The sequence below is a fragment of the Mytilus galloprovincialis genome, chromosome 6 (assembly GCF_965363235.1).
Source record: "Mytilus galloprovincialis chromosome 6, xbMytGall1.hap1.1, whole genome shotgun sequence".
In the NCBI taxonomy this organism is placed as follows: Eukaryota; Metazoa; Mollusca; class Bivalvia; order Mytilida; family Mytilidae; genus Mytilus; species Mytilus galloprovincialis.
Window position 1 is genome coordinate 16,287,529 of NC_134843.1, and position 72,089 is coordinate 16,359,617.

Below are 72,089 nucleotides of genomic sequence, written 5' to 3' on the forward strand. Positions count from 1 at the left end.
ATTTTTTTTTTAGCGAGAATGCCTTCTTTACAGGTTTTTTTTTAAACATTTCTTTTAAATCTCCATTACCTCGAGTATAATATATTTATAAGAACTAATCTTAAGGAGTATCGTTTACAAAGTTAATGTTACCTTCTAAATCAATTCAGTAGATTTTAACACCGATGAACTACTGTTGTATTTATTTATTTTTTCTTTAAAAGAGGAACGAAAAATACCAAAAGTACAGTCAAAACCGTAGATCGAAAATAAACTGCAAACGCAATGACTAAAAAAGAAACGAAAACAAACAGACAATTAATAGTACACAAGACAAAACATAGAAAACCGACGACTTAGCAACACGAACCCCACCAAAACCTGGAGGATTATATCATGTGCTGCGGAAGGTACCCGTAGCACCCGCCAGAAGTTATAAAACTTACCAATACTGTTTTATAAACGTCTATTATTAACTTCGTCACATTCTATATTAACATATCCTATTAAACAAGGGGGGGGGGGGCGAAATATACCAAGGGGACATTCAAACTCATAGATCGAAATAAAATGACAACGCAATCGCTAAAAAAGAAAAAGACAAACAGACTGTAATTCAGTGGTTGTTGTTGGTTAATGTCTGAAATATGCATTTTTCGTAAATTGTTTTGTTATAAATGTGATCAATGACATGTCTTGTTCACATTTAGATTAAGTTCTGTTCTGACTGCAGAAAAAGTATTTGCATTTCAAACAATTTATACGTTTTGCAGTTATTGCAATTTGCACTTGTTTGAAAGAAAAATGACATTCGTATGTAACTTCGATAAGTACATGACAGCGTTATCTATAAATAAGACTGGCATGCAATTGCTATATAACATGACTGTTTTAAACTAAACACGTTATATCCTTTTTATTTTACTTACAAATTGTAAAGCTACTCCTAACAAACAAATTATTATTTCTATATTGGTATGTATACATGAAAAATATAGAAAATATAGATTATGCAGTTTATCGCACTTCGGCATAGCAGACAACAAGATAGCGTCTCAATGCAACCATCACACTTCAGCGTGATAAAAATCGCACTTCAGCATCAAACCATTTCAGTTCAGCGTGACCATCGCGGCTCTGAGTACCATTGCGGTTCAAAGTCATTCATATTTATCAAAGCCAGAAAGCATACATAACCCATATAAACACAAAATAAAAATCAATTAACAAAATTTGTCAATTTCACACTATACGGACCCCATAAACCGGGCGCTTTGTGAGATTTATTTATGATATAAGATTCAAGTCCAATTCTCCTAAATTTTGGAAAACTGAATATGAAGTTAACAAATGCAGTATGATAAATTCTTGACTTAGATATAGAATGCAACGTTGGGATCGAATGGTAATTCTTTTTTTGGTTGTTACAAGATAGTCGAGCAACTCTTGCAAAAAAAGGATTTGTTTACTTTGTGAAAGATAGAAGCTGAAAGAATAACATTTATTTTTTAGAAATGAATCCCTCTATTTCGTTTAAAGATAGATGGTAGATTCTTAAATTGTGCAATATTTCAAATTCTGCAAAGCTTATTTTGACAAGACATATCTAAATATTTTAAAACATTCTTACATGCATTGGACTACCAATATATTTCAGATAACAAAAAAATACATTAAAAATTTTGGAGATACCAACACTGTAATACTACTTTCTTAAAATTTCCTATTTTTATTTAGATAAATTAGATAGTATTTCAATAAGAGTGGGGAGATTGAACAACCATACCAAAAATGACACAAGAATATTTTATCTATAATACATTGCTACTAGGATATCTGATTTAATATCATATACAATTTAGCATATGATATTTTTTCTCAAAATGGATAAAATAACACAAGTTTCATGCATTAGTGGAAAAATTGTTTGGTATGTTTCCGCGTAACTACTTGTTGATTTTTTTTTAGCCCGAGTACGTTATAATAACTGTCAGCCTTTTAATTGTAATGCGTATGTTAAAAATCTATTTTTAAGTGTTCTTTGTTAGATGCTTATAATCTTTAATGAGTTTTAACTGGTTATAACAGTAATTATAATATTATAAACATCCTCGATCGTCAATTATAAAAAAAACATCCTTCTCAATACTTCGGATCATTTTCTCTATTGATTCGGATTCACTGTTTTTATTAAACAAACATCAATCAAGGTTGGATGTTTCATGTCCATACGTCTCAGGTTTTTCGATTCGTAGGGTCGCTTGACAATCCCCGCCATCGTTATTCTGAACTTATTTTGGTCTATTCCAAACCAGATTATCATTCCAGTACGTTGTCCGCCTTTAAAGTCGTTAGTTGCAACAAGTGCTTATGTTAATCTGTCTCCTTGAAAATCCATTTTTAACTTCAATATCTTATGCTCCTCTACATTGCTCAATTAGAGTAATTACTTAAAACCGAATTTCATGTTCATGTTACCTACCACGAACTCTTATTGGATTATGTTAAGCCTGAAAAACAATTGCCAGTTATTTTGTACTTTAATTTGAGTTGAGAGACCAAGATGCGTAACATTGAATCTAAACATAGTAATTGAATTCGCAAGTAATTACCCACATGATTAACAGCTTAGGAGAATTAAAGATTTGAAAATGTCACGAAGAATGCAAATATAATCTACAAAGCCTTTCACTTTTTGAGAGAAAAAAGAAAACATTATTATATCAGATTATTCATAAAAATTTAGTTTGTTTCATTGCCATATGATCTTTTTTTTTTTATTTCAGGACATGTCTTTTATTGGAGAAGAGTCTATCGCTAAAGCAGGTCGATGTGTTATTGTGTGGCTCAATTCAATGTTCGTGGTACGTACAACTTCACTGGATTAATTATAAAATATAACTTAATTGAATGTTACTGGTTCTTATATTTGAAAAAAAACCACAACCAATAACACTATCTTCTAGGGAAATGATGGCGGCTTTCATTATTCGAATAATTCATTTCTAAATCTATAAAAAGTATTCCTTCTGTCGTAAACGTTTTCTGTCAAAAAATATATTACTAATATAAATATATGAAAAACATCAAAACCAACTCATTTATATTATTAAAAATCTGTTAATCATACCTCAATGATATTTTTTTCAATTGGTATAACTAACGGTCAAAATTACAAACATTTAAAGATAAAATAACTGTGTAATATTCTATTACCAACATTAAGATTTTTATACATCTTTTGAAGGTCATTGGAGTAGTCATGGTAGCCATTGGAGTAATCTTAAAATCACCTTCAGACGTTGGTTTTATAAAAGCAGCAGAGAATGCTATTAAAATAGCTTTGAATGCAGTACTGAAAGGAACATATCTTACCAACTACAGCATCAGTAGCTTCAACATGAGCGATCTATTCTCTGGGATATCTACAGGCATGATAGTTGGTGGAATCCTAATTCTGTTTTTATCTTTCTTTGGTTGCTGTGGGGGATGTTTCAAGATGTCAAAATTATTGATCGTTGTAAGTTAAGGTGGTAATTTTTCATTTATTGTTTCCCTTGTTGGCTAAGACGATTATGCAGACAGTGGAAATTCAAATACCGTTTGAAATTGTTCTTATTTCCTCGAACGAACCGAAATGTAAATAACTGTAACAGTAAACAAATGTGCCTGGAGCGCAAAATAGGCCTTTCGTTTGAATACAGCAATTTCTACAAAAAAAAATAAACAATATAGTAGACAGAAACGGCTGCACGCATTGTTAAATACAATACGGTAACCTATAGTTGTTTAAAATGTATGTCTTTTGGTCTTTTGTGGAGAGTTGTTTCATTGGCAAGTATACCACTTATTCGTATTGGGTATACAATTAAAAGTATGAATTGGATGTTTTTTAAATGTACACAACGTTTCTGCAATTGGAGTATTCAAAGAATCCAATGTATTTTCTGATATCATTGTATAAAAAGCAATATGCAGCTATAAAAACTTAAACAATTTTTTAACAAACTCGATAGATCGCAATCAAACCCTTCGTCGAGTATGGGCAATGATGAGCAAATCGCACAAAAAAATTACAAAGTAATTGATAATAAGCCTCTGCTAGCAAGTTGGAATCATCTTTATATGTCAGATGTATTTCTTTATATTTATTTAGTTGATTCAAAATGTTTTCATATTGAAAATAGGCAACTTAATTCCGGAATTCATAAAACATATCATAACAATGCAATATGGAATTACACTATATTTTATTGCAGTAAACCATTATATATTTCAGTATTCAATATCTGTGGGTGTTTTCCTAGTAGTTGAACTTATAGTAGTCATCCTGATGTACGCTGCACCTAGCACAGTAAGTTTCAAACTTTCTTTTTTTTTTTATTCGAGCGTCACTGATGAGTCATTTGTAGACAAAACACGCGTCTGGCTCAAATACAAATTTCAGTCTTGGTATCTATGATGATAAAATTGAATATGGAAATGGGAAATGTGTAAAAGAGTCAACCACGATTTAGATGGCACTGCTGGTGGAGTTTTAATTCCCCGCAGGTATCACCAGCCCATAGTCTTCACTTCTGTTTTGGCATGAATTATCATTGATATGGTCATATTTATAAATTAACTGTTTACAAAAATTTCAATTGGTGATACACGAAGGCCTTTCTACCTCAGGAAAAGATTACCTTAGCTGTATTTGGCAAAACATTTAAGATTTGTTGGTCATCAAAGCACTTCTACTTCATACTTTATTTGGTCTTTATAACTTTTTGTTTCGAGCGTCACTGATGATTCTTTGATAGACGAAATGCACGTCTGGCGTTTATACAAATTTAAACCCTGGTATCTATGATGAGTTTAAGGCCGTGAAGTGACCTATAGATGTTAGCATATGTCATTTGGTGGAGAGTTGTTTTATTGGCAATCTTCTTATTTTCACATTGTAATACCGATTTGTGTCAAGCTCCAATTTGTCTGTTTGTGTCTAGACTTTGAATATTTAATTAGTACAGTACACGAACCTTTTATTTTAAATGTTTTCTTTTACGCATTAAATTCGTAAAGTGTTTTTTTTTCTCTGAATGACCAACGTAAAAATAAAGGTAAAATAAATGAGTAAAAATACATAGAAATAAAAAAATATTATGATACATTTTAATGAAAATCTTAATAATGAAAATAACAGCAGCAACACAGATGGAAATCATTATAATAATGACACTGAGTTATAAAAGTAAATGATGATAAGTTGGATATTGCACTTACAAAATAGAACATTAATTACATGTATGTGATCAAAAAGTTTCATAATTAGTATAAACGAATTCAAGATTTGAAATCGATTTTATGACTATTGAAATACAATTTAACTATGATATATACATTATATAAATTTAGATTCAAGGATCAATTAAGGATCTATTCAAACGAACTATGGAAGACTTTAAGGGAATACAGGGAGAAAACATTGCTTCCCTTGGGTGGATGTTTGTTATTTATGAGGTTTGTTATCAATATTTTAATATTTTTAAAAGATTTAATAGAATATAGCTGATAATAATGAACGGTCTTTTTTATCAAAAATTTTCATTCCGTTCACCTTTAAGTATCCTTTCAGATCCTTCATAATCATATAGATTCAACTGTTCTGCTTTTTTTTTAAATACTTCAAATATAAGAATATGAACGTTCGTTAGATCAGAAAAGCGCGTCTTATATGCATTACATTTTACATTGTAACTAGGGATATGTTTTTTTTTAATTCTAAATTTACTATTATATTATAGACTTTAATGTTCGTCTTGAACTGTGCCTGTAATTCAGTGTTTGTCGTTTGTTTATGTGTAACATTTTTGGTTTCTCGTTCAATATTTCTTTTAACTAAATAAGGCCGTTGATTTTCTCGTTTGAATTGTTTTACATTGTCATTTCGGGACCTTTTAAAGCTGACTATGCGGTATGTGATTTGCTCATTGTTAAAGGCCAAACGGTGACCTAAACTTTTATTTGTTAATTTCCGTGTCATGTTGGTCTCTTGTGGAGAGTTGTCTCATTGGCAATCATACCACATTCTCTTTTTTATATGCTTGTCAATTCGAAAAATAACCAAAGATTGGGATTAAGGTGGCCATAGTTTACAGATCAGACTTCAACAATATGCAACAACTCATTTCGTATATCTTGCTATATATGGCTCAATCACGCCAATATTTAAAACAATTAAAAAAAATTTTTTTTTAAATGTGCTAAACATTAGAGGAAAATAGACTGCAACATACGACAACCACACTGTTACAGGCTCCTGACGTGGGACAATACTAGTAAACATGATACAAGGAAATATTGAGAATATAAATTATTGATAGCAAATGTTTCTTAGAAAACGTCAATATCATAAACATAAGAAGATGTGGTATATTTGCAAATGACACAACTCTCCGCCAGATAAATTAAGATAGAAGTTAACAATGTTAAAATATGAATATGTAGTATAATTACTAATAAGACAAGTCTCCATCAGACACCAACTGATGTAAAGAAGTACTTATAGTTATTTTTAATAATTTGAAAACTTAAAACTTAGATAATTTACATAACACTAATGTCCTGCTTCGTTTTACTTTGGAAAATGGCATAACACCACTCTTAAAGTCTGAAACCTCTTACTTTCACCGTGTGTTCGTCCGTCAATTCGATCAACCATGTTTTGTTCACATTGTGTCTGCACTTCTTTTCGAATCGGTCAAAAACGTGCAAGATATGCTCAAAAGTATAGTCACAACAATACTGAACTCCGAGGAAAATTTAAAACGGAGAGTCCCTAATTAAAACCCGTAAAAAGAGTCTTTATGCACATTGTCTGTTACATATGTTATTTCTTTTTTTTTGCTCTGAAGACCAATACAATAGTTGTCAATTGAATTTTGACAAAATAACTTAAATGAGGTTTGAACATAAACTATATATATATTATAAATTGTCTCTGATTATTTTAGTTTGAATGTTGCGGTGTAAATAGTTACAAGGATTTTCATAATTTTGCCCCACAATGGAACCGTTATCCGATAGCAAATGGAACAAATATAACTGCACCAATCACATGCTGTAAATCTCTGATCACAGACGGAGATATTTCATGTGCTACAGAAAAGGGATTGAATATATATGAACAGGTCTGTAGTTGGAAAAGTAAAAATATGTTTACAATTAAATATGATTTATTTATGTTAAAATTTATAATCATTCAACTGTAAATTAAAAGTTTTTCAAAGGCCTTCAAAGTATCTGACTCGTATCCCTTCAGGTAAATTTTAGAATTTTGTTTATAACCACTTGGGATTGACAATAACACTAAATGTGCAAGTTTTTTTTCCGAAACAGTTGCATTTTTCGACGCATAATATCTAATATCAAGGCTAAAATCGTTACAGAGCTGATGTAACCGAAAAGTACTGACAAAATAACCAAACACATACAAGTTATCAGACCTATGTATGAAGGAGATAACTCCTTGATTTAAAAAACTTTTATATTAAAACATTTCTTTCTACCAATGTCTGTTTTTCTATGCATGTATCGAAGCACTGAGCAAATTGGCTTGTTATATATGCACACAACAGTAGAAGATCGGCAACATATCAGTAATGCTAGGACTGTTAACATAATTATGCTTGGAATTGAATTTCCACAATCAGTATCGATTGTGTTCACGTTTATTCAAACGAGAACTTTATAGAGATCAATTACTACATTTATCTTAAATATTCTTTTCCAAGTGTTTTAAAGATAGTTCGAGAACAAGAAGGAGTTGATTCCATGGACAATCAAAATATTAGGCCAATCGATTGAAGATGTAAAAATTATTTGTATTTGTATTCATATAGTTCAACGAAAGTTGGCTTCCTATGCATTCAACTATTAATTTTAGGTTTCATTTGATAATATTGTATTCCTACGTAAGTATACATCCCTGACTAACGGAACGACCATTTTACCTCAAGGGGTGGGGAAATGGTTATGTTTTTCCATAAACAAAATATTCTGACCCCCAATTTAATGACAACAAATAATACTCCGTGAATGTAGATTTTTCCCATACCTTATAGTGTTAAATTTTGAAGAAAACAACAATTGGTAATTTTATTTAATATTAGCATAAAAAAACTAAACAAATTTCAGACAAAACCATATCCCCCCTCACCTTTGACGTTAGATGGTTGCTCCCAAAATGTTTGATTTTAAGTATTGTTCATGACGATAAATTCATAAATGTTTAAACTATAATTTTTATTTATAGGGTTGTTTTGAGGCCATATGGGACAAAGTGTTAGGGAAACCATTATATGCTGGGTTAGGATTTACATCAATGTTTGTATTTCAGGTAACAAGTTTAATTAAAAGTTGCAATCAAAGAGTAAAATCACAAAATACCAAACTCTAAGGAAAATTCAAAACGGAAAGTCTAAACCCATCAACAAACGAACTACAGGTTCCTGACTTAGGACAAGTGCAAACAAATTCAGCGAGTTTAAACGTTTTAACAGGCGCCACCCTCCACCCTTACCTGAAATATAAATGTAACAATACAACAGAGAAAGACATACTAGTAGTATACAATATTAATTGAAAATGTTTAACTTGATAAAAAAAATATATTTATTTTAACAAAAACAAGAAAACATACACTGAACGAATACATTTGATCTCTGACACAATGTTAATATTCTTCATCTTTTGCAGGCTGTTTTAATTATATTTTCGGCAATTCTCAGTAAAACGATAACTGATGAAGCAAGGATAGAACCGATATATGGATAACAGCAGCTTAAGCAGGATGCATTAATTCAAGAGAGTCGAATGTGACACGAATTAATAGTTATACATTCTGCTTACCAATAGTAAATAAAAACACTCCATTGGGAAATGCTGCTTTTTATTATGTGTACTTTGCTGTTATATTATTTGAAAACAATAATGCTCTGTATAAAATATAAATATGCCATGATTTGTAGATATAGAAAATATGTATCCTTGCTACTTTGAAATTACACAATCATACTTCTTTCAAGTACAATGTCAAGATGTTTCTAATTAACCAAGGTATGCCCTATGCATACTATGTCTAACAAATTATAAATAAACAATATACATGTACATTTGCCAGATTTGTTTAGGGAATTAACATAGATATGCTTTGGTGTGTGACATAGCGATTGCTATTGATAAAGCCCAAACGATATTTCTTTTAATTATCAATTCTTATCAAATAATTATAGGTTAAACACTGCATACAAAATAGTGTTAAACATCAATCATCAATGTAATTGACTAGTAATTCAATCTGTATATAGCGTTAGAATTTGAAAGAAAAGAGTTGCAATCAAATGAAAGGTTTTAAACTTGCCCTTTTTTATATCTAGAAATTCATAAACCAGAAAAGATAGAAACAAATTGTGATACTTTATAGATTCTTGTACCTTTGTATTTTATCTAATACATATTACAATGTTATTTTTTCGACTTTGTGACGTGTCGTCACATAGACACTGCTTATTAAATTTAGCTGTATCAAGCTATAACTGACAAATAAATGTTTGTACATTAACATAGATGTTGAGTTATAGCATTTTTTTTACAACAGCGAGTAGACGTTGTATGGTTGAAAATAAAGCATTTATAATTAGCAATTGATTAATAATTGATTGTTTCTTGCTTAACGTCCAGTGGCAAATATTTCATGCAAGTTAAGGCCGAGAACACACATATACAACCGATAGATCCTGTAATAGAGGCTGTCTTGGACTAAGGTCGGGTAAATTTAGACTGGAACAATAAAATGTTTCCTTTGGGTCCCCAAAATAGTGTTTGCAAGAGTTCTGAAGGTGCAAAGAGCGTGACACTCTTCTTACAAAAGGCTTAGGATTTAACATCCCATTCTAACCGGACGATGTTGTGTACTTTTACATCATGCATAGCCAAACGGATGTCCAATTGCGGCGATAGTTTTATTGCCGATCGGGCAATATTTCTGTGTTCCCCAATCACATTTGTTGTTCCTTTCATAGTGAATTTTAAAACTAGATAGTTTATAAATATTATGACATATACTTTATTGGTCAAGGGAAGACAATCCAAATGTTAATACAGACGGGCCTTTCTTTTCAAATGAATACAGGATTATCACATACATATAATATATTTTAAAAAGTGTTGTGTCGCTTCTTATTATTTTAAAAGATTGGAAATAATTATTAGAAAGTAATTTTTATGGCATTTGAATTTTAAAAAAAAAATCCTGAGAACTGGAGCCACCAGTAAGGCTGATATTACTTCAAGAAAGAGTCAGTTAAGTGAACTTTTGATCAGTTGTTCTCGCTGAGGGTTTTCATGATATTGTTGGCTTTTCTAGTTCATGTTTTACCCATGATGTTATCATATGTCCGTAGACTGGCTTTTTAGTTCACCATGTGAGCTTATGCCATCACTTGGTGTCCGTCGTATGACGTCGTCGTCTGTCGTCGTAAACTATTTAAAAAATATTCTCCTCTAAAACTACTGAACCAAATACCACCAAACGTAAACCAAATGTTCCTTAGGGTATCTAGTTTATAAGTTGTATCCGACGTTTTGGTCTATCGACAAACATGGTTGCCATGGCTAAATAGAACACATTTGTCAAATACAGTTTTTGGCATATATCTAAAAAACTAAAGCTTTTAGAGCAAATTTGACATGGGGTTAAATTGTTTAAGACCTATCAGCCCTGAAATTATCAGACGAATCGAATAACCCATGGTTAGGTTGCTGCAACAGAATTGGTAGATTTACAGCTCCAGTCCCACTAGATCACGATCGCACCACGCTCACCGCGAATTAAAATAAATTCAGATCGTGGTGAGGTCGCGGTATGAGCGGCATAAAATGTAAAATTTTCGTAGCTTTCACGATGCTACTACGTCCTCATTACGCTTCTACAACGACCCGCTACGATATTACCACGTTCTCACCGCGCTTGTTCTGCGACCTCAGTACGCTTATCAAGATCTTTATACGCTCATCATGTTCTCGCTACGACCATACCATGAGTTATCCGATTGCAACGATATCTAACCACGCTTCTACTGCGATTATAGCACGTTCCTCTCCACGATTATAAGTACGTTCATACCGTGATCTTACTACGTTCTCAGCAATAACGTCAACATCGTGTTCTATATCAATACAGTTCCATTACAATACAGTGATGCCACAAAGATCTACTAGAACACGTGGGCGTGGTGGTTGAGGTTGATGTAGAGTCAGGGGGGAGGGGGGGGGGGGCTCTGATAGTAACGAATCCTAATCAAACAGAGATGTCGGACCGACCAATCGAACCTAAATTAAAACCTATTGCTGGTCCATAAAGTTCGAATGACTATATTTTAGTGAACGATAGCAGAGATGACACAGATGTGTCAATAGATATAGGAAGATGTGGTATAAGTGCCAATGAGACAACTCTCCATCCAAGTAACAGTTTTCAAACGTAAAACATTACAGGCCAAGGTACGGCCTTCAACACGGAGCATTGGCTCACACCGGACAGCAAGCTATAAAGGGCCCCAGAAATTACTAGTGTAACACCATTCTTGAGAAACGGGAAAACCAACGGTCTAATCTATATAAAAACGAGAAACATGGTTGAGCCGTTAGAGAAAATGGACAAGAAGTCCTAATTACATACACACAGCAAAACCTGGAAAGATTTCATATATTTTATGTAAAACTGACAATGAAAAGGATGGTGGTAGTGTGAACGTAGTCAGGTCTTAAGAAGAGCGTGATGAGTACGACAAGGGCGTGTTATAATCGCAATATAGTCGGGGACAGCGTGGTATATAGTCGTAGTTGGGTCGCGGTGAGAACGTGATGCTCGTAGTGAGGTCGTAATAACGTCGCTGTGATATCGTAGCGCAGTCTCTCTGAATAGGATCACGCGTTCGCTATGCTCTCGCTACGATGGTATGTAGCGACCTTTGCGATCTTTCTCCGATCTAAGTGCGCTATCACTACGCTTCTACTACGACCTGATTTCGCCACGACCGCACCACGATTGTTTTGAACATGTTCAAAGTTGGCCACGCTCATCGCGATCTTGAAGACCTCAACACGATCATCAAAATTTGCATATTTTCACAGATCGTAGTGCGATTGTGGCCTAGTGGGACTGCGATATAAGGAAATTGTGCAGTTATTTGTTATTATTGAATATTATTAAAGATAAAGATAAACTGTAAACAGCAAAAATGTTCAGCATAGTAAGATCTTCCAAAATTGTCAATTGACCCCTTAAGGAGTTATTGTTCATTAAGGACAATTTTACACAATTTGTTTGTTTTAAACTTTAAAATTTTCTGAAGTGAATCAAGTATAAATGTTGTATTTTATTTCCTTGTTCACGTACGTCAAGAATCATAGACACGATGACTTAAATGGAACATATTGGTAACATGAATGTATTTGGCTTTGAAGAAACAGAAAAAAAATGACAGATACAATGAATTTTAAAATGGCAATTATTTTCACTCACATCGAGAAAAAAAACCGGAAATCGATCAAAACACAAAAAGTCTACTCTACGGATTTGTTGAAAACTAACCTTTTCGGGAAAAGAGCTGACTTTTAATTTTCCACTTTGATCTCTCCTTTGTTAAATATCAAACTTTTCAAGAGTATTTGAATTTTATTTCAATGGAAACAACAACAAATATGAATGAAGTAAATGCGCAATCAAAATACATAAAAGAAGATAGATTTGTTTCTGAATCCTAAATATTTACTTCATTTGTATCATTTCTTTTTTTGATGATTTATCTCAATAAATATTGTTTAAACAAAACAAAAAATCAGTTGCTTGAAAACAGTCAACACCATAACATTGAATCCTTTTTATAAAAACAACGCTTCGTGTTGCTTAGAGAAATTGGGCTTGTTCTAATGAGATAATACTTCATTTCTATAAGTAATAAATCGAAAAATACGTCATAATACTAATTGTTCAATCATCCTCAACCTTTTTGTGAAAGCAAGATAGCTTTTTGAAGGAAAAATATATTTAAGCTTCCAGGGGTACAAAATTTATAAATGGATATGTGAAGGAAACAAGAATGTGTCCTCAGTACACGAATGCCCCACTCGCACTATCATTTTCTATGTTCAGTGGACCGGGTAAATCTCTTATTTGGCATTACAATTAGAAAGATCATATCATAAGGAACATATGTACCAAGTTTGAAGTTAATTGGACTTCAACTTCATCAAAAACTACCTTGACCAAAAACTTTAACCTGAAGCGGGACAAACGGACGGACGGACGGACTAACGGACGAACGAACGGACGAACGGACGAACGGACACACAGACCAGAACACATAATGCCCCTCTACTATCGTAGGTGGGGCATAAAAAAACCACTGGATTTTCTAAAAGAAAATACTTGGTGGCCTTCAGCTGTTATCTATGGTGGCCGGTTAAGGCTATTTTGCGTTTTCGCCCTTCATATTCTCTAGGGCGAAAACGCAAAAAAAAAACGCAGAATCGCGAAAAGGCGAAAGCGTAAAAAATCGCGAAATCGGGAAAAAAATATTTCTCGTTTTCGACTCCGCGTTTTTCGTGTTTTCGACTTCGCGTTTTCGCCCTAGAAAATATGAAGGGCGAAAACGCGAAATGGTCTTAACCGACTACCATAGTTATCTACTCTTTGGTCTGGTTGTTGTCCCTTTGACATATTATCCATTGCCATTCCCAATTTTACTAATTTTAAGAACGAGAAAAATTTATCACGATCTTGCTTTACCCCATTCTGCACCAATATTATTTAACACAAGGAAGCTTTGGAGTTTATACGTAGTCACTCTATTGAATGTCGTGATTTTTAACCTATTTTATCACCAACAGATCAATGATTTTCAAATAATCAACGATTATCATCTTCATGTTTATTTGAATTTAAACTAACTTTTAAAGGTCTTCTTCCTGTATTAAATTATTTCATTATAATGTGCCAAACGAAATACATAAAATAAATCGTTAATGACAGAAGCTTTGTTTTAATGTATATTTGGGATAAAAATTAAATACAAAAACATAAACAACAATTTTAAGGCATGCACAAATAACAGAAAATGTTCATTTCAATAAATATTATTCAAAGACAAGAGCGCATTTGTTTCTAACCTAAACGATGTAAACGACTACGCGCGTAGTCGTTTAATCCATTTGTTTCTAACATTTTTTAGTCAACGTTGACATCGTTTACGTAAACGATGTACGCGCAAAATAGTCGCGTAGTCGTTGATCGTTTATCGTTGAGACGTGTAAACGATACATTTGTTTCTGCATCTGTCGTTTAAATAATTACGAGCACGTGTTGTTTTCATAAAGTCCTGGTTATTTATTTCCCGCACTTTTACCTGTTTGTTTACAGTGTGTGAGTGTAATCTATTTCTGTCTGACTACGCGGGGTCGGTAAAGTTTATTAAACGATGTATTTGTTTCTAGCAGCTTAACGTTTACTAAACGATAGTCATCGATGACAAAATTTCGGGTTAGAAACAAATGCACTCTAACTTTCATGCAGCTTACAATATAAATAACGTACTACATTTTATGCTTAAATATTTGACTGTCCCTCTGGTATCTTCGTCCCTCTTTTGCAATCACCAACTGTCATCCACAGAAACGGAACTTAATAAGTAAACTGCACTGTGCTATTTGTTTTTTTAGTGATACCCACTACAGAGAATCAAAGGCAAAGAGGCATGGGCTATTTTTCTTAAACTTACTTCAAGATTTAAAAAAATTGTCATGTTTTTACTTTAACGTATTATAGTATATGTGTCACAGGCACTTGTCTCAAATTTTCTTTTCCTATATATTTTAATATTTAGGTATATAAGGGGGGGGGGTCTGAGAAAAGAGTCTGTTATATGTGTATCACAGAACTACATGACTTTTTTTTTGTGTCATATTTTGTCTTATTTCTATACTCAACTGCGACCAAGCTTCGCGATAGGTCGTGTGACATAATCAGACAAACAAACTTTATTAGATTAACTCTCTAAGGAACGATCGTTTTCATTGGTCAATTCAAACCTTCGACCTCACACCTGCAAAAATAGAACACACGTACTTTAACGTTGAATGGACTGATTAATATTCAGGTAGCTGGTCAAGGTCGTCTAAAAATTCCATCGTCGTATTCGCATACATGATTATAATCACAATTCTAGCTTAATGTGCATGTGAAATTCATTTGTGTTATAATTTTCTGCAATTAATTGGTAGTAAAGTTTAAACTTTAAAATCTTAAGGTAGATGGGGTGTCTAAATTATAATACATAGAATCTTTTAATAATTTGCCAAAATGTAGTTCATATCCTGCTTGTTTAAAAACATTAATAAAAAGAATGGGTCACCGGACTTATTTTCACGCTACAGGTTGTTCAAAATTGTCAAGATTTTGTATAGATTATGCATGGAAAACCCGTTTTTCCGCCATAAAACGCAAACCACACCATAGAATTTTGAGATAAAATATGAGAAGATAGCTTCAATATTATGCTTTCAGATAAGAAAAAGAAAAAATGGGGTCACCGGACTCCTTTTCTTGCTACATGTAAAAATGGGTAAATTCCTAACACATTCTATTGTAAAAGTAACACTATCTGGATTATCTGCCCTTGCATTTGAGTTGCCTCCCCTTATTTGACAAAGTTGGAAAAAAATGAATCAAAGAAAAGGATTCTTATTTTTGTAAAATACAATCATAAATATGATCAAACATGGCATTTTCTATATTATAATGAAAATTCTTACACATGAATTACCTACTACTATAAAAATTTGCACATTTCATCAAAGATCTAGACCTTGTTTTCTAGTATTTCAAAATCCAAGATGGAGGAAGACACCCTATCTACCTTAACAGTTAAAATATTCAATTTAAATATCTCCTCTAAATCAAGGGACGACATCAAAAGTTTAATGTAGGATAAAAAAAACTCAATTCACATATTTTTTTTCATTGACACACCCAAGTTGCTTATCCTGCCTTCTCTTTTACTCAATGGACTCGATGAATTAACGTTGTACTTGAAAAAATGAAACTGTATAGGTTACTACAAACACTTTTCATATTGTTTGCCAAGTTTTAGATATTCTTCATAGAATAGTGATTTTTTCTGATTCCATTAACTTGAAGGAAAAAAATAAATTCCGAAATTGTAAGTAAATTCATAACATGTAACACGCTTTGTTAAGAAAAAATGGAGATGGCAATCATGGCACAGCGGATAATTAAATGAAGTTTATACAAACGATATAATTCATGAGGTTTTGCTATTCTCGGTTGAAAAAACGAACGTAAATTATATATTGTAAATATTAAACTGTTGGTTTTCCCGTTTGAATGGTTTTACACTAGTAATTTTGGGGCCCTTTATAGCTTGTTGTTCAGTGTGAGCCAAGGCTCCGTATTGAAGGCCTTACATTGACCTATAATGGTTTACTTTTATAAATTGTTATTTGGATGGAGAGTTGTCTTATTGGCACTCACACCACATCTTCCTATATCTATGTAAATAGAAACAAACACTGTCTGTATTCATTAAATCATTTAAATGTATTTATAAAAAGGTGAGTTTCATCTTGTAAATACATTTAGTCATCCTTAATTTCTTGATATTTTTTTTATCAGTTTATCATTCACGTTTCGTTTTGTATTTTATTTCAAATACGAATACATACTACATATACTTTAGCGGATTGTTCAACAATGTTATGCAACTCTATTGTTACAGTATAAATTTAAAAAATAAATATTCACCCATTCATAATCGAAAACAGTACATTTATATGTAATAAAGAAGATGTGGTATGATTGCCAATGCCACAACTCTCCACAAGAGACCACAATGACACAGAAATTAACAACTAAAGGTCACCGTACGGCTTTCAATAATGAGCAAAGCCCATACCGCATAGTCAGCAGCTATAAAAGACCCCGAAATGACAATGTAAAAACAATTCAAACGGGAGTTGTTCCTTATAAACTACGACATTTCTCACAAGTATTAATATTCATTTAGTTCCAAACATGCGAAAGAAATAATCTTCACTGAATTCATTCAGGTGCACAAATGATACGATTAGTTATTTTGTTTCTATCTTTGTGGTAGCTACTGTGTGTATGTTTTAGCATGAAAATAATAAAGGAGGAATGTCAGTGCAACCCATCATTAATTATTGTAAAGCAGGATCAGTATTATGAAATACTTTATAAGTGACTACGACATTGTAAGGATTATAACCTATCGTAGGTATGAAAGAAATTAAAAGTGGTTCATTTATTCATCCGTATAAAAGCGGCACATGTATTTTGTTTTATCCTTATATTTCTCATCATGCCGGGTACAAGATAATTGAGTTGCTGCATGCATAAATAACTTAGAACATCAGTATACTTTTTCGACCCCACTATTTGAAGTTAGCAAAACATTTATTTAAATCTTTTGGCCAAAGGTTTGTAAACTATACAAATCATTGTTTTTACGTTCGTAGTAACATAGTAAATTCCATTGTCGGTCACCTGTGTCAATTCACGTGCACACTGACTAGACTGACTACATTGCTGTTGTATTTAAATCTTTCGGCCAATGAAATGAGACGTTACAAGTTGTTTGTTTATGATACGCCAGAATGTTATCAATGAACTATCAAATGCTAAACTTCACTGCATAACAGTATAACACGTATCCAAATCACAAACGCCTGCATACTATATATTCAAAAACTACAAATTTAAGGAATTTTGGCAAAACATTTGATTATAAGCATTTGTACATATATAATTCATGACAAATAAAGCGTTCATATGTATAAACAATAGGGGTTAGATAAAAGATGATGTTGTATGAGTGCCAATGAGACAACTCTCCATATATAAGTATCATTTTATAAAAGTAAACCATCAACACGGAGCCTTGGATCACAACGATGCCTGTATTACCAATTAGAATGTCTAGCTTTAAATCTTTTATAAAATGGTATTAAAATATAATCATACAAATAACCACCTTTATCCATTTATTCATTTATTTGACTTGCTATTGCTTTGATTACACGTTATATTAACTTTTAACTACTGTACACTATTTATGTTTAATCACACAAGCTTTCAAATTATTTGAACCAAATATTCTTTTGTTTTTGATATAACTTTAAAAATGGATAGATATATCTGCACTTTATTATAAGTCGGAAAACTGTCAGGCATAATTTTATTGTTTCACAGTTGTTAAATAATGCGCATATGTGCATGTCTTAAGATAAACATCTATTATTATTAATAATAGTCAATTTGTTTTTAATGAATTTAAATATTTGTTTTAAGATCAATATCTGATATACATACAGATTGTTTAACCAAACGGTATATATTGCAACTCATATAATATTTCATTCTTCGTAAATATAGGTTTCCCAACTCAATCCCTTCCTTTCTTCCTTGGTATGATCGCCAATGAGATGAAAGAACGATGGTAAAGCAATGAATTCGGATCGTGACAGATTTAGACGGATCGTGAAATTGGCAAACATACAACACAGACCAAGAATGCATTTCTTTCTAGCACAAACGATACAAACGACTAAACGCGCACATGTTTTGATAATTTGTTCCTAACATATGTTTAGGAAGTTTACATTAACTTTGACAAACCATGCACTCGCTAAAAATGCGTCTTCAGTTTATCGTTTGCTAGTACACACGCTACATTTGTTTCTAACTTCGACCTTTAATATATTAAAATCAATTGGATCCAGGACCAATCCAGTATAACTTATAATGATCCTTCGTAATTCATCAATTTTCTATTTGCATACATTTACAATAATTTAGAGCGTGTATAACTCTGTGAATGATACATATTTTCCTTGTGGAATACATTTTTTATAATTCATATATATATACTTGTATGCCTGTAGCATGATTCTTATGTGTATTTTAAGAATATAAATTGATATCTGGTATGTGTTACAATACTAAAAAGAGGTTTCTCGGTTATAGCCATGTAGACCTAGGCAAATCCTTATAAGGTATCCCATTTACCTTTCTTGTAATATTTTAGAATGGTTCGAATTTGATTTCACTTATAGGAATACATCTGTTTACCAACAACATGTGCAAGTTCAAAATAGGGTCAGTAAAGACTGATTAAACGATGCATTTGTTTCTTCTTTTGTAGCGTTTAGCAAACGATGTATACCACCACACAACGTTTAAAAAATTTTGGTAAGAAAGAAATGCAGCATTGTGAAAACAGCAAACAACGAAAATGGTACTTTTCAAGCCACTTATACAGCGACCTCACCTCGATCTGAATTTATTTTCGATCGCTGTGAGTTTGGTCTATTGTGACCGGGGGATTACAAGAAAGTATATTGTTACAAGAAAGTATACTGTTATGCAGTGAAGTTTAGCATTTGATAGTTCATTGATAACATTCTGGCGTATCATAAACAAACAACTTGTAACGTCTCATTTCATTGGCCGAAAGATTTAAATACAACAGCAATGTAGTCAGTCTAGTCAGTGTGCACGTGAATTGACACAGGTGACCGACAATGGAATTTACTATGTTACTACGAACGTAAAAACAATGATTTGTATAGTTTACAAACCTTTGGCCAAAAGATTTAAATAAATGTTTTGCTAACTTCAAATAGTGGGGTCGAAAAAGTATACTGATGTTCTAAGTTATTTATGCATGCAGCAACTCAATTATCTTGTACCCGGCATGATGAGAAATATAAGGATAAAACAAAATACATGTGCCGCTTTTATACGGATGAATAAATGAACCACTTTTAATTTCTTTCATACCTACGATAGGTTATAATCCTTACAATGTCGTAGTCACTTATAAAGTATTTCATAATACTGATCCTGCTTTACAATAATTAATGATGGGTTGCACTGACATTCCTCCTTTATTATTTTCATGCTAAAACATACACACAGTAGCTACCACAAAGATAGAAACAAAATAACTAATCGTATCATTTGTGCACCTGAATGAATTCAGTGAAGATTATTTCTTTCGCATGTTTGGAACTAAATGAATATTAATACTTGTGAGAAATGTCGTAGTTTATAAGGAACAACTCCCGTTTGAATTGTTTTTACATTGTCATTTCGGGGTCTTTTATAGCTGCTGACTATGCGGTATGGGCTTTGCTCATTATTGAAAGCCGTACGGTGACCTTTAGTTGTTAATTTCTGTGTCATTGTGGTCTCTTGTGGAGAGTTGTGGCATTGGCAATCATACCACATCTTCTTTATTACATATAAATGTACTGTTTTCGATTATGAATGGGTGAATATTTATTTTTTAAATTTATACTGTAACAATAGAGTTGCATAACATTGTTGAACAATCCGCTAAAGTATATGTAGTATGTATTCGTATTTGAAATAAAATACAAAACGAAACGTGAATGATAAACTGATAAAAAAAATATCAAGAAATTAAGGATGACTAAATGTATTTACAAGATGAAACTCACCTTTTTATAAATACATTTAAATGATTTAATGAATACAGACAGTGTTTGTTTCTATTTACATAGATATAGGAAGATGTGGTGTGAGTGCCAATAAGACAACTCTCCATCCAAATAACAATTTATAAAAGTAAACCATTATAGGTCAATGTAAGGCCTTCAATACGGAGCCTTGGCTCACACTGAACAACAAGCTATAAAGGGCCCCAAAATTACTAGTGTAAAACCATTCAAACGGGAAAACCAACAGTTTAATATTTACAATATATAATTTACGTTCGTTTTTTCAACCGAGAATAGCAAAACCTCATGAATTATATCGTTTGTATAAACTTCATTTAATTATCCGCTGTGCCATGATTGCCATCTCCATTTTTTCTTAACAAAGCGTGTTACATGTTATGAATTTACTTACAATTTCGGAATTTATTTTTTTCCTTCAAGTTAATGGAATCAGAAAAAATCACTATTCTATGAAGAATATCTAAAACTTGGCAAACAATATGAAAAGTGTTTGTAGTAACCTATACAGTTTCATTTTTTCAAGTACAACGTTAATTCATCGAGTCCATTGAGTAAAAGAGAAGGCAGGATAAGCAACTTGGGTGTGTCAATGAAAAAAAATATGTGAATTGAGTTTTTTTTATCCTACATTAAACTTTTGATGTCGTCCCTTGATTTAGAGGAGATATTTAAATTGAATATTTTAACTGTTAAGGTAGATAGGGTGTCTTCCTCCATCTTGGATTTTGAAATACTAGAAAACAAGGTCTAGATCTTTGATGAAATGTGCAAATTTTTATAGTAGTAGGTAATTCATGTGTAAGAATTTTCATTATAATATAGAAAATGCCATGTTTGATCATATTTATGATTGTATTTTACAAAAATAAGAATCCTTTTCTTTGATTCATTTTTTTCCAACTTTGTCAAATAAGGGGAGGCAACTCAAATGCAAGGGCAGATAATCCAGATAGTGTTACTTTTACAATAGAATGTGTTAGGAATTTACCCATTTTTACATGTAGCAAGAAAAGGAGTCCGGTGACCCCATTTTTTCTTTTTCTTATCTGAAAGCATAATATTGAAGCTATCTTCTCATATTTTATCTCAAAATTCTATGGTGTGGTTTGCGTTTTATGGCGGAAAAACGGGTTTTCCATGCATAATCTATACAAAATCTTGACAATTTTGAACAACCTGTAGCGTGAAAATAAGTCCGGTGACCCATTCTTTTTATTAATGTTTTTAAACAAGCAGGATATGAACTACATTTTGGCAAATTATTAAAAGATTCTATGTATTATAATTTAGACACCCCATCTACCTTAAGATTTTAAAGTTTAAACTTTACTACCAATTAATTGCAGAAAATTATAACACAAATGAATTTCACATGCACATTAAGCTAGAATTGTGATTATAATCATGTATGCGAATACGACGATGGAATTTTTAGACGACCTTGACCAGCTACCTGAATATTAATCAGTCCATTCAACGTTAAAGTACGTGTGTTCTATTTTTGCAGGTGTGAGGTCGAAGGTTTGAATTGACCAATGAAAACGATCGTTCCTTAGAGAGTTAATCTAATAAAGTTTGTTTGTCTGATTATGTCACACGACCTATCGCGAAGCTTGGTCGCAGTTGAGTAGTAAAACTTAACTACTGGATTAAGGTCTATAGAACATATTCAGCTTCTTTTTTAAAAATCCCATATGAATATGATAAATTGTTTTGGTTTATGTGCAGATACATGTAATTTTTATTCAAGCGGTTTTATACCTGTAACAATTTCGCAAACATATTTAATTCAAGTCATTGTATAAAAAGACATGGATATCATACATATTGTGTGCATGGACCGTTATATTCAACAATAAAAAGAACGTGACCTGTGTATAAATATCGTGAATTTCCAATTGGCGTTAATACAAAACAGAACTTTAATTGTTTCAAAGTTTCAGTATCCAACACGCAGTTTTTTCATCACAATAACTGCTTTTTAAATACGTCAAAAGCTTTGTGTCTTTTTGATAAAAAAGATAATATTCCAACACCGTAGACATATTCATTACCCATTAAAAAACTAATAATGAAACAGTACATATATCATTCGTTTATCAAGATGTATTTGAATGTACTAACTAGTTGATTTACTTCTTATATATACACGCAGTTGACAGTTACTGAAAGGTTGAAACAATAAGACGTAAATATTTTACTATATATGCAGTCCGGAATGCGGTTCGATAAAATTGCTCCCCTTGTTTATTTCGCTCTCCTGTCAAATCATGTAATTGCGCTACCTCCAATGGTAGACGCTACAACGATGGGTGTCGTCAAGAAAGGTACGATTAAAAGAATTAGCTAGAAATTAGACGATCACCATTGGTATAGGTGAGTTGTTTAATAGTTGTTGCTTTGGGATACATGCATGTTTTCGATTTATTCATACTCAGGAATAGCTGGAAAGGAAAGAAACGTGTTGCTACGTGAACCCGGAAAGGCCGGGACGAATTTAAAAAAAAATCTAGAGACGATCGTTCTGAGTGTGCCACCTACACATTCAAACGTGTACACAAGCACAGTATTCCCTATCTATGTAATGTGTTTTCATAATTATGTGATATAGGGCAAAAAAAGGTAGCAGCTCTTTGTATCTTGTTGTCAAGCATTTCCAGGGGAGATAATGTTATTTTTCACGGTGTGTTCGATAGGTTTGTTACATTGTAACATTATATAATACACACTCATAAAGTTGATTAAAATAGCCTCCCACACTCAATTAACTGAATTTCAATTATTCTATTTACCGTAGTGCTATTATATAAGACTTCGGAGGTTCATATCACTTATATTCAACGTTTTTATATCGGATTTTTTTTTTACTATTGATGTTGAACGGTTCATAGTAAAAAAAATTCCGAAAAAACCGTTGAATGTAAATGATATGAATCTAAGAAGTCTTATATATTGTCCTTTAATATAAGACCGGAGGTTCATATCATTTACATTCAACATTTTTTATCGCATTTTTGTTTACTATCAATGATGAACGGTTCAACGGTTCGACATTGGTAGTTAAAAAAAATCCGATACAAAATAACGGTTCAACAATGATAGTAAAAAAAATCCGATAAACATGTTGAATGTAAATGAAATGAAACTCTGAAGCCTTACATTATAGGACTATCGTATATTAGTTCTTTATCCTAACTAAATGTTTTTTTGTGGTGTATATTACAAAAAAAAAGGGGGGGGGGGCTTTTAAAAACACCAAAAAACCTTAACAATCCTACAATATCTGTTTATAGAATGAGAGAGATATTTCGTATTATAAAACTAATTTTTCTCACATGTTTGTTTGATATGTTGAAAATACAGACAAATGTATAGTACGTATATCCATCCCCTTTTTTTCAATTCATTAGTTCAAGATACAGCTCTGAAGAATATGCAATAACCTACATTTTTCTAACATGTGAAGACCAATGAAAACATTTGATATGATTTGAAAACATGGCCAATTAAGTAGGAACTATGAGTTTCGTAGACATAAATTATAATTCAACATTTTCGATTTATATTTTGCTTTATTTCATATTCTAGTATATTTAATAACATGTTTATATTTTGTGATGCATCTGATGTATAAATCCAGTGGCAGATCCGGGAAAGAGCTCTTAGTTCCGATCCGTTTGTAAGGGGAACATGTGGTTGCAACCCCCTCTTTAATTACCTGTTCGATTTTTATGTTTGCAGTGTCGAAAAGGGAGATAGACAGCAGTTTTATCAAGAAGTTATGTGAAAGTTCTGCTATACATCTGACAGTCAGGAATTATTCTGAAGTACACATGTCGACCAGAAGCATAGAACAGAGAGGAGAGGTTTTAAAGTACTAGATGCTTATCTGAGATTCCAATTTGAACTAAAGAAAGCAATATATAAAGATCTGTAGGAGAAATAATCTATATGAATAAAGTTATGCCACAAAAGGAACTTGTTTTTTTTATATACAGAATTTGTCAAATGTATCCATAACAGAAGAGATGTGAATGCATCCTTCATAGCCTTGTAATACTGATGGTAATAATTTATATAATTTCTGAGATGATATAGCAGTGCCATTGGTTTCCCCTTTCTCCTTCTTCAAAGAACTTGATCATCATTCTGAACCCTTCTTTTTTTTTTAAATTGAAGCCCTGTTCAAGAACAGTTAAAAGAGCATATGCTTAATTTTCGTTATCTTTTAGAATCATCATTTTTTTTTAAAATAAAACAGGTTGTACATTCTACATAAAATATGATAGTCAACCGTTAATGTTAACACCCAAAAAAGGTCTTTAGATTAGTATATTCATTTTTCAACTTACAACATATGTAAAAGGTTTAAGCATCCCAAACATTACCATGTGACTTGAATTTTTGATTCGGAAAAATATGTTTGATTAAACATAGGGAATCACTGAAGCATGACTGGAGCGAGCTCCCCTTAGCTCAGTCAGCCCCCCCCCCCCCCCCCCCCTAATATAAAATTCTGGATCCGCCACTGAATATTGGTTTGAACAGTGCGATGGAAGTCTTCAAATGTATAAAAAAAAAAATGAAAGTCTTTGTGCTGGTTATTTACATACGGGAACGAAAATTTAACTTCAAATTGTGAAAAAGAGTGAGGGGTAAGATTCATTCAAAATAATATCGTCTGATCCAAAATTCGTACGAAAAAATATTGTTGTCAGGCAAAATTTAAAACCAAACAATTATTATGAATTCTGATCTTCTAAAACCTTATAGTGTTAAGTTTTGAAAGAAAAAAATATTTGATTGGTGGAGGCGAACAATAAATGGTCGCGCTCAGACAAGAAAACCATACCCCCTTTAAAGTTAAATGATTAACTTACTTCCTTGTTGATGGATTGTTTCCTGGCTTGCTGTGGTAGAGTATTGTTGCATGTTTCACATTCGAGTAATACATATACGTATGTGTAGAACATGAAATATGAAGACACCGGTGTACTACTATAGTACTTGACTTGTAATAGTGAGTATGTATGAGAAAAATAGAGTGAGCCAATTGTAAGACGCTATAAGATAGACTAACAAGAATGTGTCCATAGTACACGGATGCCCCACTCGCACTATCATTTAACATGTTCAGTGGACCGTGAAATTGGGGTACATACTTTAATTTGGCGTTAAAATTAGAAAGATCATATCATAGGGAACATGTGTACTAAGTTTCAAGTTGATTGGACTTCAACTTCATCAAAAACTACCTTGACCAAAAACTTTAACCTGAAGCGGGACGAACGGACGCACAAACCAGAAAACATAATGCCTCTCTACTATCGTGGGGCAATAAAAATGCATCGAAAATATAGCACAAAAGAAATCATGAAATAACTCAGTGCAATCCCAATCTAAGATGCAAACACATCAAAAGAAAAACAAAATCACACCATATCTCCACATGACACAAAACAAAAACCAACTGCAATCAACAAATAAGACTTAAAGAGTCACAAGAAATTTTAAAAAAATCCATTCGCGGGCAACTACCGACTTATTATACTGTATGATCGAACACAAACATAGCCAAAATATGACACCAAAGAAATAAGACGCAATCTAAATTACAAGAAATTGCAAGATCAATAAATGATGTATAACAAATAATTCCGAACGACAATTGGTTAACACAAACAAAAGGAATACAACGATATCAACCAATCCGGGTTACTGTATAACTATATAAGATGTAACAAAATGTGTAACAAAACTTTTTTAAATAATACAGAAATTATGACTGTCGGTGTAAATGTAATTGTTTAAGAAAAAAACATGTCAAACATGCAAATATTATTTAAAAAAAATTAGTTTTAATCACTTAGAAGTCATGTGATGTTACATATATAGGACGGGTGTGTTCGATGCGTAAATTAATTAACAAAACCCCGTCATATAACATCCAACTTTGAAACTGCGTCCAAATGTCAATTTTAGGTGTGCCACTTTGGGAATGGTCTTAAACGATTGACAATTCATTTCTCAATTTTTGTAACTTTCCCCAGATTTTTTCTATGTCGGGCAAAAAAAAGTAGCAGTTTTTAAGGAGACCCCCTAAATGACGTAACAGCTTGACTTATGGTCGTTTTGAAAACGATTGTTTGCAAGTTGCACTGTTAACAATTGTACAATATGAAAATTAAACAACGTGAATGCAAATATTTATAATGACTTTACGGAAAGTAACTTTTGTGACATCTTGACAACCGTATACAAAGTTTATTTCACTTTTCTACCTTCTAAACACAAGAGGTCGAATTCTTTTGTTCTATTTAAACCGCATATCGGACTGTATGCGTCGGATCAATTTAACATTTTGTAACTTCCGATTCCCCTGAATAAAAATAAAAATGAATTACATTAAAGAAAAACCATTTCCATTTGTGTATGTTGACAAAATAATTTCTGTTAAATTGTAAATTATTTGTCATTTTTTAAAACAAAAATACTTTTGTATAATTATAAAAAAAAATGTAGTTTTCATATGATGAATATAATATCTTTTACTCAGTTTAATTGAGGTCTTGGGCTGGCATGTCAGTAACTACTAGTAATCCTTTGTTAATTTATGTAGATCACTGTCATATTGATAAGTGTCTTCTGTTACCAAACTGAGGTTTTCAACCCAGCCACATGTTTTGGTCCATTCCATGTCAGGGACCTTTGGTCTATATTTTCGCAAGTGTTTATATAAAAAAGAAGATGTGGTATGATTGCCACTGAGAAAACTCTCCACAAGAGACAAAAATGACACAAAAATTAACAACTATAGGTCACCGTACGGCATTCAACAATGAACAAAGCCCATATCGCATAGTCAGTTATAAAAGGCCCCGAAATGACAATGTAAAACAATTCAAACGACAATTTATGCTATTCGGTTGTCTCTCTGATCGATCGGTCTGACACATTTCCCGCTTCTATTCTATTATATTCTAATAAAGAAATGAACCTACTCAACATATTTGTAAAGATTTTTTTTTCATTTTCATAACGATGTTTAATTGATACCAACTTAGTACTTAGCATTATCGAGACCGTAACGCTCACTGTATGTACGTTTTGAATCGCAGCTAACACTTTGCAGTATCGATACTTATAAGTAAACTGTAACAACAGCGTAATTGCACAAGAGCTTAGACAAAGAGCATTTGCATTCATAACGAAAAAAAGTTATAAACAATAAAAAGCGTTTGCCGTTTCAGGTCTATGAAGATTTCTGAACTACATCAGTTTTATCGAGTCTTTATAATCGAGATATTGCCTTTGACAGAAAATTTACGGATATTTTTCAAACATTAAAAATTATTTATAATATATGGAGTTTTTTACGGTTTCTTTACTTCCAATCAAATCCCTTCTGCGCCGTAAGATAATACAAAGTTAGATTGATATTCATGCAAGATGAAAAACTCTGAACAAATCTGAACACAATAATATTTAAGACAAATATTCTAGTTGGTTTTCCGTAAATAAGTATTTCATATATTGGCATACGTGATACCAGGAAGCCATACAAAGTCATTCTTTAAGAAATCGTGCTCTTTAAACAATTTTATCAGAGAGGCATCGAACATTTTGGAAATAAAGAATATCATACTCATGTTGATTTAAATTATAACAATGGCGTCTTGTATAGCCATCCCCATGTATCAAATTATTTCATTATAATGTGCCAATAATGTAAAATAAAAATCTAATGAAGCGTTAAGACAAAGGTTTTGTTTTGATGTGCGCGGATTGTTACATATTTGATATTAACGTCACTAGAAAAACTTCGCCCATGCTAAATAGTCAGGAGGTAAGTTTTGTCGATTTTTAGAGGAGATGATAACCTTTTATTTTAATTTAAACGAAGAGAGCAATTGGCAATGATGTGATAAATTGAAGAGTTTTTGAAATAACAAGTGAAGATACAAAACAATTTTTATTTAAAGTTGAACAACGCAATCACCATTTAGAGGGAAAGGAAAAATAATTAAAAAGTAACGTTAACAGAACAGGCGTGCATAATGTACCTATAAATTTGGCATGACTTTCTAATAACCAGCAACAAATTAAAAGAATCAAGCATAATATAATTTTAAACGTCACTGTGAACGCCGAGTAAAAGTAGAAATGATACAGCTCCTGAAGGGCAATAATGGAGTAGAAATCTTGATGGCCAAGATACATGTAGAACATATTTAATGAAACTTGAATTATATCTGCTAAAAGTAGCTGATATATACTGCCGAAAAATAGAAATGCCTTTTTCTTGATAAAACTATTTAAAAGATATTTTATTATTTTTCAGCCAAAAATATCAAAATGGGAATAATAACAAGTCTTGGACGATGTCTCGTTACGTTGCTGAATATTTTTTTCTTGGTAAGTTTACCTTAGTATTTCATGCATTTATGTTGACGCGCCACTATCACTCGTGTACTTTATTATATATATTCAGCATTCATCTTACAATTACATACACTAACCCAATTTGTGGAACTGAGTTTGTACAATATTAAACATCAACAGCTACACTATTTAACTTCTATCATAGTGTCCTCATACAGATCAATATATCGTGGATCTATGGTCAATACATAATATCATTATCAAAATATGCTTTATTTGTGGTTCCTGACTGAATATAAATGTATCCAATATCACTGAATGATTCAATCCTTATATGAAAAGTAACTACAAAGTCTGGATACTAAATAATTAAACTATTTAAACTTTTGTAAACAAAGACCAAAATTGACCAGCCATTTAATTTGAATTCCCTCTATATAATATATAATATTATATATATCAAATATATATCAAATCAAATACCGAAGAGTGCCTAGAGTGAAGATAAATGAAACGTGCTCTCTTCCCGTTTTGACAAAAAACATTGCCAAAATGAAGTAGCTGTTGGCTGTGCGAGATGGATCAATTTACAGTTAGAAACTACATAGTCAAAATTAGCACGAATGAACACAATATGTTTATGTAAATTGAATATGTTCAAACAGTCTGAAAGTTGGTTAATAAAAAGAGAGTTCAATTTATGAGGAATAAAAAGCAATCTAACTGTTTGCATTCTCTAAATTCAAATTTTAGCCTGGTAGAAAGCATTACCTGACAAACTTGCTCGATTTTAAGTCTACATGGTTTTAATTTGCTAACGAGAACAGTCTGTTTATCCGTGAATCAGGTTTTGTATAGAATGAATATGAACGAGACTTCCTTCTGTCAAATGTGTTTATATAAATCCGAAGAGTCCGGTGAACACTTCGTTCTCGAATGTTCTGAATTAACACTAATACGAAACAAGATATTTTTCCGATATCAATAAGTTTAACCATAGGGACCACTATTATCTTAACAATTTATAAGCTCACATTAAATTTGCGGTCTGTCAAATATTTACACATACTAAGTACACGATTTTGTGTATAAAAATAAGGAGATGTGTTATGATTGCTAATGAGTATCTATCCACCAAAGTTTTAATAAAGTGGATGTATGCAATTATGGGCAACCGTGAGGCCTTTCGAAAATGAGAAATTACCATACCGTTTGATCGCCTTAAAAGGCTCCGACATAAAAAAAAAAACCCAACACAACATGTTACTATTCAATTGAGAAAACTAATGACTACAGACTACTGACTTGGGACAGGCGCATATATAATGAGGCAGGTTGAAAAGGATGGAAGGCGCCAAGTCTTTGAACAGCGGTGTAATAGTATACACAATAAGAGCAAACTTATCAAAGTCAATCAAGTTGACCTACAGTTGTTAATATCTGTGTCATTTTTGGGCTTTCTTGGAGAGTTGTCTCATTGGCAAACATACCACATCTTTTTTTTTATATATTTATAAATTCAGTCAAACCAAAACAACAAAAAAACATCTAACAAACACACAAACCGGACGTTGTTTGGAATCTACACATATGTAACAATAAGATAAAAAAAAAAACAACACAAAATATCCAAAATACTGTCTAATATCACTTGTACATGTTTTATTAGAAATAAAGATTCTCTATTCATTCATTTTGTATTAATATTTAGCAACACTTGTGGCCCGTTTACTGATCATATAGCTAAGTTGTCATTTCATTTGTAGATTATCAGCTTGGTTTTGACAGCTGCAGGTGTAATTGCATTCTATGCCTCAGATATCAGTTTTATAAATACAATGGAAGAGAAAATAAGAGAAAGTCTGAAACTAATGGCTGAAGACACGTCTACTGGGTCAGCTGGGATTGACGATTTTTCTATTACCGAATTTATGGGTGGGATAGGGATGGCATTAATTATTTCCGGTTGCTGTTTGTTAATCCTGTCCTTTTTTGGTTGTTGTGGTGCCTGTTGCAAGTTTAAGACATTAATTTTTACTGTAAGTATTATCTAAAAGATGACCACCGTTATTTCCTTACTTTTCATGAATAATATTCCATTTACAACCACAATTTACATCAGTATTTTTGATTAAACAAAACTTGACTCTTTTATTTTCGACATTCTGATATTGAACTCAAAATTTCGACTTTAAAAGTTAAAATTTCAAATAAGTAAAAAATACTTTATTCATGCTACACCATAGTAATAATGAAAGCAATGTTTATTATGATTATATATTAGTATTGTTTTATAAAAAAAATTGTGAAATGGTCTTTCGTACTGTTCAGATAAATAAAGACCATCCATTCAAATAGAAATTTGTAAAATATTCTATAATGATTAGCAATTTATACAAATCTAATTATATTTACTGAAACTAGATTTACGATAATTAGCTCTGTTTCTGCATTGTTTACGTTGACTCCATACATATATACGTGTAGCTACACTCTATGAAATGCGTGCTAGTGTAAAAGTTGATAGGGGACTGACATATGATCTTTATATGACTCAGAGCTCGCTTCGCACTAGATGACTAAAAAGACATCTTTCAGTATTAGGTATTTATCATTTGAAGAAATATATAGGTAGTCTTTACATTTTACCATATACCGTTTCCTTGCAATCCGTATCTTTCAAAAATTGATTTCGAGTATTTAAAACTGTTGAATAGTTTCTTGATGGTTTATCGATGACATCAATCTGCATTTATTTGCCATGAAATATTGTAAAAAGGGTTGTACAAATGTTTCATATAGTCTTAGATAAATAAAAAAAAATATACGTAAACATAAGTTCGGGTGCAAAACGCTTTAAATTTATTTTACTATAAACATCCTATATATCTTTTGTTTTTAACAGTACGCCGTGATAATAACAGTATTGCTAGTAGCAGAAATTATTGTCATTATCTTGTTGTATGCAGCTCCAGATACGGTTAGTATTTATAAATATAAGAATGTAAAAATAAATGTACATGATTGTGCTAACCTTTAGGATTGAAGTACCAACTGCAAAATACACTTTTACCGACAATAAACAATTACATGTATATGTCTACCGATATTTGAAATTCTTCGGTTTTAACAAGTTTTGATTTAGAAAAACAAAAATTAATCGGTTCATTCAAACTTTATTGATGGACAGTCAGCTATCCTTCTTTTTCACCGTAACACTTTTATGTATGTTTTATATGTACACTAAGTGTATAATTTTTCTGTTGTAGTACGGATACTAACACGTTCCTTTATATTGTAATTTGAGAGTAATGTTATAATTGCAGATCATAGGTTCCATTAAGAATGTTTTACTTGAATCACTGAAAGGCTATAAAGGGATTGGAAGTTCAGACGCTACAACACTTGGATGGATGTTTGTTATGGAACAGGTAATTGCATTGAATTTCTAAATCATAGTAAGCGACTTTACTATAAGCAATGGAATACATGCATAAACCGTACCTGACTTATTAATTTATTATCTTATTAGGTTGTGGTATACGAATAATAATACATGCATGCTGCAGATATGTCCTAATACTGAAAAGTTGAAACATAATTACATGTAGATAAAAGAGACTGCTAAAAAATGTTGAACACTCAAATTTTGTCAAGATATGTGTGTATATAAATGCTTTAGCGAATGAAAGAACAACCCAAGAGCATGTTTTGTTTATCTTTTACATTTACCGCTGTCAACTAAATGGAATTCTATATAACTGTCATAAAATAGAAAGGGATAGATATAAAACCAGGTTAAACTAATTATTTTCTACATTAAGAAATGCCTTTACCAATTCAGGAATATGACAGTTGCTTTCATTTATGTATCAGCATATTTGATTAATAATACATAGTCTCTTGTACTTTTAAAACTAGTAATATATATATTGATTTACATTTTATTTTAGATGAAATGTTGTGGAGTAAATAGTTATCTAGATTTCAGTACGACTAATACAGATGACTGGAAACATCCTGGAACTATAACTCCTGATTTAGATGCACCTCTTATGTGCTGTATTGAAAAGCCAACAGATGATACAATGCTAGCAACAAGCTGCGCGCGGACCCCTTTAGTCATAAATGAAAAGGTGAAGATAGTTATGAATAAGCAACAGTATGTGGTGTTTGGGGAAGGATGTAAACTCCTCCTCGATCCAATGCAAACTATTGCGTGTATCAAATAACACAAGACTGTAAATCAGGCTATATGTTGTACTGTTATACTACTGTTCCAGGTTAGGGGGAGGGTTGGGATTCCACTAACATGTTTAACCCCGCCATATTATGTATGTATGTATGTGCCTGTCCCAAGTCAGGAGCCTGTAATTCAGTGGTTGTCATTTGTTTATGTGTTACATATTTGTTTTTCGTTCAATTTATTTTATGAAAAAAAGGCCGTTTGTTTTCTCGATTGAATTGTTTTGAATGGTCATTTCGGGTCCTATTATGGCTGACTATGTGGTATGGGCTTTGCTCGTTTTTGAAAGCCGTACGGTGACATATAGCTGTTAATTTCTGTGTCATTTTGGTCTCTTGTGGACGGTTGTCTCATTGGCAATCATTCCACATCTTCTTTTTTATATACAATTTATATGTTTTTTTAGCAAAGAAAATATTCGTTAATAAAATCTCTCGCTGCTATTGCCCGGGATAGGATTCGATTATTAGGGCCCAGGCAATGGTTAAACTTCCAACACATTCATGAATTATTTCTAAATTAATGCAATGGCTAAATATTGTTTTTCCAGATCATCTTTTGTGTGTCAGAAATGCACAAAGTCTAAAACCTGAAGTTTTGTGATGTCGAGCAAAAACTGTTTCGAAGGTTGGGGGGAGGGCAGTGGGTACTAATTTTGTGTAACCAGCTTCTACTACAGTTTTGAAACCTAATCACGGAAACCTAACGGAACGATTGCAAACATATTTCAATTGAGCACCAGAAATATGGAATTGTGTAAGGAAATTTATTCACATTTTTCAGACTTATTACTAAGTTCTTTTCAGCATTATATACAAGCGACTCCAGACATATCGCACATATAATGAAATTTAGCATCTGCTATTATGGAAATTGTTCGATGAATATTTTTCCCATTCTTTCCAGATTTTGAAACATAGTCACTTTCGTTGATACAAATGTATGTGTTTCCCTGTGAATTGAAATTTTCATTATATATACTTATATAGTATTACTTTTTCTTTAAAACAATTATTTCATATAAATCCTGTGAAAAAAGAAAGGGATAATTTGCCATATTTATGATCAACTAATGTATATTGAATGTAATATTTCCTTTCAAAACCATCTCACAGATAGGAACGGTATATACATTTAAGATAGAGAGTTCGAACCTTTTATCCTGAATGAAACATCTGTATTGTAAGTTATCACGGTACATGAACAAAACCATCTATCTCAATGACTTCAAACTGAAGAATAAAAGGTATAAGCACGGACACTTTCTTATAATTCAATTCAACTATGCTTAAAAACAAACCTCAAACAGAAATATGCGCAATAAATTTAAAGAATCAATTTGAACAAAAAAACTTCAAACTTGTATTACATAAAGTCTTGTTATTTCATCCCACATAGTCACGTTCATTTGACTATGTTTTATTTATGGTCTTTTATGATTACCCGGTGATGTTTGTCTCTACTGGTGTTTAACTGGTAAAGTATGGTAGTAGATCAAAACAAAAATGACGAGGCAATAGGTTTTACATTTTTCAAATATAATAGCAGCACTTTTTATTTACGATTATTTCAGGGATGTTTTGATGCAGTATGGGACGAAGTATTGGGCAACACGAAGTTAGCAGTAATAGTGTATGTTCTGGCATTTCTTTTTCAGGTATGTTATCATTATCAAAAGTGTTGGTTTTTTTCTGTCCTGAATGTTATGCATAAATGACCATTACTGCTAAAGGAATGGACTTTTAAAACGACGGGAAACTTTTACCCTTCTGCTGATTCAACTTCTTTTTATGTAAAAGCCATGATACTCGATTATGTTTTCTGTATGGTGGTTTCTGATTTTTTACTTGTTTGACTCCTCTTGATTTTCTTACTTACTCAGTATTTAGTTTCCAAAGGTATGTTTCTATATACTTTTTTTTTGCCATGGCGTTGATGATTTGCTTTCGACTTTATTTTTTAAATTGCTTGAATTTGATTTTATAAAGCCAATTATGTGTATTTTTATGTTATTTCTCAATGTATTTAAATTCACACAAAGAAATAATCCCCAATTAATGCTTTTCAATATAATAATGGCAGCATGCGGTATAAATAAAATTGAGAATGGAAATGGGGAATGTGTCAAAGACAACCCGACCAAAGAAAAGACAACAACAGAAGATCACCAACAGGTCTTCAATGTAGCGAGAAATTCCCGCACCCGGAGGCGTCCTTCAGCTGGCCCCTAAACAAATATATACTATAAATGTATTGCTTAGGAACAGCATACGGCATATTTTGTTTTTAGTGAATTTAAAGGAAAAACATGCTATACAGAGGAAAACGTGACCGGTATGCAGCAGTTCCTCAATGACAACGTCTTTGTTGAATTTAGAGGTACACTTTTTCAGTAAGTCTTCGGTGTTCCTATTGAAACGAAGTGTGCGAATTTCTCCTTGCCAAGCTCTTCTTATTTTCATACGATTCGGAATTTTTATCAGAAAACTGGTAAAAAAAAAATCAAGTAGCCCGATCATTTTATTTCAAATATATTGATGATGTTTTGAGCTTTTGATTTTGCCATTTGATAAGGGACTTTCCGTTTTGAATTTACCTCGGACTTCAGTATTTTTGTGATTTTACTTGTTTCCATCAATAATCGAAACGTTTTTTTAATAATAAACAACAGGCATGTTTTTTTCTGCCTCATTTTAAGACTCATACATTGAATTTTCGTCATCTCAATACCAGAATCTATGACAAGGGAGACGATTTTTAAAGTAGAAATTACAAATTTTCCCGATCTTAAATGAAGTATACCAACTTTAGTTACCTGCATATGATATATTAAATTTTCCAACTCATTTAAGTGATTGAAGCTGCCACTCAGACTTTTTACAATTTCATCAGTGTCTGAGCTGAAAGTTGATAGGCCAAGGTTATGTCAAATTTCGTCTCATCTTGATTCTAAAAAAATCGTAAAAAGATATCAAGACGTTGATGATAAATAATAGGGTTTCGCCTATTTGTCCTTGTATATTTTTTTTTATTAACCTTTACAATTTATTCATTTTTCATTATATATTTATGACGTTGATTTTTGCGTTTTCATCCCGCCATTGTGCTATTGTAAATATTCAGTTCTTGTCTTTCATTCTTCCTGCTGTACTTTGTCCATACACCATTTTGCGTGTCTTTGTTAAAACAAATATTTGTTTTTATACTGAATAAAATTATACTACGATTTTGACTGATTTACCCCAATTTTTGACTGATTTACCCCAATTTTTGACATTTTTACGGAAGCGTATTAGGGACATAAAAAAAAAAAAAATTGGCAGTGAACTTTTTTTTATCAAAGTCGAAATTTTGACTTTTCACATCTCGAAATTTTACTTTAACTTGAAATTTTGACTTTTCAGATCCCGAAATATTGACTAAAACTTAAATTTTGACTTGCTTAAATATTGAAAATTTCGACTTTTTGAAAAGTCGAAATTTTGACTTTTTTGAAACTCGAAATTTCGACTTACAAAAAGTCGAAATTTCCACTTTAAACTCGAAATTTCGACTTTATTAAAACTCGAAATTTCGACTTATTTAAAACTCGAAATTTCGACTTATTTTAAACTCAAAATTTCGTCTTTTTTAAATCTCGAAATTTCGACTTATTTTAAACTCGAAATTTCAACTTATTTTATACTTAAAATTTCGACTTTTTTTAATCTCGAAATTTCTACTTATTTTAAACTCGAAATTTCAACTTATTTTAAACTCAAAATTTCGACTTTTTGTAAACTTAAAATTTCGACTTTTTTTTAAATCATAATCTCGACTTTTATCTCTAAATTTTGACTGTTGAAATCTCGAAATTTCGACTTTTTTTAAGTACTTTTAAAACTTTGACGTTAGTATTCAAACACAGTTATTACAATTTTAGAATGAGTAGACATTGACGCAAATTATTAAAGCGTCCTCCACACATTTTGGCAAATTATATTCAGAAATTGGTTTTGTTCTTAGATTAAGATATGGATTAGCATTTAATATTGAAAAAAAATATTCGTAAAGAACATGCATGTTGACAGAATTTACCCCCCCCCTCCCATATTCCATGTTTTAGTTTCCACGACACTGTCATAGGATCGTCAGATCTGAGGACATTTAGCATCACAGTTTCAAAGGCCTGTTTGGTATCCCAATAGCAAGTCACTGACTTTGCCTTGTTTAAACAATGGTATATCAAGTAGCCAAAATTGCCATGCATATTCAGGACGACCAATGAGCTACTCAGTTATCTAGTTTTGGAAGTTTGCATTCTTATAACACAACTATTAACCCTTGTCTTTATATATTAGACTGTTGAATAAAAGTATGTCGTCGGAATAGCGGGGCTGTCTTGATACACATATCTGAAGTCCAGACTTGAAATATGTATTTGAACGTGAAACATATTTTATTTATTCTTCGGCAAGAACAAGATTTTCTATCTAAAATAACCTCTTTAAAATGGTTTAGTTTATTATAATATGCTTATGAAGTTTATGATGTATACTATATGGCGTTCCGCCTTGCTGATATAAATGACTGTGAATGTAGTAATCGCAAACGTATAAATACAAAGGAAAAGTCGAAATTTTAAGTTTTAAAAAAATCGAAATTTTGAGTTTAAAAGTAGTCGAAATTTTGAGTTAAAAAGAAGTCAAAATTTCAAAATGAGAAAAGTTAAAATTTCGAGTTAAAGTCGAAATTTTGAGATTTGAAATGTCAAAATTTCGACTTTGAAAAAAAAAGTTCTGTGTCAATTTTATTCTTTCTATGTCCCTAATACGCTTCCGTACATTTTTACCTTTTATGTCTCTCTGTTTTTCTTACACGTTATTGTCAATATTATGAAATGATATGCGACTGTCATAAAAGTGAGAAGTTTAAACCACTGTTTTCTACATAAGTAAATGCCTATACCAAGTCAGTAATACGACAGTTGTTTCTATTTGTTAGATATGTTTGAGCTTTTGATTTTCTCATTTCTAAAAAGATCTTCTGTTGTGAATATCCATTTATATTGAAATCATGATTTACAATTCAATATTGGACCATGTTGTTTCCCGCAAGTAATGTATGACCAGATGCGTCTTTGCATACGATAATGTAAAATACCTTTTCTTTTGCGTATTATTTACGTTTTGAATTTTCCTCGGTACTTTTGTTATTTTACTTTTCCTAACGTTTCGGCATTGCGAGGCTGTCTTATCAAACAGTATTTTGATGGTTTTTTTTTTAGCATGAAACGCACTTCAATGAATTAACCTTAATCGTTTTTTATCGTAATAATACTTTGTGTGCAATCGACAAATCATTGTTAATACAGCTGTTTTTATACAAAACACGAGGAAAACTAAACACCGAACAACACAAACCCAGCCAAAACTTTAAGGTTATTTCGTGTGCTCCAATAGAGTTACATTTGTGGCACTGTCGTGTAGCCCATTCTAGTACAATTCCGGTGAAAATTATTATTCGGTAGGTCATATTCGAACACAGCTGTAGTTACGACAATTGGCACATTCTGTCGTCGTATGTAAAACGGTTATTCCATATGCCCGCGTCACACTGTCCCGATTTTTACGCCGATGTAAACACGATTATGGAAATTTTCAAAATCGGGACTGATCGTATCCAGATCGGGCTATTCGTTGTGCCATCTTTAACCATCTTTAACCATCGTTCACTTTTTCTAGCCTTCGAGGACAACTTCGGGAAGGGTTCTAAATTTTTTAACATGCTAAAAAATCCCCGAAGGTGCGTCCGATGTTGAGGGTTCGTATTGAGTTCGTATCACCATTCTCACCATCGTAATGTCACCGGGAATGCATCTTTGAACATCGTATTGCATTCGTGTTTCCATCGTTTCCATCGGGCAGTTTTGACATTACGATGTCTAAACGAATGAATCACGAAGCTACCCGAAGGTCTTACGATGGCAACACGGCTTCGTGACGACCTCGTAATCCCGTCGTGTTGCCATCGAATAAAAGTACGAAGGCGACAAGATGGAACTACGACGGCAATAAATCCAGCTTAATGTAAGTTAATTGTCGCGCTAAAATTCATTTAAAGTGCCATGCGCGATATGCACTGGTCAGTCTTATACGACAGTTAAAAAAGACGTTCACAAAACATGGAGCTTATATCATTTGATTCTATGAGAACAAGAAAGGCGACAGCGTTGTTTCTATTAATTCAAATGGAACAAGAAGAGCAGCTATTACAGGCTCAGGATTTACTTTCACAAGTAAATTATTATTTTTTGTCAATTTTTCATATCAAGTAACATAATGAAAATCATAAATGCGCCTCGTACACCAACACTGCAGGTACACGTATATAGGGAACCGACTTTTTCTTCATTCTTCTGCTGATTTTTTTATGTATCGTCTGAGTTGTTGTCACACGAATGTTCACTCCATAACCATTTTGTTTTCTACATGTGTATATGTCATATTAAGCCGCATTTGTTGCTTTCCCCACATCCTTCCTTTTGTCTATATTATTATGATATTCTGGAGAGAGCTCTTTTTGAATAAAAAGGGATCAACGAACCCTTTACCTTACCTTAAAGATAGATCAGTAAACATGGGCATAACTATGGGTGATTATTTAGACTAGTGCACACCTTTTACAGTTCAAACAAGGCAATGCCGAGCATGGCACCCCCATGTATGTAACATATTTGGGACAAATATGGACACTATATTTGTATATGACACATGCAGAAAATGGCAAATTGAATATGCATATTTGATACATAAACTATTTTTTTTTACAAATCAACCTAAGCATTCAGTAACTGGAAATACCTTTAGTATTGTCTTTAAAACCAGCAGTTCAAAAAATGAGCATCCAATTTCTTGTGTATTATGCTATTTGAAGGAGAAAAAAAAGTCCACCTGCATGACCTTGACCTTTGGCCTTGAACGTAAAAAATGTCAAATCATTACAAGGAGGAACACTATACCAAATGTAGTTAAAATCTTTTGAAGCATATTGGTTTTAGAGTGTCAACAAGGGTGATATTGCCTTGTATTACAACTGTTACCTTGACCTTTGAACTTTAAAGTCAATAGCGCTTAATATATTCGTAACACCATATCAAGTTTTGAGCATTTCGGTTCTAGAGTGACCATTATATAATTTTTTTTCTACACGCAACTTACATGTAGTAAGCGATGGGATAATAAACTAAGTCTTTTAGACATCGTATGGCCATCGCGCCATCATCGTAATCCGTCGTGTAGTCTTCGTAATCCATCGTGAAGCCTTCGTGATCCATCGTGTAGGCTTCAACTGAGATATGAAGCTTGAATACCCGTCTTCGGTTAACCTTCGCATGTTCATCTTTTGTTATCGTATATCATTTCGGCACCATCGCATAGACTTCGTTATTCATCGTACTTGCTTCGGTCACTTTTTGGTATTTTAACGAGATCGGGACCAACTACGTACGTACTTACAATTTTCTCATTCGGGTGTCCATCGTATATAAAAATCGGGACAGTGTGACGCGGGCATAACGGTCAACCGAAGGTCCAAGTGAGCTTTTCTCATCATCATCCGTCGTCCGTCGTCGTTGTCGTCCGGTGCCATCTGTTAACTTTTACAAAAATATTCTCCTCTGAAACTTCTGGGTCAAATTTAACCAAACTTGGCCAGAATCATCATTAGGGTGTCTAGTTTAAAAAATGTGTCCGGTGACACGGCTATCAATCCAAGATGGCCGCCATGGCTAAAATAGAACATAGGGGTGAAATGTAATTTTTTGCTTATAACTCTGAAACCAAAGCATTTGAAGCAAATCGGACATAAAATGATTATTAAGTCAAGATCTATCTACGCTGAAATTTTCAGAGGAATCGGACAACCCGTTGTTGGGTTGCTACCCTTTGATTGGTAATTTTAAGGAAATTTAGCCGTTTTTAGTTTTTATCTTGAATATTATTATAGATAGAGATAAACTGTAAACAGCAATAATGTTCAGCAAAGTAAGATCTACAAATAAGTTATTATGATTAAAATGGTCAATCGACCCCTGAAGGAGTTATTGCCCTTTATAGTCATTATTTACCAATTTTTCGTCACTGTTTGTCATCTTTTACAAAAATCTTCTCCTCTGATACTTCTGAGTCAAATTTAACCAAACTTAAGCACAATCATTGTATGGGTATCTAGTTATAAAAATGTGTGCGATGACCCAGCCAAACAATCAAGATGGCGGCCATGGCTTAAAATAGAACATAGGGGTAAAATGTAGATTTTGGCTTGTAACTCTAAAACCATAGGATTTAGAACAAATAAAAAAATGTGGTTAAATTGTTAATCAAGTACATAACTGTCTGCCCTGAAATTTTCAGATGAATTGGACAACTGGTTGTTGGGTTGCTGCCCTCCGATTGGTAATTTTGAATTTTTGCCATTTTTTGTTATTATCGTGTATACTGTTATAGATAGGGATAAACTGTAAACAGCAATAATGTTCAGCAAAGTAAGATATGAATATATGACAACATGACCAAATGGTCAGTTGACTCCTGAAGGAGTTATTGCCCTTTTTAGTCAATTTTTATCAGTTGTCATGAATCCATCTGTGTCCTTCATAGACCAAGGTGAGCGACACAGGCTCTTTATAGCCTCTAGTTATATGAATCATATGAATCAGAATTCCTTCAGACACCTGTCAAAAACAAGAAGATCAAAGAAGCCATGTCATTTAATTCATATTCAGATATATTGATGATGTTTTTTTCATTAACAATCCCAATGTTGCTGATTATATTCCATCGATATATCCCCCAGAACTAGAAGTTATAGTTACAACAGACAAGGCTTCCTCCGACTCATTGTATGTCTTATAACTTCAAAGACGTTAAATGACACAGACATTAATAACAATAAGTCACTGTACGACCTTCGGCTATGAGCAAAGCCAATACCGCATAGTAAGCTATGCAAGGCCCCGAAATGTCAAATGCAAAACAATTCAAACGAGAAAACTAACGGCCTTATTTATGTACAATAAATGAACGAAAAACAAATATGTAAGACATTAACAAACACCAACCACTAAAATACAGACTCCTGATGTATTTGTGGTAGCCATTTGGTGTGACTCTGTACTTATACATCCCGTCATTGTGTTATTGTTCTATGATAAATTTTGCATTCTTTCCTTTTATGTTTGCTTATAAGATTTTTCCATATGCCTTTCATGTGTTTTGTTTACATATGAAGAGGCTTTGTACTTTTACATTCCATCATTGTGTTATCATTCTATGATAATTTCTGTATTCTTAAAATTGGGAATGGAAATGTTGAATATGTCAAAGAGACAACAACCTGACAAAAGAGCAGAGAAAAGCAGAAGGCTAGCAATGGACCTTTAACGCACGGTAACTCTCGCACCAGGAGGTTGTCCTCAGCTGGCCTCTCAATGAAATTGTGTACGAGTGAAAAAGCACACTAAAATCCAAAAACAAATAAATGAACTTAAATTGAAAAATATACATGACTCACAAAGGGCAGAGGTACCCAACTTTGGACAAATACTGTTTTACATTTTTTACCTATTATATATGTTTGAGTTGTTCACACATTGTTGTCAATATAAAAGAATTTTATGCGACTGCCGTACAAGTGAGATGTTTAGCTAGCTATAAAAACCAGGTTTAATCCACTAGTTTTTATATAAGAAAATGCCTGTACCAAATCAGGAATATAAATACAGTTGTAGTCTATTCGTTTGGTGTGTTCGAGCTTTTTTGCCTTTTGATTAGGGACTTTCTGTTTTGAATCATAAAAGGAGTAAGTCCAGATTCGCCGAACGGAGTTACTTGTTCTCCTTCAAAATGCGTACATGCATCACTGACCATGCAAGTTAGCACACATTGAATAGGAAATACATTTGTAATTGATAAAACTACGGCTAAGCTGCCTATTCAAGTATCTTCAGATCTTAGATCACGAAAAGCATGTCTCTAGAAATTCAACATATAGACATGTGTTGTGTCTTTTTTAAGGCTTGGTTGTTTATATTGTGTCTGTTACTAAGTCTTTGGTTTTCTATGTTGTGTTAAGGGGACTACTGTTTGTTTTTTCGTCGTTTCGTGTAATTATCAATATTGTGTGATATTGTCAAAATAAAAAAGAAGATGTGGTATTATTGTCAATCACTCAACTCTCCACAAGAGACCAAATGACACAGAAATAAACAACTGTATGTCACCGTACGGCCTTCAACAATGAGCAAATCCCATACCGCAAAATCAACTATAAAAGGTTCCGTAATGACATTGTAAAACAATTAAAAGAAATAACTAACGGTCAATTTTTGTTCAAAAAATGAACGAAAAACAAATGTGCAACACATAAACAAGCGACACCATTGAATTACAGGCTCCTGGCATGGGACAAGCATACACATAAAGACTGTAGGGTGGGGTTAGGGTAAAACATGTTAGTGAGAATCCAACCCTCACCTAAACGAGGGACGAAAGATACCAGAGGAACAGTCAAATTCATAAATCGGAAATAAACTGACAACGCCTGGCTAAAAATGAAAGATGACAAAAAGGGAAACAAAAGAACACATGACACAACAAAGCAAACTAAAGAATAATTAACACGAGCCCCACCAAAAGCTAGGGGTGATCTCAGGTGCTCGGGAAGGGTAAGCAGATCCTGCTCTACATGTGGCACCCGTTGTGTTGCTTATGTTGTAACAAATCCGGTTAATAGTCTTATTTGGTAGGTCATATTCATGAAAGGGAAGGGGTTGTAGTTACGACGTAAGGAACATGTCCGATATCATTTGTGAAACAGTTATTCCATAACGGTCAACCAACTCGTGGTGGCGTCCGTAAAATTTACGAAGGGATGATTTCAACTTCACCATTTGGAACTATTGGTTTAATAGCTTCCTTGTGAGCAGCAACCCTTCATTCAGAAAATCATGATAGGAAATGCAAGCACAGGAATTTTGTATCAATTTTGAGATATATACCCCGTATGCAGGTGCTGTTGGATTGTTTCTTCTTAGAAAATGAAAGTTCACAATTGGAAAGCTGAAATCATCTCTTTTGTCGTAAAGTTTTGTTTTCAACCGACCCATTGTCAATTTCTTGAGGTAAGTCAAGATATGAGGCTGACTTAACTGTATCTATTGTATCCTTTATCTCTAGCTCGATGGGATAGATGCATTGAACATAGTCACCAAATATTGAATTATTTAGTGAAAGAACGTCATCTATATAGCGGAAAGTAGAGTTAAAGGATATTGCTAACTTTCTTCCTAAGAAGTTCCTGTATGATGTCAGCCTCATAATAATAAAGAAACAAGTCGGCAAGAAGAGGGGCATAATTAGTTCCCATTGGAATGCCGTCAGTCTGTTGAAAAACACGTCCTCTAAAAGTAACAAATATGTTGTCAATCAAAAAATTAAGTATCTTGATATTGTCAGTTTCAGAGAAAAAAAAAATTTGAATCAGAGTGATCCTTTACAAAGTAGGATTTATCCCTCTCTAAAGTTACACCACTTTCCCTAACCTGGGACAGTGGTGTCACAGTTCAACATTAGAACGGAGTATGCAAATTTGTTGAAAAAGGTTTGTCAGTATGTTTTCTACTTATGATTTTGAATATATCTTTTTGTACAAAAATGTAACTTTCGCCTATCTTTTATCGTATTAACTAAATTTGAAGGAAATAGAAAACGTAAGATTTAATTATTTATTATGCTCCGTAACGAATGTTTCAAAGTTTCTCTTTATTTTTCAAGGTATTGCTGATAATATTTTCCTACTTGATGTATATCGATGGTAAGAAGAAGGGAAACAAAGTGTACCCTAGAGTTTAGCCAAGAAAACAGACTTCTGAGGAATATTGGTCCTCAATGGAGAGAAGGGAACTGAAATGTGTGTGTGTTTTTGACACTGTAATGATTTATCATTATTAATAAACAAAACATAAGCATTTGATTATTACTCTCATAGATAAAAGTTTGTCTTATTTGGAATTAATTTAAACAATATATTTATAATTTCCAACTCTTGTAAAAATTCATGTGACTTTGATCTCTTTCTCTTTGATATGTACTCATGATTTGATTTTGATATAAAGCGTCTTCTAATTGGCTGACAGTGTTTTTTTATCAGCTCATAGACATAATTTTGTCATGTGACCGAGACGTCATCAACGTTTTTTCATGATTTACTCCGTCTTAAAATGGAATTTAGAATTAAATAATGAGAAATGGACACATTTTTTTTTCTCTCATTCGTATTTTAAAATTGCATTAATATATTTATTTTGTCGGCATAACAATCTGTTTGTAGCATTATTGGGTGTAATTTTCGTGCTTACATGTATGTATATATTCATATTTAGGAGATGGATTAATTGTCGAGTTGTAGCAGCGTGTAAAACGTTTTTCTTGTATGTTAGGAAATAATAAAACAAACATGTTAACTACTAAATGTTTGAAAATTATATTCTTTTGATAACGAGAGAAGAAAACAGTTTGTTTGTATTGAGGAGATGGCATTCGAGGTAAAGCAATGCACAATTTGTTATCTTTTTGATGCCTTAAAAAACAATGATTTCATACAACATTATTTGTTATTTGTTTTATTTTCCATTAAACAAATGGATTTCATACAACATTTTTTATGTTTTAACCTGTAACTATATGTATTTCATGCAGCCATTACGTACATTTATGAAGATCTGGTGTGAAGCCAAGTCACAATTTATAAAAGTAAACCATTATAGGCCACGGTAGGCTTTGAACAAGAAGCCTTGGATCACACCGAACAGCAAGCTATGAAGGGCCCAAATAATTACTGATTTAAAACCATTAAAACGGGAAAACAAACGGTCTAATCTATATAAAAATGAGAGAAACGAGAAACACTGATGAATCACATCAAAAAATAAAAAAAACGACAACTACTGAACATCAGATTCCGAAATTAGGATAGGTGCAAACAATTGCAGCGGGATTACACATTTTAATCATGTTAATGGTACCAAACCTTCTCCCTTATCTGAATCAATAATGTAACATCACAACAAAGAAAGACACATAATAAAATAGCAATTGAAATGGATTAACTCAAAAGACGAAGTAACACAAATGAAAATACACTGAACAAAGAAATTTGATCCATAATACAATGTTAATACAAAGCTAATAAAAAAAGGATGCATAATCAAAGTAAAAGCATAATACCGTTGTAAAATGCTAAACAATTTTAGAAAGACACCAACTTTAAATAAAATAACGTCATTTGTAATATCAAGGAGATCTAACTATACAAATCCTTGGTAATATCAAAATTACACACAGGTAAACTAAAATTATTTTGTTTTTCAGTATACTTCTTCGCAGGTCTATAATAATTTCTGTTGTTGGACAGATCGATTCGACTTACAAAATCTTAGTATCATCATCAAAGTAGACAGAATAATTATTATCAGGTCTCACTGGTAATTTTCGATATCAAAAGTTGTCCAATAACATCCATTTTTGTGTGTGCTTTTCTGGCTTAACTTTTATCAGAACTACTGAAAAAAACACTTATTTCGATGCTTTACGACCAAAAAATAAATATCAAAGGTACAAGGATTATTATTTGATACGTCCGACGTGTGCTTCGTCTATATAAGACTCACCAGTGACGCTTAGATCAAAATAGTTAGAAAGCCAAATATGTTTAAAGTTCAAAAGCATTGAGGAACCAAAATTCAAAAAAAAAAAGAATGTGCCAAATACGGCTTAGGTAATCTATGCATGGGATAGCCATAGGTCAGTTGCAACTGATTTGACAATGTGTGTTTATGTTGTGCTGTAATATCACTGTTTCAAGTTACATTGTATGGGAACTTTGAGACTCACATACATGTTAACTCAACTACATTTTGTTATGCTTGTCCCAAAGTAAGGGCCCTGTATTGCAGTGTATTAAGTACCATTGCACCAACTTCACCTGCATATGGCATATGCATGATTTTCCAACTCATTCGGTATTCAAGACCTTGCAGCAGCTACACACAAATTTGCTAAAAACGTCACCAGTGTCTTAGCAGAAAGTTGATGAACCAGGGATATGTCAAACAAAGTTTTTACGTCTCGCCCTTTTTCTGAAAAGTTCATTGGATACAAAGACCTTATTGATAAATATTCCGTATCAACTTTAAAAATAATAGATGATGGTCTTGGATAATAGATTCTAGGTTCTAACGTTGTTTATCATCCTAAAAACGTGTTACAGTATTATTGTATGTGCCTTTGTGAATTATTACTGCTTAGTCTATCGTTGGTAATATGCATTTGACTTAGCTCGGTATTTAAACATCCCTTTATTGTGTTATTGTGCTATCTTAAATTCTAAGGCAACAACGTTTGTAACAAATCATTTTGATTGAATAACGTCACTTTTATACATGGCAACAAATGTCAATTGATGCTATGGGACATACGCGCAAGCGAAGACGGCAAATGACAGATTTTAATTACATGTTATAACGTTGTTGTCTGTCAGTTTCATTAGAATGGGATAACAATATTGTATTTTAAGCTCCGACGGCATCAATTGGAGATTTGATGGTCGCAAATGCCCGTTTACTGTCTCCGCTAACGCGTCGCCAGTAAACTTAATTTGCGACCATCGAATCCCCAATTGATGCCGTCAGAGCTTAAAATACAATACAGTTATCTCATAATTTGTGTAGTTTTGTCTCTTGTTTTTGCTAATATGCGTTATCGATATGCTTTTTGTTTTTCGTTGTTGACATACTTTTTTTATTGATTATTTTAATAGTGATTAAGATAACAACACAATGTTGACAGGTGTACCCTATTTTTTGATATTTTTACCTTTTAGAATCATATTCGAAACAGTGTGTTCCTGGCCATTGATTGACTGGGACAGATTAGGTGAACGTTTGTCTGTAACGACCATTGCTCACTTCTTACTTATTATAGAATTTAAACTGTGGGGTCACCAAAGGTTCTTAACGCCTTTTAATAATAAAATAATTCGAAAAATTATTCAGGAATAACCTTTATGTTTTGATTTATATTAATGATATAAATCAACAAATCGTATTATTCCGGGTTCGTTTTTCGAATTGCTTTTTTTAGGTGTTGAGAACCTTTGGTGACCCCACAGATTCAGTGTCTTTAACAATTACATAGTGAGCAGTGATTGTTACCGACAAACGTTCACCTAATCTGTCCCAGTCAATGGGATAATTTAGGTCGTCAATCAATGGCCAGGACCACACTGTTTCGAATATGATTCTATGTCTCTTTGTTTTGCTCACACATTGGCATTAATATAACTGAATTATATGCGTCTGTCATAAAAGTGAGAGGTTTAGCTAGATCTTAAACCAGGTCTTATGCTTCATTTTTTACATAAGAAAATGCTTGAACCGAGTCAGGAATATATCCGTTGTTATCCATTCATTTGTTGTTTTTGAACTTTTGATTATGCCTTTTGATTAGGGATTTTCCGTTTATAATTTCCCTCGGAATTTACTTATTTCACTATCAATTTACTACTAATACTATATCTCGTTAATTTTGTAAGGTGAAGTTTACCTAAGAATTTAAAGTATAGTTTTTATCTTCCACATTCAAAGTTCTGATAAAAAGACTTGTACGAATTTGGCTATTTTTACGGGACGCTTTAATCAGCTTCTCAATGCTTGTATTAGGTATTAGATTAATAGATATTTAAACCTCAAGATTCACTGAAGAGACACTCAAAATCGTCGAAATGCGCATCTGTTGCAAAAATAATTGGTACCGTTAACATTATTTTAAAAATTTAACTTATCAACCAGAAATTGAAGTAATTTATGTTTTGAAACATGCTGGTGGATCAGATTAACTACTGAGCTAACGATAACTTATGGTACTAAGACGCATCAGTATTCCCTTGTTGTAAAAACAATTACATATTTTTTTAATTTAGTCCGCCAGAATAGCTTTTCTTTATATTGTGGCAAGATATAACAAACTATAAACCAAATACATCAAATAACCTAAAGTCGGTGCATGCTTATAGTTTCCTTGTGAAAATGGCGAGATGGTGTACCCTTTCCCATAAAAAGATAAAAAAAAAACTATATTTTTTTTTTAGAAATGGTTAATAACTTAACCTTGTGGCGATGCCATTATGAGTCGATCATGTCTCTAGTTCGTTTAGGAAACACATTTGAGTGCATGCGCATCCAATGTCACCAATGGTGTACAAACTTGTTGATAAAATCACTGTGGTTATACAATTTGCATTTAGTCAAATACGATCTGTTCAGACAGTTTAGTTGCTGTAATTTACCTGTTTAAAGGGAAATCACATTATTTATACTACTAATAATAATTCATTGAAATTTTGCATGCAGACAGATCATACTTATTACATTTTAGGCGGGAAAAAAATTGGGGTCACCGTTGTTGTTTTCGAGATATGACGTCATCAAAAAGTAAAGAATCGCGTTATACCGAAATAAACTGGTAAAACTAAAACATTTAATTGTAACTTTTACCTTATACACATTTATTTTTCTCAGTTTCCTTATTTTTGCAAGGCCTTTGAACATTTCCCGCCATTTTTAATTTCTATTTATTATAGATTTTTCTTGAAATAAAAAAAATCTACTAATGTTTTTTCCTTCAAACTTCTGCATAAGTTGCAGCTTCAGGGGAGATTTTAGAAGCATAAATAAAAAAGGGGGGTCACCGATGTTTTAAATCTGCTAAAACGGAAATAATCTATTATCGATTTTTGGCGGGTACTATAACTAACGCTCAGAGAACGACGTTACTAACATAGGAGCATTTCTTGCAATGCTTGGAACTATTGGGTTGACTTAAACCTTTTCACTTCAAAATATAATAACATTTTTTCAAGGTATTTCGATAATTAATTGATATTTTTATCAATCTATAGAAACGTTTTAACATTACATACAGTAACAGTTCATTATAAAATAATTACATAAGTTGTATGTTTCATTATAATATTTTATTCTGATTGGCTAACTGCACATCACGTGTTATTCCGTAAGCAGTTGCATTGCTCAATACAACTTTTCACTCATGATAACACGTGCTCCAACAATAAAGTGCACAGGTGAATTAAATAATAAAATATATAAAATTCGTATTTTCATGATCATAGCTAAAATATGTAATTATAAGTATTGAATGCTTCTTTATAGGGTTGTAAAAGCGTTGACCGTGCGTACATTTTTAGAATGAAGCACTTCCGCGCTTCATACAAAATGTACTTCGGTCAACGCTTTTACACCCCAATAAATTTACAAAAAGAAGCATTCAATTCTTAATTAATTGTCAAAGTTGAAGTCATCTGAATTTTTTAATTGCATTTGTTGTATAGGGAAAACGAATATCTGCCACATGCCGTATTAAACATAATTTACGGATCCGGATTTACAGATTTAGAATCTTCAACTCGGAATACTGATGGTATCCGGGCTGAAAAGTAACACGTTCCATTTAGACTACAAACAGAATAAATTCACTAACTTGTCCATTCGCACCGGGAAGATAAAACCTAAAATGCCGTATTAAAAAGCCACAAACTCGGCACTTTTAAAAAAAGCCCTTAACGACACCATTTTCGGAAGAAATTTAAAATTGGTTAACATTCCCGTAATTACATAACGCTCCATAATCGCACCAACGTAAGTGCGACTTTCAGTGAAATTTTTACTTAAAGTTCGAGTTTTATTTTGATTTCGAACATTTATTCCAGTAAAAGTTCTAGTCAAAGCTCGAGTTACACTTAGAAACTTCCGAGTTATACTGTTAGATAGAGTAAAAATTCTGGTAAGAGTTAAAATTTTGAGATCCAATGAAATTAAGAGTAAGATTGCAGTTTCTATTTTCTGTGGGTGCACCTCTTTTTCTTTAAATGTATATTCTTTTATTACTTTTATCTTTTATTACGGTATAATTACATTAGATGTATGTTTCATTATAATACTTTATTCTGATTGGCAAACAGCACATCACGTGTTATTCCGTAAGCAATTGTATCACTCAATAAAACTTTTCATTCATGATAACACGTGGTCCCACAATAAAGTGCACATGTGAATTAAATAAAAACAATATAAAATTCGTTTTTTCTTGATCATAGCTAAACAATGTAATTATAAGTATTGAATGCTTCTTTTTGTAACTTCATAGGGTTTTAAAAGCGTTGACCGTGCGCACATTTTTAGAATGAAGCGCTTCCGCGCTTCATACAAAATGTACTTCGGTCAACGCTTTTACACCCCAATGATTTTACAAAAAGAAGCATTAAATTCTTAAATATGTACTTTTTTTGCCAATACTTATTAATGATAGTTAATTTGAAAATAACTGATTGAATCTGTGTGCCAATTTAAGCACTCTCTGCTATATCATGTTGGCCATTTTTTTTTTCTCTCAAAAGAACCAAAGAATCAAGAGCTAATCAGCTACCTTTGTATTAAAAAAACTGGTTGACCTTTTCAGTCATGGTCGGAATCCGACAATCTCACTGTATCACTGTCTACAGCCAAGTGATCACATTGAGTGATCTGAACACGAACCTACATCTGAACTATTATTACTTGTTTTTGGGTTTTTTTTTTCCATTGTTTTTTTTTTGAATTTTGCAAAACTTTCAGTGGCAAATATTACATAAACATCAGCACAAAACATTTGTCTATATGAGTGGAATATTCTTTCACCAGACGGACCATTGATGTGTTGGTTACTATTTAGCAGTACTCTTAAGACATGTAACTCTACATAAATACATGTGTGTGTGTGTGTTAAATATTTCTATTGATGTAGACTTTTAAAGCCAAATGTATAGTACGTGTTAAATTTGTATACGCTCGTTTACGGGACGTAAATATGTTATATCGTAGTCCGTCTGTCCGTCCGTCGTCATAATGTTGAACGCTTTAACCAATTGACATAAAACTTTGGTGAATTGTTTGTATATATTGACGTGAACTCCCTTTCGTTTTTTATGGATTTTAGATTTTATGTTTCCGAGTTATAGAGTTTTATTCATTATGAAAGGGGGATTTTTCCGTTTTCGGACAACAACTCAATATTACTTTCAGCAGTTCTCATGAAACTTTGGTGATTTGTTCATATCTGTTGATGTAAGCTCCCTTTAGAATTTTATAGATTTTTGATTTTACGTTTCCGAGATATGGGGTTTTATTTATTAAAAAAGGGGGGATTTTCAAGTTTTTGTACGTTAACTCTAAATTGCTTTCACCAATTATCATACAACTTTGATGAATTAGTTATATCTGTTGCTGTCAATTCCGTTTTGATTTTCATAAATTTCTAATATGACATTGAGAAGTAATGAATCTCTCTGAAATTGTACCACAAGGTTTCATATCACAAATGAAAGGCTGATATTGAGTTTGAGGTAGACGTAATTGCTCCAAACGTTCAGGAATTAGGGGCCAAAAACAAGCATTTTATTAGTTTTACTATTTGACAATAACTTGTGTTTAAGTGTATGGATCTATCTAAAAATGCACTACAAGGTTCCATACCACAAAGGGAAGGCTGGGACTGAGTTTTGGGGTAATTACTCTAAGAGGGGTGTTTTGCACAATAGTTTTTTAAGACCTTCGACCACACATATTTTGTGTCAGAAACCTATATTATGTCAAAAGTTTGATGATCACAATCAAAACTTAGACAGTATCAAGCTTAAATATTGTTTCCAAACGTGCCCCAACTGTTCATGGTTCAACATCTGCGGCCGTATCAGGCTGCTCTCAGCGAAGCATTTTATTGTTGTTGTTGTAGTTAATCAATAGTACCAAAATATAAAACTAGGCATAGTGTTTGATATTCCCAGCGGCCTTATTTTCAACTTGCTGGTCCTACAGTGCGTTAACGACAGATTGAAGAAATACAACAAAATATGATTTATTTTTGTGCCAAAATTATGTTAGCCTGAACAAGCTTTAAGCATTAAAGAAAGATTGAGCAACATGTACAATATAATACGGTGCTAAATTTTCTTTGAGTTCGACAGCCAGCAACCGATGCAAAGTTTTGGATGATTTTCAACTAGCGTTATTTTATTAACGTTTAATATTTCAAAAGACATGATTACTAGATACGAATCACTCATTTCCATGCTCCCCCTCCCCCCTAAAAAAACTAAAAAAAAAGTAAGAGGCGTAAGATGTCAAAGGAACATTTGAGAAAGATGGATGACACTTTGATAATTTCGGTCGCCACATGTGAAATAAATAACGATTTCAAATAGCACTTCAAACATAATTTACGTCCAGTGGCAAGTTTAATGCATATTCAGAACTAGAACATATTAATTTTGACCCTGCTTTGTATTAACCTGACAGGCTGAGCCGGATAAATGTAAATATGAAATGAGATTTTTTATGAATTATTTATACATGTAGTATAGAAGACTATAGTTATGACGTTTCCTGCATGTGATATGAAAAAAATGAAAGTCGAAACTCATTGTTCTTATTTTCAACACTCTGATGAACAGAAAACTACAGATTCTGGAAGCTGTACGCTAACATGCTGTTACTCTTGATCTATTTTAATTTGACTAAAATTGAGAATGGAAATGGGGAATGTGTCAAAGAGACAACAACCCGACCAAATAAAAAACAACAGCAGAAGGTCACCAACAGGTCTTCAATGTAGCGAGAAATTCCCGCACCCGGAGGCGTCCTTCAACTGGCCCCTAAACAAATATATACTAGTTCAGTGATAATGAACGCCATACTAATTTCCAAATTGCACACAAGAAACTAAAATTAAAATAATACAAGACTAACAAAGGCCAGAGGCTCCTGACTTGGGACAGGCGCAAAAATGCGGCGGGGTTAAACATGTTTGTGAGATCTCAACCCTCCCCCTATACCTCTAACCAATGTAGAAAAGTAAACGCATAACAATACGCACATTAAAATTCAGTTCAAGAGAAGTCCGAGTCTGATGTCAGAAGATGTAACCAAAGAAAATAAACAAAATGACAATAATACATAAATAACAACAGACTACTAGCAGTTAACTGACATGCCAGCTCCAGACTTCAATTAAACTGACTGAAAGATTATGATTTCATCATATGTACATCAGGCACAATCCTTCCCGTTAGGGGTTTAGTATCATACCATCATAACATATATGAGAAGAACATAACCCGTGTCATGCCAACAACTGTTTTTAGAATAAATGTGTTTAGTTCCGACGCAAAGACCTTATCAGTGACTCAATATTAACGCCAAAATATGCAATCTTTAATGACTTGACAACAGTATCGTAATTATATCCCTTCTTAATAAGTCTATTCAAAGGTTTTTTAAGTTTCTGAGGTGAATACTGACACCTTTGTGCTTTATAAAGAATATTTCCATAAAAAATTGGATGTGAAATACCTGAACGTATAAGAAGTCTGCATGTTGAGCTATATTTACGAATGATGTCTTTATACCGATGATAAAATTTAGTAAATGTTTTGACTAGTTTGTGATATCGAAAACCCTGGTGTAATAATTTTTCAGTAATACATAAATTTCTCTCGTTAAAATCTATTCATTTGTAACTTCAAGTTAGTCTCAAACCAACCATCTTATCTGGAAAATATGGTTATTTGTACAGATACATTAATTCGTATGTGCTAATTATATAAGAAGTAAAAATGGTTGGTAGGCAACCTTCTTTTTACCGGAACCAAAAATATCATTTTTTTAAAAGTTTCTATACTAAAGCTAGCAATGGTTTGAATGAAGACTTCTTTTGAGAGTGGGCCGAAACGCCCCTTTTTATAAGTACCTTCTCCTCTGTCGATTTAGGCAAATAACAAGACCAATTTGTACTGTGATTGTGCAATCCAAGATGGCGGTATACCATGAATCTACCTTAGATTCATTTGACAAAACCTAATAAGAGTAAATACCCTTCAAAGTCAATTTGGGGTATCTATCGTTTATGTAAGTATTTACATAATTATATTAATATACAATAAGCTATACATGTATAGCTACAAGAGTAACTAAAAAAGAGTACATAAATGGGATAAGGAAACACGAAAAAAATGCTGTTATTTGAATTAAAGTACTAGTATTCATTAAAAGGCAAAACGCCTATATGGAGTAAAATGAAATTTTCGAATATTTTGAGTAAATGATTGAGTCTTCTTGGTATTTTTTACTATTAAATTGTTCATTTATCCATATAAGTTTCAATAAAAATAATGTTTTGTTACATAACTTTTTTACATGTGTTGAAGATTCAAGATTAAGAACATAAAAGTTAAACACGAGCCCCCTAGTAAATGATATAATGATTCAACTGGTATTTTTTCGTAATATTGATGAAATACTTTTGAAAAAAAACCAGCATTTGAAATTTAAGTAAGAACAGGATACAAATTTGATGGCGATTAACTGAAATTTACATGAGTACACTCATGTATGTGAATTATTAAAGAAATAAAATACATGTTCTTTAAAGAAATTTGAGAGTATAAATGGAAGAATGAATTAAGTCTTTAGTAAAGCACCAATACAAGGATGGTTGCTATGCATTTTCTGATTATATGAGAATGGCTGGTATAGTTTATGTTGAAAATATTGACCCCTCAACTTTTTATTAGGATGTATATCATAGTTCGTATCAATCTGAACCCAACTATGCATGGTTGCTAAGTACTTTTAAATCAAGTAAGAGTCGTTGCTATGAACTTTTAACATGACCTTGACCTCTGGTACTTTGCTTTCAAACAAAATGTTAGCAAAATTTTGTCTAAACACTTTTTCTAAATACTTTTTGGGTTTATTTGATAAAATTTCTAACAAAATTAAATAAAAAAAGACCGAAGGTCAAAGTCAAGGTCATAAATAACCTTTGACCTTGAGTTCAACTTTCAGGTCATTGAATGCACAACATGTCCCAAGTAATTTTTATTTTGTATTTGTCACTGTTTCCCAAACCTTTAATGATAAATTATTCCTAGGCAACAGCCATAATTTACATTTATCACTGTAGTATAATTGGTTGTGGATGCAAAAGTGTGAAATTATGTCATGCAAAATGCCTATTATTTGCCTTTTTGAATACATTAAAAATTCCACTTTTTGAACCAGTGCTGCCCCCTTCTTCCCCTTTTTTCAGAAATAATATTTATCTTTCATCTTACTCATAAAGTGTTATATTTTAATGAATTATAGTCAAAATATTCATAAAACTTGAAATGTCTGCATGATAACTGCTTAAAATGGGTCATTTTTGATCCTCAAAATATGCATTTTTGAGGCAAAATCCAAGGGGACCCGTAACCATGGCAACGGGGGCATAAACAAATTTTTGGTCAAAATTTTTCTTGTAAGTTTATCGATAGCTACCAACAGACCAAGTTTCAAGAAAATCTGAGACTATGCGTGCCGCAACTTGGTTGGTGGTTACAGAGAATTGCTATTAATACATCAGTTCGTCTGGATTGATTGAAAGTAAAACGTTTGAAAAGTAATGAATAACGTTTTTATTATTCCATTTTCATATGATGTTTAAATCAAATTAACCGATGGTCAGAGGTTTAGCTAGCTAAAAGACGAGGTTTAATACCATTTTCTACATAAGATAATGAATGTGCTACTCAAATTTTCAGGATCTGATAATTCTTGTAATAAGACAAAAAAATCATGTGTGGGGAAATAAAATTCAAATCACGACATCCAAATAAGGCTTGTTGATAGTATTCATTTCAAGTATATTTCAAAAGAATTTTAGAGAATGTTATCATGTGTTGCAAAATTTAACTGTATATGCAGACTGCTGATCTTTATAACTAAATGAATATATGTGTTATTTAGTATTCGTGCAGAGCTACAAGATAATATATACAAAAGCGCAAAGAATTTCGGGAAAATATTACTTCCTTACATATTATTATTCCACATTTATATGGATTCACTAAGCATGCGATAATTTTGTAAGCAGGCTGACATTTTTAAATCTGTTTACATGTTTAACATTCTATGCAAATAAAACACCTTTTAAATAAATTCGTGCTGGACTGATTATCGATGACCTTTAAATAAAAGCAACAGTAGTATACCGCTGTACAAAACTCATAAATCCATGGACAAAAAACAAAATCGGGGTAACAAACTAAAACTGAGGGAAACTCATTAAATATAAGAGGAGAACAACTACACAACATTAAAATGTAACACACACAGAAACGGACTAAGCATTAGACAAAATCTTATGAGAATAACAAATATAACATCAAAACCAAATACATGAATTTAGGATAGATAAGTACCGTGACACGTCTTATAGTAATGTGAATTCACACTCAAAAATAAGAGAAAACAAACGACACAACGGAAACATAACGTTAAAATGTAACACACAAAGAAACGAACTATAATATAACAATGGCCATATTCCTGACTTGGTACAGGACATTTTTAAAGGAAAAAATGGTGGGTTGAACCTGGTTTTGTGACATGCCAAACCTCCCTCTTTTATGGCCATGTGAAATATAACATTAAAATGACAACACAACATTACAGGACTACAATATAAATTAATAGGATAACATAATTGACAATGAAACACACGAATAATAGCTAACAAAAGGCAACAAGTTTAAAATTATAATACGCCATGAAGTGCATTTTGTCCACACAAGACTTACTAATGACGCCCAGATACAAAAGTTTGAAAGCCGAAACAAGTACAAAGTTGAACAGCATCGAGGACCAAAAGTTCAAAAAAGTTGTGCCAAAAACGGCCAGGGTTTTCTGTTAGGTACCAGAACATCCCTATTATTTAGAATAATTTATACTTTTGCAAACAGTAAATTTTATAAAATGACTATACAAAAGATATATGATAAAACTGAAGTATTAACTAATTACAGAAAACGACCGAAATACACTACATAACCTGACGAAATGCAGCACATCCGAATAAGTTTAAACCTCAACGCCAAGTGACGTCATATTTGAAATTGTAAAAAATGACAAAAAAACTACGTCACATTTGAATTTGTAAAACAGATCATAAAAAAATGAAAAATGACGTGACATTTGAATGAATAAGATAGAATAAATAAATTTAGTGTTTTTACTGTCTTCTGATTGGTTAAAATTATTAGTTTTATTTTCAATGTTGTCAATTTTGATGGCGACACGCCCACTCTGACGTTTAGTATTCATACGCCAACATGTGTGTACGTTGTTATTGTTAATATAAATAATATAAAAAGTTCTTTTAGCCTTATTTTTGATAGAAATTTATTTATAATGAATGGCAATAATTTATTTTGATTTTATTGAACCATAAAACTAATTTTTGACTCTTCACATTTTACATAATCCGCGAATTCAATGTGAAGAGTCAAAAATTAGTTTTATGGTTCAATAAAATCAAAATAAATAATAGCCATTCATTAAATAAGGATTGATTTAAGATTATATTTGAACTAAATACTGATATTGCATTTAATAACAATGCTTTAAGACTTTAATATAATGGGCTCATACAAATATTAGCTTCATTCATTAAACATGTTATGTTATATGAATGACTTGGCAGGTATTTATATGAAGTATTTTAAAAATTGTACACAACGTATGGAAGACAAGAACGCTTGTACTAATTCAAAAAATAGGTTACATACTTTCATCATGATTTTTAATAGTATTTCTGAAAATGAGGTCGAAATCTGTATAAGTGGCGTCTCAAGAATTGTTCATAAAGGGGGGCGCTGACTGACCTAGAAGGGGGGGGGGGGGCTCCAGTCATGCTTCAGTGATTCCTTTTATAATAAGAACCGCCTTTGTGTATTTAACATGGTGTAATCACGTATATCACACAAAATCGGATTAAATATTTTAAAAAATATCAGTTGTGATGTTCATATTAAATACATAAAAAGCTTGCTGTTGGATTTTTGTTTGAATCCTTATCGTTAATTTATATCAATCGGTAATATATTGTCGACTTTTACGTCAGAAATATCCAAATATTAAATTTGCATGAGTACATTAGTACCCAATTAAGCCCCAATTACACTAGACCAAGATCGCACTACATTCACCGCGATCTTAAATAAATTCAGATCGTGGTGAGGTCGCGGTATGAGCGGCATGAAAATGTAAATTTTCGTTGCTTTGACAATGCTACTGCGTCCTCATTCACTTCTACAACGTTCCACTACGATTATACCACGTTTTCACCGCGCTTATTCTGCGACCTCTCTACGCTTATCAAGATCTTTCTACGCTCATCACGTTCTCACTACTACCATAACACGAGTTATCCGATTGCAACACGATCTCACCACGCTTTTACTGCGATTATAGCACGTTCTTACCACGATTATACTACGTTCATACCGCGATCTTACTTCCTTATCAGTTATAACGTCACACATCGTGTTCCATATCAATACAATTCCATTCCTTCTTTTTCTGATTAATACATAGATTTCTCGGAAACAATACAGTCATGCCATCAAAATTTTCTAGAACGGGTGAGCGTGGTGGTAGGGGTTTATGTAGAGGCAGAGGGAGCTCTGATAGTAACGAATACTGATCAAGCAGAGCTTTTGGACCGACCAATCCAACCTAAATTACAACCTTTTGCTGGTCCATAAAGCTCAAATGACGATATTTTAGTGAACGGTAGCAGAGATGACACTGATGTGTCAATAGATATAAGAGTTGTGGTATGAGTGCCAATAAGACAACTCTCCATCCAAGTATCAATTTATAAAAGTAAAACATTATAGGTCAAGGTATGGCCTTAAACACGGAGCCTGGGCACACACCGAACATCAAGTTATAAAAAAATAACTAGTGTAAAACCATTCAAACAGGAAAACCAACGGTCTTATCTATATAAACGGGAAGCATGGTTGAGCAGTTAGAGAAAATGGACAAGAAGTACATACAGACAAACAAAACCTGGAGATATATAATATATTTTATGTGAAAATGACAATAAAAATAAGGGTGTAAACGTGGTAAAGTCGTAGTAGAAGCGTAGTTGAGTCGCGGTGAGAACGTGATGGTCGTAGTGAGGTCGTAATAACGTCGATGTGAGATCGTAGTGCAGACTCTTTGAATAGAATCACGCTTTCGCTACGCTCTCGCTACGATGGTACAGTGATCTTTGTGATCTAACTACGACATTAGTGCGCTCTCACTACGCTTCTGCTACGACATGATTTCGCCACGACCGCACCACGAATGTTTTGAACACGTTCAAAGTTTGATCGCACTTCGATCGTCAAAATTTGCTTTTTCTCACAGATCGTAGTGCGATCGTGGCCTAGTGGGACTGCAGTATTATATTTCTATTAGATATTTTACAAAAACTACAAAAAAGGGCAGTAAGAATGATTTTAGACGAACATGATTACATCAAACCTTCAAGAGAGTTATTTCACAAATAGGACGTCACTTGGCGTAGAGGTTTAAACGTATTCGGATGTGTCTACTTTTGTGTTTCAAATGTCTGGTTATGTAAATGTATTTCAGTTGTTTCCTGAAATTAGTTAATACTTCAGCTTTATCATGTACATCTTTTGAATATTCATTTTATTAAATTTACTGTTTGCAAAAGTATAAATTACTCTAAATTATAGGGATTTTCTGGTAACTTAACAGAAAACCCTTGCCGTTTTTGGCACAACCTTTTTGATCTTTTGGTCCTCGATGCTGTTCAACTTTGTACTCGTTTCGGCTTTCAAACTTTTGTATCTGTGCGTCACACATAGGTCTTGTGTGGACAAAATACACTTCTGGCGTATTAAAATTTTGAACTTGTTGCCTTTTGTTGGCTGTTGTTCGTGTGATTCTTTGTCAATTGTGTTCTCCAATTTATTTATATTGTAGTCCTGTGTTGTCATTTTGATGTTATATTTCACATGGCCATAAAAGTGCGAGGTTTGGCATGCCACAAAACCAGGTTCAACCCACCATTTTTTCCTTTAAAAATGCCCTGTACCAAGTCAGGAATATGGTCATTGTTATATTATAGTTCGTTTCTGTGTGTATTACATTATAACGTTGTGTCGTTTGTTTTCTCTTATTTTTGAGTGTAAATTCACATTGCGATAAGACGTGTCACGGTACTTGTCTATCCCAAATTCATGTATTTGGTTTTGATGTTATATATATATGTTATATTTGTTATTCTCGTGGGATTTTGTCTATATGTGTTACATTTTAGTGTTATGTCGTTGTTCTCCTCTTATATTTAATGCGTTTCCCTCGGTTTTAGTTTGTTATCCCGATTTTGTTTTTTGTCCATGGATTTATGAGTTTTGAACAGCGGTATACTACTGTTGCCTTTATATATGACATTGTGCCAATCACACAAAGGTACTTTATCACAAATCAATACTAATGTATAAGGCAAAACATAGTTTAGCTCCAGAATGTATGTCCAGTCTTATTTTATCAGCTTCTGCAAACCAAAAATATAATACGAGATTTTCATCCGCAGATAATTTTTATAATTCCAAAACCAAATACAGAGATGTATAAGTCAGGTTCTCGTACACTGGACCAAAAGTGTGGAATGCTCTTCCTAATTCAATCAAAAAATCAAATACAGTATCAGAATTTAAACATAAATTTAAATCTATGTACTTTTAACATTACCATCATATTTGTACTGTAATGCTATATCATAATTGTTTCTTGTATTTCAAATTGTATATTATCTTTATTCATCACTATTATTGATGCATTGATTATTTTTAATGTAATTATTATTGTATTAAGAAAGCCTTATTGAAAATTGGTGTAATCCAAATGAGTAACTCTCTCTAAATAAAGATATTATCATAAATATTATTATTATTATCTCACAGCGATATTATTACGACCTCACTACGACCATCACGTTCTCACTACGACCCAATTACGCTTCCGCTAAGACTATGCCACGTTTCCACCATGCTGTTGGAGATTATAGTATGATTCTAGCACGCCCATGCCGTCCTGATCACGCTCTTCTTACGACCTGACTACGTTGGTACTACGACCATCATGCTCTTTCTCATTGTCACATAAAATATGCCGTATAGCGCTTTATTTTTGCGAGGTGTTAACTTTCGCTTATATTCGCGGATAGAACAAAATCGCCAAAAATAAGTTCCGCCAATTTAAAAGAGCACATGCTTAGGTATTGATAACATTTTTAATCCGCCAAAATAATAACCGCCAATATATTTCGTATATCTTAATCAATGAAAATCGCGAAATTTTAGACCCGCGAAAATAACGCGCTATATGGTATAAAAGCTCTCCAGATTTTTTTTGTCTGTACAATGTATGTAATTTGGACCTCTTGGCCTTTTTCTCCAACGGTTCGACCATGCTTGACACAGCTGTGTCAACCCGGCTAACGTTCACTCACACATCGTCTTTTGAGCTTAATAGTACAGCATTAGGTTGGGATTCAAATTGGATCGGTCGGTCCGACATCTCTGCTGGATTAGGATTCGTTACTATCAAATATCCTCTGCCTCTTCATCTACCCCTACCATCACTCCTAAATGTTCTTGTATATTTTGGTAGCATTCCATGTTGTTTCCGAGAAATCTACGTATTAATCAGAAATAGAAGCAATTGATTCGTATTAATATCGAACGATGTTGACGTTATTGCTGAGAACGTAGTAAGATCGCGGTATGAACGTAGTATAATCGTGGTAAGAACGTGCTGTAATCGCAGTAGAAGCGTGGTAGGATCTTGTTGCAATTGGATAACTCGTGGTATGGTCGTAGTGAGAACGTGATGAGCGTAGAAATATCTTGATAAGCGTAGTGAGACCGCAGAATAAGCTCGGTGATAACGTGGTATTATCGTAGCGGGGTCGTTGTCAAAGCGTAATAAGGACGTAGTAGCATCGTGAAAGCAACGAAAATTTACATTTTTATGCCGCTTTTACCGCGACCTCACCACGATCTGAATTTATTTTAGATCGCGCGGTCAGCGTAGTGCGATCGTTGTCTAGTGCGATTGGAGCTTAAAAGCCCAACTCGAAAAAAAAATCTTCTGTGTATGCCATCTACATATAATTTTCCCATTTACTACAAAGTTTCACGAAATTCAGTTGTGTGGTTTCAAACGAGTTGCGACGACAAAGTCTTACAGTAGTTTCTTTCTATCTAAATTCTAAGTTCAAAGGGGTATGATTCGTTGAAAAAAGAAGAATCACAAATTCCTGTCCATATGCTTCAAAGTTTTCAAACATTATGGAGTGTACCTTCAGAGGATTTGCGATGACAAAATCTTAACTTCAATTGGGCAAATCAACTAGAAAATTATTAAATAATAATTTCTTTGCGAAACGGACATATACATATGTCTTTATTATCTAGCCGACCGTTAAAGGGCTGTGTAACCAGTCAAGGTCGTTAAAAACTTCCATTTGTTGAACTGTCGGACGAATGGGCAAAACATGCCACAATACGTAACCTCTTTGCGTTGTTTGTAATAAGCAATGCATCTTATATTATATCGTTGTGGTTATTTTTGTTATAGAACATTTGCATTCGGCTATCATATTATTACTCGATCGAAATTGGTTGAATAACATGTACAGGTATAGATGAAATAAAAGAACAGTGATGGATGAACTATGGTGAGAGTAATTTTTGGTCTATTGTATTGTCAAATGTGTTTTGTAATTCCTGCCAACCATTTCAAATACGTAAATTGAGAATGCTGGAAATACGGGAATGTCTAAAAGAGACATCATCCCGACTAAATAGCGGACAACAGCCGAAGGCCACCCATGGGTGTTCAATACAGCAATAAAATCCTGAACCCGATTGTGTGCTTCAGCTAGCCTGTAAACAAAACATGTACACTGATGAGGATTTTTTTTTTAATTATTGGGAGCTTACCACTGACTCCATGGAAAAATCACACAGGATGAACTATGCAGAAAGACTCTTCATATTGTTATATTTGTTATTCTCGTGGGATTTTGTCTGATGCTTGGTCCGTTTCTGTGTGTGTTACATTGTAGTGTTGTGTCGTTGTTCACCTCTTATGTTTGGTGCGTTTTCCTCAGTTCTAGTTTGTTACCCCGATCTTTTTTTGTCCATGGATTTATGAGTTTGAACAGCGGTATACTACTGTTGCCTTTATTCTTCATATACCGGAAAGCTAAAGTCACATAAGCTGCATCATAAATACTAGTAAATGAATTAAAAAAAACAATAGTCCATGTTAACGACCGCATTGTATCTTTGAAACCAGTAATCGTTTCGCTGTATTTAGTTGTAGTGAATTATTGCTATATTCCTAAGGCAACGAATATATTGTGTGCTACTTATTTTTCTCGCTTACGGTTAATTTTGTTCATTTAGATAATGCATTCAACACAAATTATTTTGCTCATCAAACCTATAACATAGCGTCTAACATATACCATTATGTACCCTGCTTTTCCATAATGTTTTGCATGTTTCTTTATTTGACAGTGAGTTTGTTGAGCAGTTAATAACATTATTTGATGGATATTTTATGACATTTACTTTGGAATTTATTGATTTTAACCCACCCGACTACGTTTTTCCAAATGCACAGATATTCCGAGATCTACATGTATATTTAGCAATAATGATCTTATTTAATGACCATTCCCTAACATCCAATATTTGAATTACATTGAGTGATTTTCTGAAAATGAAACTAACGAAGCGTTCAGGCTAAGTTTTTGCTTTGATTGCAAAATTTTAAAGATTGAAGTCATTAGGAAAACCTCATTCATGACAAGAAGTGAAGAAGAAAGGTAATTTCCGTAAATTGGCAGAAGGAAAGTTTGAAACCTTTAATTATTTATTATGCATTTGAAACAATATTAAAGTATTTAGATTGGAAATAATATAACAACAAAAACATTATTATGGATATGAATTTAGCAGCCGGTTCGTTATTCGATATTTGATGTTCAATATCCAACCGGCTGCTAGCAGTCGGTTTGATATTGAAATATATTTAAAAATCATTTTTTTTTTAATTTTATTTAATAACATTTAAAGTATGATTTTCTTGTTGAAAGGTATGAAATCTTTTTATGACCCCTTCAAGTTGTCTTAAACTCTCGTTGTCCTCGAATATAAACCCTTGACAAATGTTAATGTAAGTTGCATAAAATTGTTACTCTTTATGATATAAAGGTTTTTATCAATAAAACAACACCAAAAATGTTATTTTATATCTTATATTTCTTTAAACAAATTCAAAAAGCGATCGCCCTAGAAACATTCAGAAATATAAATAGAAATAAATATGGAAATCCCAAAAACAGAAATATATAGTGTAAACCTACATGAGACAGCTTAAATGACGGCCAAACCTCCATGTTCTTTCAATGTACATAAAATTGGACGAATTTATAGATACTAGTACTGTATTAATAAAAATTGAATCAAAAGGATTTCAGAGAATAATGCCATATTCGATATCTACGAAGGGTTTAGATTGTCACTTTTCAGCTAAAAATTTTCAAAATTTCAGGACAAAGACCACAGGGCAATGATGAGAGCCCCCTGATCTCTCAATCTGCCTAATATTATACAGACAGTTGGTTAATAGGTAGATACACACCTGACTAAAATAAATTTGGGTACACTTCCTGTCTTATATGTTTACGGAGGGCACAAAGTGCCAGTTGGATATTCAAAATATATAGCGAAAACCTACCTGAGAACGCTTAAATGACGGTCAGACCTCCCTGTTCCTTCAATGTACATAAAATTTGTCAAATTCATAGACACTGTATAAATAAAGATTGTGTCAAAAGGATTTAAGACAATAATTTCATATTCGATATCTACGGAGGGCTAAGATTGTCATTTTTTAGCTAAAAAAAAAAAAAACTCAGGACAGAGGGCACTGTTTCCAGAGTCATACATTTTTGTACCACCAGAACCTTTTTGTAGGAGCTTGGTGATCTTTTCAATCTGTCGCGGGGTAAGCAACATCTTGTGTTAATCTTGCACCTTGTGTGGGTTAAACGAATGGTGACCGGGCAACCTTTTTTGGCTGCTCCCTGTAATCTATTACCTTGACCTTTTATCAAGTTTAAACCGTATTTTTGATAGACTATTTATTTATACCTCGCGAAGATGGAAGCGGATGGTGAGATGTTCACTGCAGAGATTGATAGAATCGCCGTCTTGATCAGTGAATTATGTCTGCATGCGATTGATGGTTCTCAAGGTCACGGGTAAGTACACCAATTTTTTTTTAGTTTTATCTTTATCGACTGCGGGGGAAAAGCTGTAGATTGTGGACTGTTAGGTGCCGTTTACGTAGCTTCCATTGATGATGCCACTGTTCACCAGGATGCTGTCGATGCTGATAATGTTTACAATATATTACCCTTTGTGTAACCGGTCAAATGTGTAGAGCTCTCGCTTAAATTCCAATACAGTGTTGATGCACTTGATAGTTTTTGGACAGGGCTAAGGTAGCTCTACGAATTGAGCGGTTTGCATCGATGATGATCTTAGCTTTGTGCTTGTTGAGAAGCTGTTGTCTTTGAACCTCATCGTTGATTTCATCGATGCCGTACGAGCCGGTACTTAGTACAATGAAAAACCAGTGGGCGTATTTGTCGGGAGAGTAGCGGAAGGAATTGTTACCCACATGAATGTTTGGAATGGAGTAGAAGGTCTCCAGGTTTACCAATGTCATTTCGTAGGTCTTCGATTCCTTAAGTTGTAGTGGGGAATTGAACCGGTTAAGAATGCGGCTATCGTTTCCAGAGACAATGAAGGAAAACCCTTGTTTTGGGTCAGTGTTGTCGACGATTTGCTGCAACAGTGTGTTGCCCATTTATTTATTAACGTTCATATTCTGACCGTCAGATTCGAAATGTAGGACTCTGTCGGAGATTACAAGTGCAAATGCTTCGGTGTAGGCGGGAACATTGCGCTCGAATTTGGCTCGAATCTGGATGTCCACCGTGGATTCTTTTAGCCGCTCGGACTGATGACTTTCATCGATAACAAACAGCAGATATAGGTCAATGAAATTAGAAGGGTTGACGCCACCGTTACTGAGGAGGGTGTCAATGCTGTAGAATTTCTTTCTGAAGCCTCCTTGAACACTCTGGCAACCCTGTTTTGGGTAAATCCGGCATTAAAGTCGACGGCTGGGTAGCGTTTAGCTTTGAGGGTGACATGCATATTTCGCTTTCGACAGTGATTGAACACAGAAGCATTATGTGTTTGGTCATTAGCTCTGTCGGTTTGGAAGGCAACGATGATATATTTAGGCTTTTTGCGACCACTATAGGCACCAGTTAAACTGAAAAAGGCTTGGGGAACGTATGGAATCGCACTGGCTCATGTGAAATCCACAGTGGATCTTGGATTTATTCTGGATGGTTTTGTACAGTCGCATCTTGTTTTCGTCTGAAGGAGTGACGTGAGGGACGAACCAAGAGATGTTACACAGAATTATTTTTGCCACGTGATTGCCGGCGGCTGCCCTCAGAATGGCATTTGCATCTGAATTGCGAACGAGTGAGAGTTCGTGCCTGAACGCGTACACTATTTTGTTGTAATCATCTGCGAATCCAAAAATATGTTTCAGGGGGATGGCAAACGAATACGGTCTTTTTTGGTGGACTTGGTGATAATGTATACATGGCGGGATGCAAATCCAGTGTTCTCAGCCTCGGCATCGGTGGAAGAATCCTTATACCACAGTTGGTTGAGATCCTGCGATTTGGACAAGTCGTCGGGGTATGTTAACATTCCCAGCATAGTGGTGGCGATGCCGGGGTCGTTAATGTGTTCAATCTGCTGGCCGGAGAGTCGAAAGCTGATAGTTTTGAAGATATACATGATACCATTGTGAATGAGCGATACGAGATCAACGTCGGCATATGCAGTGCCGTTGTGCTTTTGAAGTCGTCCTTCTAGCAAGAGATAACTCTCGTTGGGGTGGAGGAACAGGTCCTGCGTTTCGATGTTGATTTGGATCTCCGCTCCAGAGTTGGTTAGTTGGGCGCCGGCTTGAGGTTCGTATTTGTGAACCTGGTACTAATATTCTTGAAGACTCATCGAAAGTCAACCCTTCTGTGATTGTAAGGTTATCAGACATACATGACTGTAATGTATTTATTTAAAGCGTTGGACGAAGTCGTGGATGGTAGAGATGAGATTGTTAAACTGTGTGTGGTGCTGGGCCTTACTGCGTTGAACACTGAGCTGTTGATTGGGCTTGCTGCGTTGAACACTGGGGATTCGAGGGCGGGTCATTTTGTCAACGACATGGTCGACGGCTTTGACGGCCACCTTTCCAACACCTTTCATGGCTGCATTGGTGGCGGCGCTCATAGCCTTACATTCAAAGGTCTTGGTAGCAGAGGAGGTGAACATGCGCCCAGCGATACCGGCGATAGTGTCAAACAAACTTCTACCACCATATGCATACTTTTAAGCATAATCTTTCTTGATTCTTAACATTTATTTACAGGATACTACGATGGAGTTGCTTGTATTCCTTGATGCTGATGTGTTCACCTTTCTTCGTGGCATCGAGGATCGCCATAATCTCGTTGCGCACACCATTGTTTCCAGCCCGGTAGGCAGCGTTGCACAGAGCCAACCGGTCGAAGAGCTGGTCAAAGTCGTAGGATAGAAATACGGTTTGCAGTCCGCTACCATGCTCATCTTGCTTGTAGATGTTCGACACAATCTTCGTCCATTTGTAACTCTTATTCGCCTTCTGGTTCATTTAATTGCCTTGATACATTGTACATGGCACTGGAACTTTTCAGGATCTCTGCATAGTCGACAAGGTCTTCGGGATCGAACGATTCTGGGTTTTCTTTACCATGAGTTCCCAGAGGCCAAGGGTTCATTTGTATCTCAAACCATGCACGAATTTATCATCGCCGTCAGAGTAACTGGATACCATCATTTTCAGATCGCAATCCAAAGGTGTGGTCGGCGGAAGGAGTGATACTGATCTGCAAATACTGCTGTGTTTGAGGTCCGAGGATGGTGTCTGTATATGGTGCGACGGGCAGTGGGTAGCCAAACTCGGGTAGTGGAGGAGGGAGGGCTGTCACTGCTGCAGGAAGTTTACGATCGTTTTGGTTATCGGTGAAGCTGCCTCTCGCTGAGCCTCAACCACAGGCTTGAACACCTTGGAAAGGTCCCGGTTGAGTCCAATCTTCTCGAGAAGATGCTGCATGTTACTGGCTTGAATCTTCCGCTTGGTGTCTTGCAACTCCCTGGACAGCGCCTCACAATGTTAAGGGGCTGTAATCTTGATAAACGTCATTTATTTATAGCGTTGACGTGAACGCTCCTTAAGCGTTGGTTTGAACGCCCCATAGCGATGAATTGTACTTGAAGGTATAACACAGCTGATACGGATCCCTTTTCTTCGAAAGATTCAAGTGTTTGAGGCACAAGTCTTTACGCGGTTGGCATCGGTGTGTGCACTGGTGGCCTCGAATCGTCTTGGCAGGACATTGGGGTTGAGGGAATCGCTCCACCTTATTATACTGGAGACCAGAATTCCATGCGTTTGTGATCCCTCACCTTGTCCTCACCGAGCTCAGCATTACGCAGCCAGCACTGTGTGACCTCCCGGTGATTTTTCTTGTCCTCTTCCGTCAAGACCATCGGCTTCTTAATGTTGTTTTCGGATTAAATGGCCTTGATTTCTTTCTCAAGGCTTTCAACAAAGACCTGCGCCACATCTTCTCCCGGCTTCTGCATGGTACACATTACCGGTGCCTTGGCATACACACTGTCGTCAAAGCACTTGATGTAATAACAAAATCCCGACGGCGTGTGCTTCTGGTAGGCTTTGGTATGTGGTTTAGGTAGGAAAAAACTTATAATTGACACTCATAATTTTTAAAACACCCTCTTTATCTTTTTTTCAAACAAGTAAGTCTTAGTATTTGTGTTATGCATTTGTATATTTAAGGAAAGAGAATCTTCCATAGATTTCATTTCTAATGGTTATAATGAAGAAATAAAATCTTTTTTTGATTTTTCACATTAATTACAGCTTTCTTGGCTTTGATCCACGCCGGCAAATCAATGTACTGTGATCAACCCAGCGGTCGGTGTTTGTTGATATTGACTTGAAGTTTTACAATTGCCTTCAATGTTCAGCCACTTTTTTTTCAGAGGTCCACTGTGCAATGTTTTCTCAGATCTTTTCATCCATCTCCTCAAGGATTTCAACCAAGTCTGAAATTTTTTACAATATGTAGCTGAAAAATGACAGCCTTAGCCCTCCATAGATACCGATTATGACATTATTCTGGAAAATCCTTTTAATACAACCTTTATATATACAGAGTCGATGATTTTGTTAAATTTTGTGAACATTGAAAGACCAGGGGGTCTCACCCTCATTTAAGCGGTCTCAGGGAGGTTTTCAATATATATTTTGAATATCCAACTGGCACTTTGGGCGCTCCGTAAACATGAAAGACAGGAAGTGTACCCAAATTCTTTTTAGTCACGTTTGTATCTACCTATTGGCTAAATGTCTGCATAATAATAGAAAGATTGAGAGATCAGGGGGCTCTCACCATTGCTCTGTGCCCTTTGTCCTAAAATTTTGATATTTTTTAGCTGAAAAGTGACAATAGAAGCCCTCCATAGATATCGAATATGACATTACTCTGGAAAATCCTTTTAATACAACCTTAATATATACAGAGTCTATGATTTAGTTAAATTTTGTGGACATTGAAAGATCAGGGGGTCTCACCCTCATTTAAGCGGTCTCAGGTAGGTTTTCACTATACATTTCTGTTTTGGGCTTTCCATAAACAGTGTATGTAAAGTGCGGATCCTAAAATATCATTTTTACTGTATATGCCATAAATGTCTAATGTAGAATGATAAATAAACAGACGAACTTTTTTTAATTTTTGAAGAAAATGAAGAAAAATAGTTAAAATGTATATGTTCAGAAATACATAATACTAATAAAACAAAGTAAGAGATGCGCGCCTAAAGCCATCCAACTGTGAAATATATACCAAAATAGGTGAATTTTTAGGACATTTCACGAACAGATCGTGCAGGTGCTTTATAACTAACAGGTGAGATGTTGTTGCAGTAAAAAATATTCATTTTAATACAATTATTAAAGTTGTATAACGTAGAATATGTTTTGTCATTCAGTTTCTTCATATTTAACTAAATTCCACTATGATGATTTCGTAATGCTAGTCATGTTAACTGTCGAATAATGATACTATTCTTTCATTTTAACTGTGGAGCGAATCATTAGTATTGTATATGCGGTGCATTTTCACTGTATAATTATTATTTTTTTTATCCATTACAGCTCATTTCTTTAAGCATGTAGAGCAAGACTTTAGTTGATTTGCTTGCTTTTTTTATTGGATAATCATTATGATAACACCCAATTTAATTCAAATATTAAAAATACAGGTTAAACTATGCCTATTCATATTGTTTAAAAATGTCAATCTTATTTACAAAGTTTGTATAAACAATTATACAAACAAAGCAAGCAAGCCAACCAAAGTTTTGCTTTACATGCATTAGGAAATACGCTGTAAAACCTTAATTTAGCCGACTTGCTCAAATAATAGATAAAGTAAGAGAAAGATTTGATAAAATTTAACTTACGGATAAAAGTTTGGTTTTAAAACACTCTACTAAATTCAATAGAAATAACATTTATTTCAAATGTATTCCATTTAGTTTCTTATAAAGCGTATAGAGATCT

The 72,089-nt window shown here is 33.4% G+C and overlaps 1 protein-coding gene across 1 annotated transcript; it reads left to right on the top strand.

Annotated features, from left to right (window-relative positions):
* Positions 1 to 28,537: 28,537 nt before the first annotated feature.
* Positions 28,538 to 45,875, top strand: LOC143078005 (uncharacterized). The gene is made up of 8 exons (XM_076253037.1): positions 28,538 to 28,654; positions 28,946 to 29,019; positions 30,753 to 31,025; positions 31,892 to 31,966; positions 32,313 to 32,417; positions 32,940 to 33,122; positions 34,806 to 34,889; positions 45,046 to 45,875. The coding sequence occupies exons 2-8, from the start codon at positions 28,960 to 28,962 to the stop codon at positions 45,121 to 45,123; spliced, it is 858 nt and encodes a 285-aa protein (XP_076109152.1). The 5' UTR covers positions 28,538 to 28,654; positions 28,946 to 28,959; the 3' UTR covers positions 45,124 to 45,875.
* Positions 45,876 to 72,089: the final 26,214 nt, after the last annotated feature.

Coding starts and splice junctions, on each gene's coding strand:
- LOC143078005 (XM_076253037.1), top strand. CDS start 28,960: ATGGGAATAATAACAAGTCTTGGACGATGTCTCGTTACGTTGCTGAAT. Junction 32,418..32,939: donor GGATGTTTGTTATGGAACAG/GTAATTGCATTG, acceptor ATTTTATTTTAG/ATGAAATGTTGTGGAGTAAA. Junction 33,123..34,805: donor CTTTAGTCATAAATGAAAAG/GTGAAGATAGTT, acceptor CGATTATTTCAG/GGATGTTTTGATGCAGTATG.